The 56209-nt window shown below is 41.7% G+C and overlaps 3 protein-coding genes and 1 long non-coding RNA gene across 4 annotated transcripts; 2 read left to right on the top strand and 2 right to left on the bottom strand.

The window, feature by feature from the left end:
- Positions 1-4142: 4142 nt before the first annotated feature.
- LOC124027353 (gastrula zinc finger protein XlCGF26.1-like) lies at positions 4143-10364 on the bottom strand. The gene is made up of 4 exons (XM_046339800.1): positions 10077-10364; positions 9908-9980; positions 9675-9788; positions 4143-6259 (listed from the first exon to the last, which is right to left on the bottom strand). Exons 1-4 carry the CDS (start codon positions 10362-10364, stop codon positions 4989-4991), a joined length of 1746 nt encoding a protein of 581 aa, XP_046195756.1. The 3' UTR covers positions 4143-4988.
- Positions 10365-11186: 822 nt separating this feature from the next.
- On the top strand, positions 11187-13265 carry LOC124027356. The gene is made up of 3 exons (XR_006837397.1): positions 11187-11495; positions 12159-12221; positions 12334-13265. It is a non-coding gene; the product is annotated as an uncharacterized LOC124027356 (long non-coding RNA).
- A 12753-nt stretch (positions 13266-26018) lies between these two features.
- Positions 26019-29846, bottom strand: LOC124027354 (zinc finger protein 883-like). Its single transcript, XM_046339801.1, has 2 exons — positions 29685-29846; positions 26019-29229 (listed from the first exon to the last, which is right to left on the bottom strand). Exon 2 carries the CDS (start codon positions 29120-29122, stop codon positions 27281-27283), a length of 1842 nt encoding a protein of 613 aa, XP_046195757.1. The 5' UTR covers positions 29123-29229; positions 29685-29846; the 3' UTR covers positions 26019-27280.
- LOC124027355 (gastrula zinc finger protein XlCGF17.1-like) lies at positions 29841-45622 on the top strand. The gene is made up of 4 exons (XM_046339802.1): positions 29841-29899; positions 31142-31328; positions 32128-32235; positions 44725-45622. The coding sequence occupies exons 2-4, from the start codon at positions 31196-31198 to the stop codon at positions 45591-45593; spliced, it is 1110 nt and encodes a 369-aa protein (XP_046195758.1). The 5' UTR covers positions 29841-29899; positions 31142-31195; the 3' UTR covers positions 45594-45622.
- Positions 45623-56209: the final 10587 nt, after the last annotated feature.

The following is a 56209-nucleotide window of genomic DNA, read 5'->3' as shown; positions in this document are numbered from 1 at the left end:
GCAATTTTGTTGTTGCTTAGTCACACTTCTAGATTTCAATGTAGTTCAGCCAGCCTCTGCATTTAAGCTGCTTCTTTTTACAAGGTTGCTGGTAGATTGCCGTTGGAAATAATGACTCTAGTGGGTAAAAATCTGACACTGGCTAAATATGCAATTATTAAAATATCAATTTCGAGCCTTACCACCAGGAGTTGATTTTTCACTTGTATTTATTATGGATGCCCATTAGTTCCTGCAAAGGCAGCAGCTACTCTTCCTGGGGTTAATTATGGATCCCCATTAGTTCCTGCCAAGGCAGCAGCTACTCTTCCTGGGGTTAATTATGGATCCCCATTAGTTCCTGCCAAGGCAGCAGCTACTCTTCCTGGGGTTTATTATGGATGCCCATTAGTTCCTGCCAAGGCAGCAGCTACTCTTCCTGGGGTTTATTATGGATGCCCATTAGTTCCTGCCAAGGCAGCAGCTACTCTTCCTGGGGTTTATTATGGATCCCCATTAGTTCCTGCCAAGGCAGCAGCTACTCTTCCTGGGGTTTATTATGGATGCCCATTAGTTCCTGCCAAGGCAGCAGCTACTCTTCCTGGGGTTTATTATGGATCCCCATTAGTTCCTGCCAAGGCAGCAGCTACTCTTCCTGGGGTTTATTATGGATGCCCATTAGTTCCTGCCAAGGCAGCAGCTACTCTTCCTGGGGTTTATTATGGATCCCCATTAGTTCCTGCCAAGGCAGCAGCTACTCTTCCTGGGGTTTATTATGGATCCCCATCAGTTCCTGCCAAGGCAGCAGCTACTCTTCCTGGGGTTTATTATGGATGCCCATTAGTTCCTGCCAAGGCAGCAGCTACTCTTCCTGGGGTTAATTATGGATCCCCATTAGTTCCTGCCAAGGCAGCAGCTACTCTTCCTGGGGTTAATTATGGATCCCCATCAGTTCCTGCCAAGGCAGCAGCTACTCTTCCTGGGGTTTATTATGGATGCCCATTAGTTCCTGCCAAGGCAGCAGCTACTCTTCCTGGGGTTTATTATGGATGCCCATTAGTTCCTGCCAAGGCAGCAGCTACTCTTCCTGGGGTTTATTATGGATCCCCATTAGTTCCTGCCAAGGCAGCAGCTACTCTTCCTGGGGTTTATTATGGATCCCCATCAGTTCCTGCCAAGGCAGCAGCTACTCTTCCTGGGGTTTATTATGGATGCCCATTAGTTCCTGCCAAGGCAGCAGCTACTCTTCCTGGGGTTTATTATGGATGCCCATCAGTTCCTGCCAAGGCAGCAGCTACTCTTCCTGGGGTTTATTATGGATGCCCATTAGTTCCTGCCAAGGCAGCAGCTACTCTTCCTGGGGTTTATTATGGATGCCCATCAGTTCCTGCCAAGGCAGTAGCTACTCTTCCTGGGGTTTATTATGGATCCCCATCAGTTCCTGCCAAGGCAGCAGCTACTCTTCCTGGGGTTTATTATGGATGCCCATCAGTTCCTGCCAAGGCAGCAGCTACTCTTCCCAGGGTCTGGTAAAATGAAGGCAGTTATACAATTTTAAAAACATTACAATACATTCATTACAGATTTCACAACACACTAAGTGTGTGCCCTCAGACCCCTACCACATATCTCCGACACAACATCTGTTATCATGTGTGTGTCTGCATGTGTCTGTCTGTGCCTTTGTGTTGCTTCACAGTCCCTGCTGTTCCTCACTTAACCTTTATTCAACTAGGCAAGTCAGTTTAGAACAAATTCGTATTTACAATGACGGCCCACGCAGGCCAAACCTTAACCCGGACGACGCTGCAGTTTAGTCACCTCAGATTGCTCAATTTCCACATTATTTATTGCAAGATTTAGTTGAGGTTTATGGTATAGTGAATGATTTGTCCCAAATACATTGATTTTAGTTTATTTAAAAAATATATTATTATTAAAATTAATATAATTTTATTTTTTATATTTAGGACTAACTTATTCCTCGCCTTCTGAAACTAACTGCAGTTTTTTGTTAATGAACGAGAACATCAGACAAACAGTGAATACAGGTCATATCTGCATACAGTCCATATCAATGCAACATTTGAAGTCAATCAACAAGGACGTATTAGGATTAACACACACACTTACAAATCAACAAGGACGTATTGGGATTAACACACACTTACAAATCAACAAGGACGCATTGGGACTAACACACACACTTACAAATCAACAAGGATTTAGTTGAGGTTTACAAATCAACAAGGACGTATTGGGACTAACACACACTTACAAATCAACAAGGACGTTTTGGGACTAACACACACTTACAAATCAACAAGGACGTATTGGGATTAACACACACACTTACAAAACAAGGACGTATTAGGATTAACACACACTTACAAATCAACAAGGACAGATTAGGATTAACACACACACTTACAAATCAACAAGGACGTATTGGGATTAACACACACTTACAAATCAACAAGGACGTATTGGGATTAACACACACTTACAAATCAACAAGGACGTATTGGGATTAACACACACACTTACAAATCAACAAGGACGTATTGGGATTAACACACACTTACAAATCAACAAGGACGTTTTGGGACTAACACACACTTACAAATCAACAAGGACGTATTAGGATTAACACACACACACTTACAAATCAACATGGACGTATTGGGACTAACACACACTTACAAATCAACAAGGACGTATTGGGACTAACACACACTTACAAATCAACATGGACGTATTTAAGAAAGACAATATAACATTGGTTTCCTTTTGTACACGTTAGGTTAGAGGTAACAATCCTTCGTATGAACTGCCAACTATATTGTGCATATTATTCGTTCATTGTGGAAATAAATTAAGATATGCAAGATGTTTTAATATATATGCATATTTTTTTAAATAACTCTATATAACTCAAGTGCCTTGGAAATGCTTTTGTCAGTTCATCCGTTTCTGTCCTGTAGGTGGCACTGTGTGCTCTTTATAAAGGATGGGTGGGCCATGTCCTAAACACACGCTATATCGAATTCAAGTTTATTTGTCGCGTGCTTAGCATACAGCAGGTGTAAACGGTACAGTGAAACGGTTACTTGCAACAGGAAGTGTCCAGATAAAAAAATATTTAAAATATTTTGTAATTGTTAGGATGACGCTTACCCGACACATTTATCTAAATTGATGGGTCATGTGAAAGAAATGCTAAACCACTCCCCAGCCACATCTAGCTAAGTGGATGGGTCACTTTTGTCTAGACATGTACACATGTTTATGAAATACAATAGAAGGCCAAAATCACCCCCAGACACACCTGGCTAATTTGATGGGTCGTTAAATAATCCGCTAGCTAACATTAGGCTATACCTAGCAATGCAAATGGTTTTCTGATTCGAATAATGTGACTACACAGATCATACACGTAACGTTAGCTAGAGAGCCAGCAAGCTATCGTTCGCTAGCTAACATTAGGCTATATCTAGCAATGAAAATGGTTTTCTGATTCGAATAATGTGACTACACAGATCATACAAGTAGCGTTAGCTAGAGAGCCAGCAAGCTATCGTTCGCTAGCTAACTAACGGTATGCTTTAACTTGCAATAAAGCGACTTTCTGACCAAATTAGAAACTTGTATCTGAAAATTGAGCGTGACTCTTAGATGAACGCTCACAGCAGACTGGAACCATTTCACTCCCTTTTATTTGTAACTACTTCTTGTTTGGCCAGCGTTGTGTCAAGTCACTCTGGTTTCATACTGACCGTGGCATGTGCAGAAAGTAGCCCATCACTTGTTCCAACTGATTTGTCGATAGCGCCTGCTAAATTCAAGGCATTAATGTTTGTTTGAGAAAAGTAGCAAAACTTTTGTAGTCCTCGATGGCTAACGTTATATCTTTCAAAAACGGCACGGTAGAAAGGACTATCAACACATACTGAGCAGCTCATGTTATAGACAGAAGCATGCTACATGGCAGACCAATCCACACTCATCTCCCGGCATTTCCAGCCCATCCATTATCTCAGCCAGTCATGGCTAGCGGGAAGGTTCCTGACTTTTTCCGTGGTTAAACCAACTAGGCTCGTAATTTAACAATTTGATTCATATTTATGGATGGAATAAAAGTTTGTTATTAAGGCACATCAAAGTTCACATGTTCCAGAAGGCATTTCTGCCCCAAAACACATTTTGATAAATAAATTAAATGCACTCACACAAAATGGGCATTATAATAATTTTCACAATTTCAGAGTGTTATTTCGACCTCATAGTGTAAAATTACAAAGACTGACAGGGGCTTTAAGGGTAGCATTTGTGGAGAAGAAGCTGATCCTATATAAATCTGTAGCTATGGGAAACTCCACCACAGGACTAGGAGAGCAGAGGTTAGGTCTCCCTGTCAGATACTGAATGTAAGTACACAACCCTGTAATTTCAGGCAGTTTAAAGCCACAATCCTGGCTTTATGTTTCAGTCCAATGGCAGCTGTGGGACGGGGCTGAGCAAACGTAACCTTAAGTAACCTCAAATACAAAGCTACGGACCCTCTGCTCCCAACCCGTGTGTGTGTGTGTGTCTGCAACAACAATAATAATAATAATAACTTGATGTTTATATTGTCCTTATTTCACACATGTACAAGTGTGAATTGGTCATTTATTTTTTGCATATCCCAACTCCCCCTGAGACGCCATCGGAGAGAGTGGAGTCACGGCCAGGGTCAGCCATTATCAACGGCAACCCAGGAGCAATTAGGGTTAGGTGCCTTGCTCAATGGCACAGCCATTTTTTTTTTTGCTTCGTCGCCTCGAGGATAAGAACAAGTGACTTTTCGGTTACAGGTCCTAAGCTCTAACCGCTAGGCTACCAGCCACCATGTGTGCTTGTGTCCATCTCTCTCTCTAGAGGGGTAGATTATAAGCAAAAAGACAAATCCCTTTTGTCTAAAAGTTAAACAATGGACAACAAAGTCTATTCATAGAGCTTCGATCATTCTAAGGCTGTTCAGCATAGAGTGCATCGGCAAGATGTCCATGTCCTTTCTTATGTTTCAACATGGCTACTAAATAGGTGAATGTCTCCCTGCATATATCACAGCTGTAAAGCTTCTCTCCAGTGTGGGTGCGCTTGTGTACAGCCAGTGCGTCGGTTCGGGAAAACCTCTTCCCACACTGATCACAAGCATGAGGCTTCTCTCCAGTATGAGTTCTCTTGTGTGCAGCTAGGTTTTGTGACCGACTGAAGCTCTTCCCGCAGAAAGAACAGTGGTAAGGTTTTTCCCCGGTGTGCGTTCGCTGGTGATTCACCAGAGTACGAGACAGCGAAAACCTCCTCCCACAGTGATTGCAGACATAAGGCATCTCTCCAGTATGCACACGCTGGTGTGTTATTAAACGGCGGCGGAATATGAAGCTGCTGCCGCAGTCGGGGCAGTTGTACAGTTTCACTCCTCGGTGTATCTTCATGTGAATTCTGAAGTCGTCAGGATGGTTGAAGGTCTTTCCACACAGGTCGCAGACAACAGACTTCTCTTTACTGTGCCTTTTCTGGTGATTCTTCAGATACACCGGATGAGAGAAACAGTTCCCACACTCAGAGCAGCAGTAAGGTCTCTCTCCCCGGTTGTGCGTCAGCTGGTGAAATTTAAGATTACCTTTTGTAGTAAAACACGCCCCGCATTCAGAGCAGCGGAAGGGCCTTTCGGCGGAGGGCTTGTGTTTATGTTCATGTGCTTTCAGTAAACTGAAATGAATGAACCGCATTCCGCAGTCAGAACATTGGAACGGTTTCTCTTCGGTGTGCATTTTCATATGGAAATTAAAGGTTGCCAAAATACAAAATGTCTTCTCGCAGAAGGAACATTGGTAAGGCCTTTCTACGGCATGCTTGTGTGTTTGCTTGTGTGCTTTTAAAGTTGAGTTTTGTGCAAAACTTTTCCCGCAGTCAGAGCAGTGGTGCATTTTTTCCCCTGTATGTGTTTTCTGGTGCATTTTAAGATTACCTTTTAGACTGAAACTTTTTCCACACTGTGGGCAGCGGTAAGGTTTCTCTCCTGTGTGGATTCTCTGGTGCATTTTAAGTTGCGCTGAACCAGCTAAACTCTTCCCACACTGAGTGCAGCAGTAGTGATGTTTCTTCCCTGTAAGTCTCTGCGGTTGTTTGTTGGCGTGTTTTGATTCGGTGAGACTCCAGTCTGGGTCATCAGCATCATGATGATGTTGTTGTTGGGGCTCCCCAGAGGACCCACAATAGCCACGTCTTTTTCCTGTGTGAACAAGGAAAAACAATCAAAACATTGAATACAGTTTGTCCTAGATAAGTTACATCATTCTGAGGTATCGTTAAAACCATTCATCAGATAATCAAATTCCCTAGACTGCACTGTAACTTAGGATTTAAAAAAAAATCTTCCACATGCATAACCAGTACTTGAGAAGTATTGTTATCAAATAGTTCATGGAATTTTGAGGACTGCGGTTACCGTAAAAAAAAAAAAACATTTTAAATAGCAAAACAAAGATATATATACACACGGTACCAGTCAAAAGTTTGGACACACGCACTCAAAGGTTTTTCTTTATTTTTTACTATTTTCTATATTGTAGAATATTTGTGAAAACATCAAATTTATGAACACATATGGAATCATGTAATAGCCAAAAAAAGTGTGATTTTAGATTCTTCAAAGTAGCCACACTTTGCCTTAATGACAGCTTTGCACACTCAACCAGCTTCATGAGGAATGCTTTTCCAACAGTCTTGAAGGAGTTCCCACATACGCTGAGCACTTGTTTCGCTGCTTTTCCTTCACTCTGCAGTCCAACTTATCCCAAACCATCTCAAAGGTGTTGAGGTTGGGGGATTGTGGAGGCCAGGTTATCTGATGCAGCACTCCAGTCTCCTTGGTCAAATAGCCCTTACACAGCCTGGAGGTGTGTAAAAAGAAATGATGGTCCCACTAAGCGCAAAGCTGATGGGATGGCGTATCACTGCAGAATGCTGTGGTAGCCATAATGATTAGGTGTAAAAATCACCAAGTGTCACCAGCAAAGCACCCCCACACCATGACACCTCCTCCTCCATGCTTCACGTGGCAACCACACATGCAGAGATCATCCGTTCACCTACTCTGCGTCTCACAAATTGTTGGAACCAAAAATCTCAAATTTGGACTCATCAGACCAAAGGACAGATTTACACCGGTCTAATGTCCATTGATCGTGTTTCTTGGCCAAAGCAAGTGTCTTTTTCTTATTGGTGTCCTATAGTAGTGGTTTCTTTGCAGCAATTCGACCATGAAGGCCTGATTCACGCGGTCAGTTGATGTTGAGATGTGTCTGTTACTTGAACTCCGTGAAGCATTTATTTGGGCTGCTATCTGAAGTGCAGTTAATTCCAATGAACTTATCCTCTGCAGCAGAGGTAACTCTGGGTCTTCCTGTCCTGTGGTGGTCCTCATGAGAGCCATTTTCAACATAGCGCTTGATGGTTTTTGCGACTGCACTAGAATAAACTTTGAAAGTTCTTTCAATTTTCCGGATTGACTGACCTTCATGTCTTAAAGTAATGATGGACTGTCGTTTCTCTTTGCTTATTTGAGCTGTTGTCGTCATAATATGGACTTGGTCAATTACCAAATAGGCCTATCTTCTGTATACCACCCCTACGCTGTCACAACACAACTGATTGGCAAAAACACGTTAAGGAATATAATTCCACAAATTAACAAGACACACCTGTTAATTGAAATGCATTCCAGGTGACTACCTCATGAAGCTGGTTGAGAGAATGCCAAGTGTGCAAAGCTGTCATCAATATTCGTTTAACACATTTTAGGTTACTACATAATTCCATGTGTGTTATTTCATATGTCTTCATTATTATACATTATTATACTACAATGTAGAAAACAGTAAAAATAAAGAAAACCCTTGAATGAGTAGGTGTTCTAAAACTTTTGACTGGTACTGTGTATATTTTTTAAGTATAATAATACGTTTTAATGTATGTGCATTGAGTGTGGGAAATGTGCTTTACAAAACATAATTATGTTTTTTTTTAATGATGGAAGGACTCATAAAACCTGAATAAAGGATACATCTCGTAATAATATACAAGGTCAAGCACTTTTCATGTTTAGTCTTCACATGATAAGCACATATGCACTCAGACCTTTGTGTTTCAAGTGGGTGTCAGGTAAAAGTAGACGATGGCAGATAACAGGATTCTTAGTGAAAGGCCTGTTGTTGTTGAACGTGTTCTTGATTTATACACCACCGTTCAAAAGATTAAGGTCACTTAGAAATGTCCTTGTTTTTGAAAGAAAAGCAATTTTTGTTATCCATTAAAATAACATCAAATTGATCAGAAATACAGTGTAGACATTGTTAATGTTGTAAATGACTATTGTAGCTGGGAATGGATGATTTTTAATGGAACATCTACATAGGCGTACAGAGACCCATTATCAGCAACCATCACTCCTGTGTTCCAATGGCACGTTGTGTTAGCTAATCCTAGTTTATCATTTTAAAAGACTAATTGATCATTAGAAAACCCTTTTGCAATTACGTTAGCACAGCTGACAACTGTTGTCCTGATTAAAGAAGCAATAAAACTGTCCTTCTTTAGACTAGTTGAGTATCTGGAGCATCAGCATTTGTGGGTTCAATTACAGGCTCAAAATGGCCAGAAACAAATAACTTTCTTCTGAAACTCGTCAGTCTATTCTTGTTCTGAGAAATGAAGGGTATTCCATGTGACAAATTGCCAAGAAACTGAAGATCTAGTACAACACTGTGTACTACTCCCTTCACAGAACAGCACAAACTGTCTCTAACCAGAATAGAAAGGGGAGTGGGAGGCCCCGGTGCACAACTGAGCAAGAGGACAAGTATATTAGTGTCTAGTTTGAGAAACAGATGCCTCACAATTCCTCAACTGGCAGCTTCATTATATACTACCCGAAAAAACACCAGTCTCAACGTCACCAGTGAAGAGGCGACTCCGGGATTGCTGGCCTTCTAGTGTTTTTACAGTCGTTTTACAGCATTTGGCAGTACGTCCAACCAGCCCCACAAGTACAGATGATGTGTAACAAGGCCAGACGAGGCCCTCCACATCCAGATTCTTCACCTGCGGGATCGTCTGAGACTAGCCACCCAGACAGCTTATGAAATTGAGTATTTCTGTCTGTAATAAAGCCTTTTTAATGGGGAAATACTAACTCTGATTGGCTGGGGCATTTTATATTTTTGTTCAGTATTCAATAACATTCTCAGTAACGGTTACAGAAATCTATTTTTCTTGTTACAACTGTGATATGTTGTTTATCTACATTAGTTGAATGCACTGACTAAATTTGCTCTGGATAAGAGCTCCTGCTGAATTATCAAAACGTAAAAGTAAAACAAAACACATTCAAAGCATGCTGGGTATTATTCTAATGTCCTCGGTCTTCAGCCACAACTGTCAGATACACGGTTTTATGTTAATTGTATCAAAACCATTGGCAACATGTTGCGCTCCTCTATGTTTAACGATGATTCTACAATGAAAAAAGGTGTTGATGCAACTTACAAACGTTGATATCAGAGGCCCCTGAACTGCACTGTAATGTTAGAAAACAACAACTAAACTTCACAGTGGAACCAAAACAAAAGGTATCCTGCTGCACTTACTTTGATGAATCACGTCTCCTTCCTCCTCCTCGTCTCCTTCCTCCTCCTCGTCTTCTCCTCCAGCAGTTCCACTCAACCCTGGTGTTTTCCTGCAGTCGACCAGCCGCAGACACCCTGTTCAGACCCAGCAGTAAGGCATTACCAGGAGAGGACAGAGAGGGGGCCCCACTCACTGTCTTCAGACCCTGTAGTAAGGCATTACCAGGAGAGGACAGAGAGGGGGCCGCACTCACTGTCTTCAGACCCTGATAGTAAGGCATTACCAGGAGAGGACAGAGAGGGGGCCGCACTCACTGTCTTCAGACCCTGCAGTAAGGCATTACCAGGAGAGGACAGAGAGGGGGACCCACTCACTCTCTTCTCCCTCTGCTCTGGTGTGTGTCTCTCTGGTGCTGGTTCTGCCTCCAGCCCTTTGCTAGGCAACCAATCCCTGTCCTCCTCATCCCATTCTTCATCGCAGTCTGCAGCGATGTCATCAAAGGATTGGCTGGGACTCATGGGTTCCCCCTCCAGCCTTTTGCTAGATAACCAATCCATGTCCTTCTGGTTCTCGTCTTCATCACAGTCTACGGCGTCGTCATCAATGGATTGGCTGGGACTCAAAGGTGCACCGATACCCTCCTCCTGTATCTTCCTGATGTCCTCTTTCAGTTGGAGTAACCAAGACATTCCCTGCTCCTCCGATTCCATTGAATCTGCATTTTCCCAAAGTTCCTCCAGGATTTTACGGCACAATGAGTGATGGTGATTCTTTCCTTGAACATCAGAGCCATCCTTGCCACCTATTCCACTGCGTTCACACAGGCAGCATAAATTGTCGTTGGTTAAAGTGTATAAACTCTGTTCCATTTCACGGCGGGCATGGGGTCCCTACTTGAGGATCTTCACAGGGGAACCCAGGCAGTGGGAGAGCAGGGATACATGTTCCCCGGTTTCAGATACACCAGGGGAGGCAGATGTCTGAAGCAGTTTCAGTCTTCTCTAATGTGTTGTTGGCACTAGTTTTGGGGTGGTGTTGGGCTGGTGTTGGGGTGGTGTTGGGCTAGTGTTGGGCTAGTGTTGGGCTAGTGTTAGGGTGGTGTTAGGGTCTAGTGTTAGGGTGGTGTTAGGGTGGTGTTGGAGTAGTGTTGGGCTGGTGTTGGGCTAGTGTTGGGCTAGTGTTGGGGTGGTGTTGGGGTGGTGTTGGGCTAGTGTTGGGGTGGTGTTGGGCTAGTGTTGGGCTAGTGTTGGGCTAGTGTTGGGGTAGTGTTGGGGTAGTGTTGGGGAAGTGTTGGGCTAGTTTTGGGGTGGTGTTGGGGTAGTGTTGGGGTGGTGTTGGGGTAGTGTTGGGTTGGTGTTGGGGTAGTGTTGGGCTAGTGTTGGGGAAGTGTTGGGGAAGTGTTGGGCTAGTTTTGGGGTGGTGTTGGGGCGGTGTTGGGGTGGTTGGAAGACGTGGGGCCTAAAAGGGTTACTTTGTGTTCAGACTGCCGCTGCCCTGGTCACGCTGAGAGAAGGGAAGTCTAGAGCACAACCAGACTTCTTAAATCGAGCTGTTGATGGCGCTTAATAGGGCGGAAAATCTGTCTCTGTCAAATGAAACCTCCTGCTCTCTGTTACTGTGGATATTTGAAAGGTCCATTGGATTTACTCATATGTTCATCATGGACAACATGCAGCGTGTAGCTACAGCTTTCAATACCAGTGTTGTCCTGAATACAGCTGCTGGTATCGACGCAGCTCTGTCTTTTGTGGGTAAAGCAGTCTGGACTGGTTGAAGCCGAGTGGGAAGGATTATTTTGGAAGTGTTTCAGTCTGCCGTGAATCATCATTATCCATACACCGGTAAGAGTCTACAGTTAAAATGCTAAGATCGATACATAATTGAACATATGTTATTGTCTCAACTGCATCAAAACTGTTTTTTTTTAAATTGTTTGCTAAATAGCTAGCTAGATAGACAATTGTATACAGATACTGTTTTGGCTAGCTAGCTAAACTGACCAGTTGCATTCTGCTGTTAATGTTGATTGTTGATGTGCTAAACCGCGCATGACATTATGATCATATTTTAAATGTCTGTCATGTTCAACGAGCTAGCTACCGAAAATAGCCACTGTGGTGCGAATGCTAATCGATTATCAAGCTAATCAAACCCCATTTTAAGTGATTAGGTACACATGCTAAATTGGCTAGTTAGCAAGCCACGATAAAATGATAGCTAAATAGCTTGCTATTGGATTGTAGATTATTTTTATTTTTTTTCCATGTTCAACTCGCTGGCCATCTTGATGAATACCACTTACATTTAGCCAGCTGGGAATTATGAAGCTAAATGTTTGCTAAAACTAGCTAGTAATCTTGTGTCTGCATTGCCATTGTTTGACAGGAAGCAGGTTAAGTGTGTACAGGATGCTTTATTACAACTGTAGAGGTCAACAGGAAATAAAAATCTAAGAGATTAATTCATTGATGTTTCAACACCTTTTCCTGGAATTTGTCTTTCAGCATAAACCTGCTCTCCACCATCAGTACAAGGAGATGATCAAGGGTGAACAAGAAACACTTCAGGTATTTTGTCTTTGAGCTTATTTCTCTGACTTGGGGGGTCAATTAGTGTTATTTATGGTATGCAAGGTTTGAATGTCTTGTCTATTTTATAGTCTGCTTTCGTCCTTTACAGCTTTAATTGCCTGGAGCCTGGTGTTGTTGTGGCCAAGAAGCTTCCACTCAGATGGAACCAGGTTTCAGCTGCTGTGCAACGTTGATGTCCTTCCTACCAGAGATGTGAAAGCATCCCCCCCCGGACTGGACACAACCCGGCAAACATATTGAGAAGATCAGGACTTTTGCAATGAAAATAGCATGGACATTACATGTCCTGCACCAAAAGGGCAGGACAGAAATATGCTCTCAGGCTCGATTGGTTCATGTTATGATATGGACAAAGCAAAGTTACTCAAGAGTTTATGATCTAGGACTAGATAGTGTTTTTACCTTTGTGTTTTAAGTTTTTCCTAATTGTAGACTATTAACTTCAAGTGCTACAGGTAGTCACGCATTTTATTGTTGAAATCTTTTCAGTTTTTTTAAGCACGACCTCCCTGCTTTAGCACATGGCCACAGTCACATGCTTCCAAATGTATTATTTAAGAGATGGGTGGGTCTAAAGCTTCCAATAATAAATTGGTGTAAAACAATCAGAACACAGGCCATATAAAAAATAAAAATAAAATAAAAAAATACTTGTTTCTGCATCCCCAAATTCTGCACAAGGCAAAAATAAATGGCTACACGTCAACTGTTCGTTCAGTGCAGCAGCCTGCGGGTGTGTAGTGCTGCCAGAGCTCCGCCACTTCTCACAACGGTGCTCCTTTAGTAAAGTTGCATAACAGTGCGCGCCTCTAGGCAGAATGTGCTTTGATTGAAACAAAATACAGGAAGTATAGTATAGTTTAACACCAGCTGTTCTAATTTGCTCACAAAACAGTAATTCAAGAAGATCTAAATGCATATGTAAATGCTGCCAAATGGTTTTATTCATGTAGTATTCACCCCCAGGAAGAATGTAGTATTCACGACAACCCCAGGAAGAATGTAGTACCCCCAGGACACCCCCAGGAAGAATGTAGTATTCACGACACCCCCAGGAAGAATGTAGTATTCACGACACCCCCAGGAAGAATGTAGTATTCACGACACCCCCAGGAAGAATGTAGTATTCACGACACCCCCAGGAAGAATCTAGTATTCACGACACCCCCAGGAAGAATGACACTTTGGTTTTTCTTCTTCACATTTGACAAGCACTTCGATATGATCCTTTTCCTGAATTCATAGAATGTTTGGGAACAATGTAGAACAGTGGTCCACAACCCTTTCAAGCCTAAGATCACATCCCAAGTCCAAATGTAAACCAAGATCTACCACTTGCAAAAAAAAAAACAAGGCCACAGTGAAGTTCCACTTTGACATTCTCTATTTTGTTACCTGTCAGTCACAGGCAAAGTATTAATTTAATTATACAAATAGTATAATCAGAAGGGCAACTATCATTCAACATTTTATAACAGTCATATTACATTGTTCAATATTTCCACAGGCCTATTGCTCATTCACCATTCATATATAACCTCAATAATCAGTCAATTACAGGCCTATTACCATTCATATATAACCTCAATAATCAGTCAATTACAGGCCTATTGCCATTCACCATTCATATATAACCTCAATAATCAGTCAATTACAGGCCTAAGCCAATCATATATGACCTCAATAATCAGTCAATTACAGGCCTAAGCCAATCATATATAACCTCAATAATCAGTCAATTACAGGCCTAAGCCAATCATATATGACCTCAATAATCAGTCAATTACAGGCCTAAGCCAATCATATATAACCTCAATAATCAGTCAATTACAGGCCTAAGCCAATCATGTATAACCTTAATAATCAGTCAATTACAGGCCTAAGCCAATCATATATAACATCAGTAATCAGTCAATTACAGGCCTAAGCCAATCATATATAACCTCAATAATCAGTCAATTACAGGCCTAAGCCAATCATATATAACCTCTAATCAGTCAATTACAGGCCTAAGCCAATCATATATAACATCAGTAATCAGTCAATTACAGGCCTAAGCCAATCATATATAACCTCTAATCAGTCAATTACAGGCCTAAGCCAATCATATATAACATCAGTAATCAGTCAATTACAGGCCTAAGCCAATCATATATAACATCAGAAATCAGTCAAATACAGGCCTAAGCCAATCATATATAACATCAGTAATCAGTCAAATACAGGCCTAAGCAAATCATGTACAGTTCTGTTTCACTTTCCCTTTTTGAACAACATACAACACAGATCATTTCCCTTTGTAAACAATAGAGCCTAAACAACAGATTTCAAACTAGCAATACCCACTCACTGATGGCTGTGGATGAGATCCCCACACACACATTCAATGTGATGGCACACTAACAGCAAGTGCTTTGTAGTCTGGCTCATAGTTTGACACAGCAAGTCTGACACTGTGTGAGACGTCTATTAGTTAGACAAGACCTGTTCCTTGACTTAATCATTTTCATCTGTGAAAAGGCCATCTCACAGAGATATGTTGATCCAAAGTAGAGAACCAAGAACAAGAACCCAAGAGTCACGGGAGGGGCAACTTTTCAGTGTTTACAAGAACCCAAGAGTCACGGGAGGGGAACTTTTCAGTGTTTACAAGAACCCAAGAGTCACGGGAGGGGCAACTTTTCAGTGTTTACAAGAACCCAAGAGCAACTTTTCAGTGTTTACAAGAACCCAAGAGTCACGGGAGGGGCAACTTTTCAGTGTTTACAAGAACCCAAGAGTCACGGGAGGGGAAACATTTCAGTGTTTACTAGAACCCAAGAGTCACGGTCTCTTGATCTTGCTTTCAACTCTATGTCCTTTTGCAATTAAATTATCTCCATGTCAACTCTGATTGGTAAAGTAAATACTTGCTGGAATTTGGCAGACACCTCCTCAATCTCAATGGGGAGGTAAGGGTTTGAGATAAATGCAACAACCACTCCTATGTCATTGAACTCCTGAAAACGCATGTTGAATTCAGATGCCAGTTTCTGCAGGTGGAAACAGAATTCGTGCTGGAGAAAAGCATCTTTGTTTCCGATGTGTTGCTACATTTTCTCAAGGTTTGGGAAGTGCACCAGCCTTCCATTCCTCAGGCCCACACCCCCACCTTGGCCTTAAAGGCTGGGAGGCCCACACCCCCACCTTGGACTTAAAGGCTGGGAGGCCCACACCCCCACCTTGGCCTTAAAGGCTGGGAGGACCTTGGCCTTAAAGGCTGGGAGGCCCACACCCCACCTTGGCCTTGGCCTTAAAGGCTGGGAGGCCCACTGGGAGGCCCACACCCCCCCACCTTGGCCTTAAAGGCTGGGAGGCCCACACCCCCACCTTGGCCTTAAAGGCTGGGAGGCCCACACCCCCACCTTGGCCTTAAAAGGCCCACACCCCCACCTTGGCCTTGGGAGGCCCACACCCCCACCTTGGCCTTAAAGGCTGGCCCACACCCCCACCTTGGCCTTAAAGGCAGGCCCACACCCCCACCTTGGCCTTAAAGGCTGGGAGGCCCCACCCCCACCTTGGCCTTAAAGGCTGGGAGGCCCACACCCCCACCCCTTAAAGGCACACCCCCACCTTGGCCTTAAAGGCTGGGAGGCCCACACCCCCACCTTGGCCTTAAAGGCTGGGAGGCCCACACCCCCACCTTGGCCTTAAAGGCTGGGAGGCCCACACCCCCACCTTGGCCTTAAAGGCTGGGAGGCCCACACCCCCACCTTGGCCTTAAAGGCACTGACGGTGCTGATCATGTTTGCCACGTCTTTGTCTTTTCCCTGAAGCTCATAATTGAGCTGGTTCAGTTTTGCTGTTATGTCTGTGAGGAAACCTCAGTCTAGCAGCCATGCATCATCAGACAGTTCCTCATACTTCTCATTTCTGACTCCAGAAATTATTTGAGCTCGGGCAGCAAGTCAACAAATCGCTGCAGTACTTTCCTGCGACTCATCCACTTTACGCAAGCGTGGAGACTCAAGTCACCATACGCGGCGTCAATCTAATTCAAATTTAAACAAGCGGTGCTAAAGTCCATTTGCGCGAATCGAATTAACAATCGTAACAACAAGTGTCATGACATGAGACAAGTACACTACTTTACTAGCTAGTGATTGCTGATGAATCACACAGTGATAGTTAAAAAAACTAGGAGAAATCGGGATCACGACAGCACACTGCAACGAAGCCCGAATGCACCCCACGCATTGCTGGTGCCCGGTCTGTAGTGATATCGCTACCAGCTTATGAATGGGAATGCTGTTATCATGCACATAACGTTTAAACTCGTTGTAAATGTTATCACCTCTTGTCCTCCTTTTTAATAGTAACAAGGTGATAAAACGCCCCTTTAAAAAATAATGAATTAATTAATAAAACATTTATAATTTTTTTCCTTCTCTGATTTTGAAAACTCCTCCCGATCGACTTGGAATGCTTCCAATATCGACTTGTCGACCACGATCGACGGGTTGGCGACTCCTGATGTAGAATAAGGCATTTGTGAAAATTCCTAAGCAATATATTCAGCTGGTGTTGCGTGTTGGTAAATCCATCAACTATTCTGCATCAGGCGCACACAGACCAGACTGCTCTGAAATCGGAGTAGATTGCCAGAGCGACTTCTACGACCGCTAGAGATATGCTTACTTGATAGCAGTCGTTCAATTCAGCATAGCTAGCTAGCAAAGCGTTTCAAATGTATTTCTAGCTAACCAAATGACACCTGCATCTAGTTGTAGCCACCGAAAAACGATATGAGGGGAAAAAAATCGGTCACTCACCCACTCCTCCAATGACATTACATTCTCCCAGCAGCTAGCTAATTAACTTGTTAAATAAATAGATACGTTAGCTTATTAGCCACATTATAACTGCCTTGTGATCATTTCTAGTTTGATCGTATTGATATTCCCAGCCTTAGTTACATTCATCAGTTTTTGTCTGAAATATAGAATAATTGAAACGGTGCATTCCGAATGGATGCCGCAAACAATGTATCAGTCCAACTATGATTTACAACCAGATATCAATATTTTTTGGAATAGCAAGAAATGTATTGGTGAATTACATCGATCGTGCATTGAATTGCATTCTTACTGTACGTCATTTAATTGAGTCAAATCGAACCTATTTATAAAAACCTCTTATAAAGTTGGTTTTGTAGCATACACTGGGAATTTGATATTTTAGACTGATATGATTGTTTGTTTCATATCTGCAAAGTAGTTCAAACGCTGTCGTTTACACTTTAGGGTTAAGCAAGTTATTATCAAACCAAAGCCCAAAACAGTAGCTAATCGTTCACAGGGTTGGTGGTGTACAAAACATCAAACTGGCTCCAGTAGAAGTGCTAGTAACCTTTGCTAGAAACATTAGAAAGGCTAGCTTGCTAGATAACAGGAGGCCAGCGCGTCTCTGTCCAACCTGAACTAGAAGTATACCACGTGACTTTCGCTTGATGTTCCTTCGATAACGTTGTTCTGAGATCAGTTTTAAGCTGTATTTTGGAGATTGAATGTGGAGATTCAAACTGTGTTGAAAGACTATTCGGTTCCAATGTATGCTATGCCGTCATCACACACAGACCAGACCAGTCGAGTATCGATATATCAATGGTAAACTTATTCTTCGATGAGGTTTATTAACGGCGATTGGCATCCAATATGTTGCATTACCGCAACTTACTAGACTTGTGTACAACTCCTTTATACTTTGCTTGATTAAAAAATAATAATAATAATAATAAGATTTTCAAATACCCTATGTTGGTGTTTCCTACTGGAGAGGGAATGCAAAACAACGACGCTGGACAGAGTGGAATCAGGTGTATCAAAAAGGCTGTTTATTGGTCAAAGATATCTTGTCCTGCCGTTTACGTGCACGGATCTAGTTCATATAACTCGGCAAGGAGTCAGCTGAAAAAGAGGCCTTATTCAAAGGTTACATTCATTGTTATACATATAATAAAGTAGGTGGAGTCTTGTCGTTTTGGTCCTCTGACTGGTCACAAAGAGTTGGAGGCGGACCTTGCTCTAGCCAGAGCGGGCCCCATTGGTGCATAGCAGAGTCTTGTTCTCTGAGCTCCCTTTGACCTGGACTGAGATGTGGTAAGGTGTGTGTGTTCATGCAAGAAAGTATTTGTGTGTCAGGAAATCTGATACAGGAGAGCAGAGGGGGTCGTGAAAGAAGAGAACAGAGGGGGTCAGTTTTATGGCTGGGTGTATGTGTTCTTGCGATGGAATGTCTTTGTTTCCTGGGGTGGTAAGACAACAGAGCTGAGGGGATAGTGTTAGGGGGGGTAGTTTTATTGCAGGGAGAGTGACCTGGTTCCTGTTTTAGCAGGGGTATGTGAAATGACTTGAGTCAGGCGGTTTGGCTTGGCGCTGTATAATATATGAGCTATGTGTATGAATGTTTACATATATATATATATATATTACACCTACCATCTAACACTACACTCACGAACAAATCTACAAATGAATAAAATATTCATATTTCTCTCGCACGGGATATTTCTGATCCCCAGCGCCATGGGGACACAATTAACATTTATTACATTACATTTAAGTCATTTAGCAGACGCTCTTATCCAGATTAACACATACCACTACTTTCCCCAATGCTACCCATTCCTTTGTCTCATGCCCATCTGCACACTTCTCCTACCTAGGAACCTCCCTCTTACACACTTCTCATACCTAGGAACCTCCCTCTTACACACTTCTGCCGCATGTCCATAAGCTTGACACCTGTAACATAATGTATTCGGTATAAAAGCTTGCACATATTAATTTATATGTCCTATCATTACTTTGTCGGACAAAGACTCAACATCAAAACTCAAAAGAACAGACAATGACTCTTCTGTTTCACCACTCTCGCCACCCTGTCTGCCTCGCAGCAAACAACGAGCATCACAAACACCGGGAATCTTCCTCTTCAGTTGGTAAACTTTACATCTACTGCTACCCCAGTAATCACTCCTTTCAATGGCACCCTTATCTTGAGAGCAAAACACCCCCCCCCCCCCCTGTTCGTTTAACTCTGAGCGCCTTCTCCCTCTGACCAGCAGAAACATAAACAATTATCACAAGACCACTTTTGGTTACCCTCACCAATTTCAAGGCACCCAGCTCTGTTTTCACCCACCCTGAATCCACAAATGGATCAGCAAAAAGGCAAGGATCCACTTTCTCCAAAAAACTTCACTCCTACTGTCATAGACTCATCTTCATCCTGACTCTCGGTTCAAGCCTCAGGCGTCTGAGAACTTCACCACACCCACCACCTCCGATACGTCAACCTCATTCACTTCCAATCCTGTCTTCAGCTCCATCTGCTTACACTTTCTACCATTCTTCTTTAAAAAAAACATCTCCCCCTTTCCGCCATTTTTAACCGACTCAAGCTCACCATCTTCCTCCCTCTGTTTTAGACCTCCTCTGCCTCTCTTTTCCCCTGCATTCCTCCTCATTAATTCCAAGTATATGTAAAGTTACACTGTTACATATACGTCCCCTTATGATAATACTGCACTTCTCCTGACATACATCTTGTTTTTGCTTTCTCAAGTGACGCCATTTAACCTGCTGTCACAATCTCCGTACAATCAGCACAAATCCCTCAGGATGTAGCGCTCAACAGCGCGTCCCACTTATAATGCAGCTGCTTAGTCTTGAACTTATTCTTTATCAAAAGCTACTGCGACACTTTCCAATTTTGACTTCCTTCCACCAGCTCTGTACGTGATCCACCATTAGCTGGGACCGCTCTCTCTTTCCCCCCACCAATGGTAAACTCTATGGCTAGAGCAGATATGACTGATGATGCTTCGTGTAATCTCACTTCAGGAGACATTTTTGCTGCATTTAGGATTTTTCAGGCAAATATAAAGGGTGAAAAAAATGAATTTTGAAGTTCAGAGGAGCTTTTTCTGTTTTTCATTAACATTACGAGGCTTAGTTGTCTAAGGATTATACCACGTACTTCTCAACATGAAAAAAGGCATGCATAGGTAAAAATAATAATCATCAAAACACTAACATATATTACTCAATTCAACTTTATAGCATACATCAATTGATAAACCCATAAGGGAACAAATCTACATTGAAATATATTTAAATGAAATTGAATTAAACATAAAATGTCAATATATTATTTTTACATATGAGAAAGTCTATGCAATAAGATAACCCATCAGGAGCACCAACCCCCTTCAACGTGTCCTCTAAACCAGGGCATTTCATATTTATTTACACATCTGGAAACTCTTCACTAGGTGTTTTCTGTCAGGTGGATGGATTCACTTGGCAAAGGAGAAATGCTCACTAACAGCGATGTAAAAAAAAGTTGTGAACAACATTTTGGAGAAATAAGCTTTTTGTGCCTGGAACATTTCAGGGATCTTTGATTTCAGCTCATGAAACATGGGACCAACACTTTACATGTTGCGTTTATATTTCCGTTCATTATACTTGCACCACAAAGTTCTTGTTGATAGTAGGGATGTTTTCATTGGGTGAAGATTGGTGACCACAGGAAGTATTCAAACCTGATTGATTGGGTGCGTTGCTATAGTATCTCCTTAAGTGTGCAACCATACTAATTCCCACAAATCTAAAAGCATTGGATTGGTGGAGACATGGGCTAGCGGGAGTTTAACATTATTATTTTTTTAAATAACAATCATTACCTTTCAAATTAGCAGTGGCGATTTTAGCATGTACATCTTGGTGGGGCACTACACAATACAATACAACACTAAACAATACATTAATTGCACTATAACGGTGACAAATGGTGCCCACAAACTGTTAGGGCCTACATAAAGCTGTCCCAACAACAGAGTTCCAACAGCAATCCCAACACCTTACCACTGCTACACTTGGCTATCAGCAGAGCCTTGTCTGGCAGCGAAACATTCAGCCTCATTTACTGCCTTTAAAAAACACAGCTGATATGGCTGACTTGCTTAAACAAATGTGGGTTATACTGGCAATTGAGATGTAAAAACTATGGCAAAAGCGGACAAGTGGATAAGAGGCAATCCATAATTTGAATTAAGACATTACTGAGTGAGCTAGGATAGACGTAGTCAATATAACTATTTGCTCAGCACTTTTGAAATGTACAGCGACAGAATTCAGAACATGGGCCGTTCTTACAGTGTTCTCCCTGTACACCAAGTCAGAACCGTAGGATAAATAAAGGGGGCATATAAGCAGACAATGAAAGCTCTTACAATATTCAATGATTACATTTCTCAAAAACAGGTTTCAGGCTCCATGTGCACCACCAAGTCAGAACAGTAGGCGAAATTAAGAGGTGACGATATACCAAATTAGGGTGAGGCACATGGGCTACTAACAGCTTACTACACAACATACACTTAGTATTACTTTTCTGTTTTTCTGCAAAGGGACCAGGACGACTGATCCGTGTAAAGGAAAGAATGAATGGGGCAATGTATCGTGAGATTTTGAGTGAAAACCTCCTTCCATCAGCAAGGGCATTGAAGATGAAACATGGCTGGGTCTTTCAGCATGACAATGATCGCAAACACACCGCCCGGGCAACGAAGGAGTGGCTTCGTAAGAAGCATTTCAAGGTCCTGGAGTGGCCTAGCCAGTCTCCAGATCTCAACCCCATAGAAAATCTTTGGAGGGAGTTGAAAGTCCGTGTTGCCCAGCAACAGCCCCAAAACATCACTGCTCTAGAGGAGATCTGCATGGAGGAATGGGCCAAAATACCAGCAACAGTGTGTGAAAACCTTGTGAAGACTTACAGGAAACGGTTGACCTCTGCCATTGCCAACAAAGGGTATATAACAAAGTATTGAGATAAACTTTTCTTATTGACCAAGTACTTATTTTCCACCATAGTTTGCAAATAAATTCATTAAAAATCCTACAATGTGATTTTCAGGATTTTTTTTCTTCTCATTTTGTCTGTCGTATTTGAAGTGTACCTATGATGAAAATTACAAGCCTCTCATCTTTTTAAGTGGGAGAACTTGCACAATTGGTGGCTGACTAAATACTTTTTTGCCCCACTGTATATATATATATTATTTAACATTGTTTGAAAATAGATATGTAACACGTATTAATGCTAATAATGTGGGGCTCTGCCCTGAATGATGCCCTGAATGATGGGTCACCACTGCAAGTCAGTAACCTGGTTTCTATCTAACCTTGTTATGCGAATAAAATGTATCTAATGACAAGCCTGATGTAAACAGAAAATTTGTCGGTAAACTTTCCTGATGTCAACAAAACAAAATACGCTAGACAAGGCAGGATTATTCCACTCAGCACGGACCGACGCCAATGTCTTCCGGCCGTGTGGTTTTGGTCCGGCCTTGATTTGACCCAAACATAGACGCCTATGTTTCACAGGTTTGGACAGCACAGTACAGCACAGTCCAGTAGAGAGCAGCACAGTACAGCACAGTCCAGTAGAGAGCAGCACAGTACAGTAGAGAGCAGCACAGTACAGCACAGTCCAGTAGAGAGCAGCACAGTACAGTAGAGAGCAGCACAGTCCAGTAGAGAGCAGCACAGTACAGCACAGTCCAGTAGAGAGCAGCACAGTACAGCACAGTCCAGTAGAGAGCAGCACAGTCCAGTAGAGAGCAGCACAGTCCAGTAGAGAGCAGCACAGTCCAGTAGAGAGCAGCACAGTACAGCACAGTCCAGTAGAGAGCAGCACAGTACAGCACAGTCCAGTAGAGAGCAGCACAGTCCAGTAGAGAGCAGCACAGTACAGTAGAGAGCAGCACAGTCCAGTAGAGAGCAGCACAGTCCAGTAGAGAGCAGCACAGTACAGCACAGTACAGTAGAGAGCAGCACAGTACAGCACAGTCCAGTAGAGAGCAGCTCAGTCCAGTAGAGAGCAGCACAGTACAGCACAGTCCAGTAGAGAGCAGCACAGCCCAGTAGAGAGCAGCACAGTACAGCACAGTCCAGTAGAGAGCAGCACAGTCCAGTAGAGAGCAGCACAGTACAGGAAAGTAAAGTAAAGTAAAGTAAAGTAAAGTACAGTACAGTACAGTACAGTACAGTACAGTACAGTACAGTACAGTACAGTACAGTACAGTACAGTAGAGCAGCACAGTACAGAAAAGTAAAGTAAAGTAAAGTACAGTACAGTACAGTACAGTACAGTACAGTACAGTAGTACAGTACAGTACAGTACAGTACAGCATAGTACAATACAGTAATGTACAGTACAATACAGGAAAGTATAGTTCAGTACAGCATAGTACAATACAGTAATGTATAGTTCAGTATAGTAAAGTATAGTTCAGTACAGCATAGTACAGTAAAGTATAGTTCAGCCCAGTACAATACAGGAAAGTAAAGTATAGTTCAGTACAGTACAATACAGGAAGGTATAGTTCAGTACTGTAGAATAGTCCAGTATAATGTAATGTATTGTACCCTACTTTACTCTAATGTACACAACTGAATTAAACTCTACTGTACTGTACTGTACTCTACTGAATTAAACTCTACTGTCCTGTACTGTACTCTACTGAATTAAACTCTACTGTACTGTACTCTACTGAATTAAACTCTACTGTACTGTACTGTACTCTACTGAATTAAACTCTACTGTACTGTACTGTACTCTACTGAATTAAACTCTACTGCACTGTACTGTACTCTACTGAATTAAACTCTACTGTACTGTACTGTACTCTACTGAATTAAACTCTACTGTACTGTACTGTACTCTACTGAATTAAACTCTACTGTACTGTACTGTACTCTACTGAATTAAACTCTACTGCACTGTACTGTACTCTACTGAATTAAACTCTACTGTCCTGTGCCGTACTGAACCGTGCTGTTCAAACTTGTGAAACATAGCAAAGACGTCTATAATTCGTTCAGATTTGGTCTGGTAACTATTATTATTATTTGTTTTAACCCCCTTTCTCCCCAATTTCGTGGTATCCAATTGTTAGTAGTTACTATCTTGTCTCATCGCTACAACTCCCGTACGGGCTCGGGAGAGACGAAGGTCGAAAGCCATTCGTCCTCCGAAACACAACCCAACCAAGCCGCACTGCTTCTTAACACAGCGCACATCCAACCCGTAAGCCGGCCGCCCCAATGTGTGGAGGAAACACTGTGCACCTAGTGACCTGGTTAGCGTGCACTGCGCCCGGCCCGCCACCGGAGTCGCTAGAGAGCGATGAGACAAGGATATCCCTACCGGACTACTGCGCCACCCGGGAAGCACGCTTTGAATATGTTTGTTTTTACTTTTACAGTTTGGTCATTCAGCAGGAGCTCTTATCCAGAGTGACATAAGTGCATTCAACTAATGTAGATAAACACCATCAGTTAGAATAAATAAATATTTCTGTAACCGTTACTGAGAACGTTATTGAACACTGAACAAAAATATAAAACGTCTTCTGTAAAATTGCCTCTCTTACCATGGCTTTGGTCATTCAGCAGGAGCACCTTATCCAGCAGTGACACTCCAGCAGGTGTTCAACTGATCATCCCTAAAGCCAACACCTCAACGTTCCAGTACTCTGCTGCCTTGAGAAGAAATAAAATTTCTGAAGTTGAGACTTTTATCTCCCTCACCAACTTCAAACATCATTGAACACTGACTTTTCTGCTCTTTTGCACACCAATACAAACATCACTCCAGTGTTAATAAAACGTCTTCTGTAACTGCTTTATTTTTTTTGAGTTCTCAATGCCTCTCTTACCATGGCTTATGGTTAAGAAATGAACGCCTTTTGAAATTATCTGGCAACAGCTCTGCCACATTGCACATTCCCTCAACATGAGACTTGACATCTGAAATAAAAAATGGTTGAGAAATGTGAAATTATCTGGCAACAGTGTGCACAAAACATGAGACATCTGTGGCATTGCGGCACATTGTAGTGGCCTTTTATTGTCCCCAGAACAAGGTGCAGGAGGTTTCTTTTCAGTCACTTTGTATTGAGGCTCGGTTTTTCCTTTTCTCTTCATACCGTTTTTGATCTACGCATTTTGTTTAAATGTGTTAACTTTGATATTCAGCTGTATTATACTGATGTTTTGTATGTTCATGTCATTTATGTCAAAATTATTGCTCACAACAAAATGTACATTTGTATGCATTTTTCCTCTGCTCTACAATAAAACATATTTGAAACATTTTATACAGAACAGCATACAAACTCACCTGATCCATTGTGGAAGATATTGTTTCCTCAGAGTTTATTCACATGACAAATAAGTAAGTGGGCTACATTTACTTTGTTAGTCGCAGTTTAGATAAAGATTAGGGTTTGCTGGGAAATAATTCCAGGATTTCAAATCCGATGAGCTCAAATACCAGACCAATCAAACGTTGATTTGAGATAGTGACAAATAAGCGTCTAGTGTAGGCTAATCTTACTTCGGAAAGATCCTGGATAAGATTTTCCCGGATCTATAAATCAAGAACACGTTCAACAACAACAGCCCTTTCACTAAGAATCCTGTTATCTGCCATCGTCTACTTTTACCTGACAGCCACTTTTCTGAGAGTCCTGAGTGAATAATATATAATAATAATAATAATAATGCCATTTAGCAGACGCTTTTATGACTTACAGTCATGTGTGCATACATTCTACGTATGGGTGGTGTCGAACCCACTTTTACAAGCGCCATGCTCTACCAACTGAGCTACAGAAGGACGACAAAGCATGAAAAGTGCTTGACCTTGTATATTATTATGAGATGTATCCTTTATTCCAGTTTCACGAGTCGTTTCTTAATTCTTTAATAACAATAATTATATTTTGTAGAGCACATTTCCCACACTCAATGCACTTATATTAAAACAGATTATATATATATATATTTAAAGGGTCCTAAAAAATTAAGGTGATAAACTGACATTGTTGAGAAGATAATGGGTTAAATTTATTGATCAATTGAATACATGAATACATACCTACTATTGTTAAAACATTCTACATTATAACAATTGAATTGATAATGGGAGTACATGAAAGATAAAACTCTCAACACCCCCCCCCACCCCACTCACTCACCCAAACATCCCCCACTCCACACACACAGTTCACTATGACATGTTCTATGACATTGAAACAGGTCAGTATGATGTTGTTTAGCCCATAGAGCCGGTTTCCGAGACAACGCTTAATAATAGTTCAGAGCAGGCCAGCCCCAGAAGAGACCCTTCTTATCAACTGTAAGCCAGAATGTCCTCTGTGTCGTCTTCTCTGTGTTATTCTCCAACCCCATTGTCAGACCTCTGACAAGCAGAGCTTCTGTTGTCTTTACAGGTCTGTAGGTATAATATCTGATTGGAGGTTAGCTTTACAGTAATGCTATTGGTCAACAACTCAGATTTTGAATTCAAACAAGTCTGACATTATAAAAGGTCTTACATTCATTGCCTCTCTCTTTTTTGGTTCCTGAACTGCTGTGGTGAGATTACTCTCCCAATTTCTCTCTCTCTCCCATGAGCCATGGTTTCTTCGTCTCCCTCGTTCTCTCTCTGACCATGCCTAGAAGGATGTCTTGTAACACTAACTATAGTCTCTTGCATATTGCCATTAATCTTATGGAGCCAGATAATTAATTTAATGGGCTTTTTTTGCTGTCTTATTACGCGTAGCATGTAAGGTAGACATGCACATATGATAAATATAACCCCACTACACTAGCCCTAAACTAAAAAACATGCTCAATGGAGAATCTCTATTCAATTATTTTGTAAATGATACTCTGTGTCCGGGAAACCACCCCATAGTGTCCACGGTGTTGAGCAGTGTTTCTCAAACCTCTCCTTGGACACCCCCAGACGTTTGACAACTTTGTTGTATTCCTGAACTAGCTCACCTGGTTCACCTAGTCAAGGGCTTTAGGATTAGTTGACCAGTTGAATCAGGTGTATTAGTTCTGGAATAGATTAAAATACACGAAACGTCCCTGAGGAGAGGTTTGACAACCACTGGTGCAGAAAACAAGTCAATAAGGGGGTTTAGTAGCAGAAGGTGCTGTGTGTAGCGGGTAGCCAGTGTTCACATAGAACACTGGTGATGTGGTTTCAGAACTTGGTGTGGCTGAGGAGTCCGGCAGCTGAGTTTTAGACCATTTAGAACTTACAGAAGGTACCGGAACAGATGTCGGAGAGGAGAGAGTTGGAAGAGGATACATTCCTCCTTTGGCGTGGGCTTTCTGGTGACTTTTTAGGTGCCCCGACTGAGCGAAGCTCTTCTCGCATAGATTACAACCGTAGGGCTTCTCTCCCGTGTGTGTTCGTTGATGATTGGCCAGGGTGGCTGATTGAGTGAATCTTTCACTACACTGATCGCAGCCATACGGCTTGGCTCCTGTGTGTGTGCGCTGGTGGCTCGTCAGTTGCCCAGACTGAACAAAACTCTTCCCGCACAGATCACAGCTGTAGGGTTTCTCTCCGGTGTGTGTTTTGCGGTGGCTCGCCAGTGCTCCGGCCCGCGTGAAGCTCTTGCCACATTCATCACAGAGGTGAGGCTTCTCTCCAGTGTGAGTCCTCTGGTGGCGTCTCAGGTGGCTAGAGGTAATGAACCTCTTCTCACACTGATCGCAGGCGTAGGGCTTCTCTCCTGTGTGTGTCCTCTGGTGGATTGTCAGAGATCCCGACTGAGCGAACCTCTCCCCACACTGATCACAGCTGTAAGGCTTCTCCCCAGTATGAGTTCTCTGATGATTTGACAGGGTGCCGGATTCAGAGAAGCACTTGCCACACTGCTCGCAACAGTAAGGCTTCTCACCGGTGTGGGATCTTTGATGGGAGTTTAAGTGGGCCCAGTTAATGAAGCTCTTTCCACATTCGCAGATGAAAGGTTTCTCTCCGCTGTGGGTTTTCTGGTGGAGTCTCAGGGCGCTCGAGTGGGAGAAATTCTTCCCGCAGTCCGAGCAGTGGTAGGGCTTCTCTCCCGTGTGGACTCTCTGGTGGGATTTCAAGTGTGCCGACGTGACGAAACGTTTCGGACAATCCAAACAAGAGAATGGCAGCTCGCCGGTGTGCCTTCGCATGCGGTGTAGCTTCAGGGCGTTCGATTGGCCAAACCTCTTCCCACAGTCGGAGCAGCGGTAGGGCTTTTCACCGGTGTGCGTTCGCATGTGTGATATCAGATAAGATGAGCAGTAGAAACTGTTCTCGCACTGCGTACAGTGGTAAGGCTTCTCTCCGGTGTGCGTGTGCTGATGGACAGTCAAATGACTTTTGTGACTGAAGCTTTTGCCACAGTCTGAGCAGCAGTGGGGTTTTTTCACTGTGCGTTTCGGCTGGCGTTTTTTAACACTCTTCTCTGCTGCCTCAATCAAATCTTCTTCTTCCTCCTCCTCCTCCTCTTCTCCTCCTTTCACCGTTCCACTCAGCCCCGGTGTTTTCCTGCTTTCGAGTCCAAGTGAAGCACTACCCGGGGATTCTTGGAAGGGGGACAGGTGAGGGTTGTTCTGGTAACTATAAAGATTCCCTCCATCCTCTTTACGTTCTGCGTCGCAGCTTCCTTGTGCTCCGTCGTCCACCTGCGCTGACGCTGATTGTCTGGAGGCCACACCCCCAGCATCCTGTATCCTTTTGATGTCCTCTTTCAGTTGGAGTAACCATGACATTCCCCGATCCTCAGATTTCATTAAATCCTCATTTTCCCATGTTTCCTCCATGATTTTACGCCGTAGTGCTCGTTGATTCTTTCCTTTCATTTCGGATCCATCCTTGCCACCTATTCCACTGCATTCACAAAGGGAGCGTAAATTGTCCTCTGTTAAAGTCCATAAACTCTCTTCAATTTCATCCATCAACGTTTCTCTTTCACGATTCATATTGTTCTGCTCACGAGGTATCAGAAATGATGTTGTTGAACACCTGAAATTCGTTCGGTGCTCTCTAGTAAGCTACTCCGAGGTCTTTCACTCGTTCTCCTCTGTTCCTGAAGAATAAAATAAGTTGAAACTACTTTAATTACCATTAAATAAATACTTGGTCAAGGGCTCAACTGCAGGTGATTGTTAGACAAGATACCCCTTAGAAGTGTATTGATCTTATAGGTGTTCGGCTGTAGCTAAGCAATATAGCCTAGTAGCTCAACTACTGTACTCCATCTAGCCCTTCGAAAGGCCAGGCTGGTGGAATTATTGCTGTATTGCAAAACATGCCCCTATCCAATCCTCTCAGTTATAGCTACATAGCTAAGTGCATACGGAGCTGTGTGTTAATTCGGGATTCAGTGTAGGGTTCGAGCTAGATATCGGTTATAAACATTGGTAGCTAACCGGACCCATTGTCGGTAGTTATAGCTAGCTGGCTAACGTTAGCTGGATAGCTAGCCAGCCTAGCTAGCAATTATCTCTACGACTATATTGCGTGGCATTAAAATATTATCACCTTATTTTCGCTTTGTGGTTCTTCTGTGCGTCCAGATAAAGTTGTCTTGTTGCTCAAGTTTTTTCGTTTTACATTGTATATTTAGAGAAAAATACAGTTGCAGTCGTAGGGAATCAACGATAAGGCAGCAACTTCCTGTTTGTCTGCGCTCTCAGGCCAGAGCAATCGAATGTCGACGTAGATCTCCAGTCATAACATCCGCTAGGGAAGTCGAGGTGAGTAACAGCTCGCTGGCTAGTTAACTAATTTTGTTTTAACGGGCAATTAAATGTACGAAGCTATATTGAAAAGGTGCTCACCCAAGCTAGCACTATATACCAGAACGCTAGGTGGCTAATGCTACGAAAAGGACGGGTCAGTTTCGTCGAGAGCGAGCTCAGTTAGCTAATATTGTGTAGCATCACCACTATCCATCTTGTTTAGCGTCTCTTCTCTCCTGGTGTCTATGATAATACAATCACATGTAAACTAGAGTTTAACGGTCAAAAACCTGCATTTGTTACACAATTCATCTTTGAAGTGAGCCGATCTCTGTTTAAAGAGGAAGTCATCTGGTAAATAACTAGCACTAAGCAATGGCACAAGTTCTCATCAGGATGGAGCATGAGAATTCAAAGATCTGCTGCAACAATTTTTCGTTTTTTGTTCATTCTCAAATGCACAATAATGACCCCCAGCTTACAATTGCCTCATTTGTCTCCTCTCCCCTGTAACTATTCCCCAGGTCGTTGCTGTAAATGAGAATGTTTTCTCAGTTAACTTACCTGGTAAAATAAACAGATTTTTGTAGTATGCCTATAAGACAATGACCAAGGTTACTGACAATGTAAATTTGCTTTAAATCAACAAACAATACATCCTAATGTAATTTATCACCTGCCCCTAACAGTGAAATGCTTACTTACAGGGTCCTATAAAAATAGTAGTGACACAAGGATTGAATAACATTAACATGGCTATATACAGGGAGTACCAGTACCAAATTGATGTGCAGGGATACCATGTAAAATGACTAGGCATACAGATACATAATACTGAGCTGTAGCAGCAGCTTATGTGGTGAGTGTGTGTATAGTCGGTGAAAGAGTGTTAGTTCAAATAAATAAATAAAAAACAGTCAATGCAAGTAGTCCTTATTAGCAGCCTTGACAGTGTACACAGAAGACCGGTTCTAGGTGGAATAAGAGCATTGCTATAAAACAACTGATTTAAATGAATGCCATCACCAACCTACACCATCAAGGGGATGAACTCATGGCCAAACATTTATACCTGATGCCACGCCCTTAATTAACAATAAGGCACACCTGTGTTAACGGGCCATGAGCACATGCCTGTTAAACCAGGGTTTCACAAACTGGGTCCTGGGCGCCGCGGGTACAGGTTTTGGTTCTGCCCTAGCACAAATACTTGAATCAGTCTCGTATCATTGTGTGTATGTGTCACTGAACCCACAGATAACCATGGATCTACACTAGAATACACCATTACAAGCCCAAAAGGATTCAGAAATGGATTTTGGCGAGAACGCCGGGTCTGAGTCAGAATCAGACTACCTTCCTAGTCCCACTGCCCCAGAACCTGAACCCAATGTGACTGTGAAGGAAGAGGAAGAGGAGGGACATAGTGACATGGCTGACCCAGGTGAGTCCATGTTGCGTGATGTTGGCCCTAGACGCTGATCTTGGGTCAGTTTTTCATTTCTCACACCAATAAGAGAGGCTTGGGGGAGATTAGGCTAATCCTAGATCTGCACCTATGGGAGAGAGAGGTTAGTAGTGTAAAAAATATAAAGCAGTGAACAAAATGATTATGAATGGAATACTATGAAAAAAAAAGTTGGATCCGGGACTGATCAAAGATAACAGTAGAGGCAACTAGAGGTAAACCTAAGGCACTGCATCTCAGTGCTAGAGGCGTCACTACAGACACCCTGGTTCGAATCCAGGTTGTATCATAACTGGCCGTGATTGGGAGTCCCATAGGGCGGCGCACAATTGACCCAGCTTCGTCCGGGTTTGGCCGGTGTAGGCCATCATTGTACATAAGAATTGGTTCTTAACTGACTTGCCTAGTTAAATAAAAAATACAAATTATCAGAGCATTATGTTGACTTAGGGAGAATCCCAACTAGAGGTAGGCCTAACCAGAGCATTATGTTGACTTGGGGAGAACCTCAATGGCATTTCCTTGATTCCTCGCATCCTCTCTCCTTCTGAAAAATTATCGGATGTAAAGGTCAGAGGGGGGGGACCTCTGACCTCATCCAATGGGTTTTGAGAAAGAAGCAAGGAGAGAGGACAAGGAATCAAGCAAATTAAACTGAGATTCTCCCTGACTTATTCCCTTCAGTTCCTAGAGGAACACAGGGCCCCAACGGTGCATGTCCAGCATTACAGTATCAGCTGGCAATTAATTATATTGGTTTGGTTATTTATTTCAGACCACCTCTCAGGTCTCAGCGTGGCAGAAAGACCCATATTTAATATGATTATCAAAGAAGAGGAGGAGGAAGATGACGAAGCAGAGGAAGTTGAAATGGTTTACCCGGGTAAGTCCAGAGGCCTGTTCAGAGGATGTAAGTTCAAATCAGGTAGAAATCTATGGTGTCAAACAGAAATGATTGCCTGTCAGATTGAATAAGCAGGGCTATTCAACTCTTACCCTACGAGGTCCAGAGCCTGCTGGTCTTCTGTTCTACCGGATCGTTCAGCAGCCCTGGTTAGAGGTGAAAAATGAAAACAAGCAGTGGAACTGGCTTCGAGGTCCAGAGTTGACCTTGAGGGGGAATAGGGAATCACGTCAGCTCCTTTCATTCCATTTCTATCTGCAACGTTCAGATTGTTTCATGTCACTGAATCCATCCGTTGTAGGTGGGCCTGTGAGATGTCGCGAGGAAGTTAGTGTCATAAAAATGTTGATATCACAACATCATGATCTGTCTGATACAGTGTGATTTGTGACAAAGGAAGGAAGGGTTGCTAGGATACACAATAGTAGGTGTTTGTAGATAGGTGCTCTTTGGTAGAGCGGTTAGATAGGTGCTCTTTAGCAGAGCGGTTAGATAGGTGCTCTTTAGCAGAGCGGTTAGATAGGTGCTCTTTGGCAGAGCGGTTAGATAGGTGCTCTTTGGCAGATAGGTGCTCTTTGGCAGAGCGGTTAGATAGGTGCTCTTTGGCAGAGCGGTTAGATAGGTGCTCTTTGGCAGAGCGGTTAGATAGGTGCTCTTTGGCAGAGCGGTTAGATAGGTGCTCTTTGGCAGAGCGGTTAGATAGGTGCTCTTTGGCAGAGCGGTTAGATAGGTGCTCTTTGGCAGAGCGGTTAGATAGGTGCTCTTTGGCAGAGCGGTTAGATAGGTGCTCTTTGGCAGAGCGGTTAGATAGGTGCTCTTTGGCAGAGCGGTTAGATAGGTCATCAAAGAAACAAGGACCAAGACACTCTTCATATCATTAAAATGCATTTATTGTTATGGCATGTTCAATAGAACAAAAGATTTGTATATTTATATTTTCCATACAATGTTCGTTGAAATACAAACGGCAAGGTGCTGTCTGCAATTAATAATAAAAAACTGGTGGTAGGTTAAGAGTGTTGATCTAGGACCAGGTGCCTCTGGTCCACATAATCATATTCATTATGATCTAAAAGGCAAAAATGATCCTAGATCAGCGCTGGTACACTGAGACGCTTTGTGAATGCGGTCGCTGGTCTGTGATTATCAGGCTGTTTGATGGATTTGGTTTTGGGCTGGAATCCTAACTGGATACTTGGCCATTTAACTAAAACTAGCTTGTAAATTATCAAGCTTAGTTCCTTGAGCGAATTAATCTGCAGAAAAACTGGTGAAGACACAGAACGAGAGATTTGCTCTTCAGAAAAAGAGAGAAACTCCTGTGCAGAGCAGTGCGTCTAGATCTAGGTGCTAATTTTGGCGGAAACAACTGGTATTCTAAATCAATTCTAAAACCACACAGTAAAACAAGACAGACATGTCTCTACCCTCTGTTCTAGTGTGGGATTGTCACATCTTTTGAGAGAGATTTGCTCTGTCTCATTGTTAACCATGGCACTTTGACATAAACATTTTTGGCTTGTATTGTTTATTCTGGTTTATTCTTTAGCCAGTTATGTGAATTTAGAACAAAGTCTTATTTACAATGACTGTCTGTGTGTTTGTCTGTAACTGGAACGTAATACCCCCCTCTAGTGATGTCACAATGCCAGAATTTTGTATCACGATACTCAATACGGAAATGATACTCGATACCGAAACCACAGCAAAACATTTAACAATATGTTTAACCGTTATTCGAAATTGAATTTATTTATTTTAAAAAACAAAGCACCATGTTTAATAACAGAAGAATCTTTAATTTTCCTTCTGCAAAACCATATGAGACTCAGAGCATACTAAATTATTGTACAATTAAATCTAAACTGTTTTAAAATGTAATTTCATACATATCAGGGTTATTTTGCTCATCTATGGTCATAATATTGGGTCAAATGACATTAATCAGCTAAATAATTGTACGTAATAGTTTAGTTCCAAAACAATATATAAAAACCCTTTGACGCTCTTGTCTTGTCCACACACTGGTCCACACAGAAATAGAATGGATTCTATGGTCCACACAGAAATAGAATGGATTCTATGGTCCACACAGAAATAGAATGGATTCTATGGTCCACACAGAAATAGAATGGATTCTATGGTCCACACAGAAATAGAATGGATTCTATGGTCCTCACAGAAATAGAATGGATTCTATGGTCCACACAGAAATAGAATGGATTCTATGGTCCACACAGAAATAGAATGGATTCTATGGTCCACACAGAAATAGAATGGATTCTATGGTCCACAAATAGAATGGATTCTACAGAAATAGAATGGATTCTATGGTCCACACAGAAATAGAATGGATTCTATGGTCCACACAGAAATAGAATGGATTCTATGGTCCACACAGAAATAGAATGGATTCTATGGTTCAGAAATAGAATGGATTCTATGGTCCACACAGAAATAGAATGGATTCTATGGTCCACACAGAAATAGAATGGATTCCACACAGAAATAGAATGGATTCTATGGTCAGAAATAGAATGGATTCTATGGTCCACACAGAAATAGAATGGATTCTATGGTCCACACAGAAATAGAATGGATTCTATGGTCCACACAGAAATAGAATGGATTCTATGGTCCACACAGAAATAGAATGGATTCTATGGTCCACACAGAAATAGAATGGATTCTATGGTCCACACAGAAATAGAAATAGAATGGATTCTATGGTCCACACAGAAATAGAATGGATTCTATGGTCCACACAGAAATAGAATGGATTCTATGGTCCACAGAAATAGAATGGATTCTATGGTCCACACAGAAATAGAATGGATTCTATGGTCCACACAGAAATAGAATGGATTCTATGGTCCACACAGAAATAGAATGGATTCTATGGTCCACACAGAAATAGAATGGATTCTATGGTCCACACAGAAATAGAATGGATTCTATGGTCCACACAGAAATAGAATGGATTCTATGGTCCACACAGAAATAGAATGGATTCTATGGTCCACACAGAAATAGAATGGAATGGTCCACACAGAAATAGAATGGATTCTATGGTCCACACAGAAATAGAATGGATTCTATGGTCCACACAGAAATAGAATGGATTCTATGGTCCACACAGAAATAGAATGGATTCTATGGTCCACACAGAAATAGAATGGATTCTATGGTCCACACAGAAATAGAATGGATTCTATGGTCCACACAGAAATAGAAAATCCACACAGAAATAGAATGGATTCTATGGTCCACACAGAAATAGAATGGATTCTATGGTCCACACAGAAATAGAATGGATTCTATGGTCACACAGAAATAGAATGGATTCTATGGTCCACACAGAAATAGAATGGAATAGAATGGATTCTATGGTCCACACAGAAATAGAATGGATTCTATGGTCCACACAGAAATAGAATGGATTCTATGGTCAGAAATAGAATGGATTCTATGGTCCACACAGAAATAGAAAATAGAAAATGGATTCTATGGTCCACACAGAAATAGAATGGATTCATGGTCCACACAGAAATAGAATGGATTCACACACCGTAGAAATAGAATGGATTCTATGGTCCACACACCGTAGAAATAGAATGGATTCTATGGTCCACACACCGTAGAAATAGAATGGATTCTATGGTCCACACACCGTAGAAATAGAATGGATTCTATGGTCCACACACCGTAGAAATAGAATGGATTCTATGGTCCACACACCGTAGAAATAGAATGGATTCTATGGTCCACACACCGTAGAAATAGAATGGATTCTATGGTCCACACACCGTAGAAATAGAATGGATTCTATGGTCCACACACCGTAGAAATAGAATGGATTCTATGGTCCACACACCGTAGAAATAGAATGGATTCTATGGTCCACACACCGTAGAAATAGAATGGATTCTATGGTCCACACACCGTAGAAATAGAATGGATTCTATGGTCCACACACCGTAGAAATAGAATGGATTCTATGGTCCACACACCGTAGAAATAGAATGGATTCTATGGTCCACACACCGTAGAAATAGAATGGATTCTATGGTCCACACACCGTAGAAATAGAATGGATTCTATGGTCCACACACCGTAGAAATAGAATGGATTCTATGGTCCACACACCGTAGAAATAGAATGGATTCTATGGTCCACACACCGTAGAAATAGAATGGATTCTATGGTCCAAATAGAAATAGAATGGATTCTATGGTCCACACACCGTAGAAATAGAATGGATTCTATGGTCCACACACCGTAGAAATAGAATGGATTCTATGGTCCACACAGAAATAGAATGGATTCTATGGTCCTCACAGCATACTACGATTCCCAGAATGAATTTCACCTCCCATGGTGCAATGCTCTGCCAAGGGCTGCTGGCTGGCTAGCAACACGACTAGCAGGCCCAGACGAGCTAGCTATGTAGCTAGTTGAAATATATAGCTGTCATAGCTTAAGTTATGAGTGCATTGGTGGGTGATATAATATACTAGCTTTAACAATATAATACTGACAAAAGCACATACAATGCCTTCAGAAAGTATTCAGACCCCTTGACTTTTTCCAAATTTTGTTAGGTTACAGCCTTATTCTAAAATGTATGAAACTGTTTTCCCCTCATCAATCAACACACAACACCTCATAATGACAAAGCAAAAACAGTTAACCTGTTAAGTCGACCCTCTACTTTTTCGAACATTCTGTTAAAAATCGCGCAACATTTCAGCGCCCTGCTACTCATGCCAGGAATATAGTATATGCATATTATTAGTATGTGTGGATAGCAAACACTCTGACGTTTCTAAAACTGGTTAAATCACGGCTGTGACTTTAACAGAGCGTGAGTTTCATCGAATAGCGCAGGAAAACCTGATCACTGAAAATGGAAATAAATATCCTTGCGCTTACTTCCAGGAATTGTTCAAAGTGAACCGAATTACATGAGACCGAGGTTTCAGCGCCTACAGCTACCACACGTTGTCTAGAGTCTTGTCATTTGATTCGCAATTGATTCTTGGTCTAACCGGTTCAAGGGAACTCCTTCCCTCCGTTCTCCGACCGGATGTTTTGGTCGAGTTCTCTCGGCCATGTTTTTTTCCAAACGACACCTATAGAAGTTACATTGCCTCCTGATGAATTTTATCGCTTATTAACGTGTACTAATACCTAAAGTTGCATTACAAAAGTATTTCGAAGTGTTTTGTGAAAGTTTATCGTCGACTTTTTGAATTTAAAAAAATGACGTTACGTTATGAAACGCTCTTTTTTTTCCCATTTATCACACAGTCTACATAGAACGATATCTAGGCTATATATGGACCGATTTAATTGAAAAAAAGACCCAATAGTGATTATGGGACATCTAGGAGTGCCAACAAAGAAGATGGTCAAAGGTAATGAATGTTTTATATTTTATTGTGCGGTTTGTGTAGCGCCGAATATGCTAATTATTTTGTTATTTTGTTATTGTTATATGTATTTTGTTTATTATTTAGCATTTAGCGTAGCGCATTTGCATTTCCAGAACTCTAGATGGGATGCCTGCATTTGAGCAGTTTCTCTCATTCTTCTTTGCAGATCTTCTCAAGCTCTCAGGTTGGATAGGGAGCATTGCTGCACAGCTATTTTCAGGTTTCTCCAGAGTTGTTCGATCGGTTTTCAAGTCCGGACTCTGGGCAATTCAAGGACATTTAGAGACTTGTCCCGAAGCCACTCCTCTGTTGTCTTGGCTGTGTGCTTAGGGTCATTGTCCTCAGTTTGAGGTCCTGAGCACTCTGGAGCAGGTTTTCATTAACCTGTCTAGGACTGGGGAACCCCGTTCTGCTAGCGGAACCCCTCGCCAACAGCCAATGAAATTGCAGGGCGACAAATACAAATCAACAGAAATCTCATAAATCTAATTTCTCAAACATACAAGTATTGAACACCATTTTAAAGATAAAATTCTCGTTAATCCAGCCACAGTGTCTGATTTAAAAAATGCTTTAAAGCGAAAGCTCCACAAATGATTGTTAGGTCACCACCAAGCCACAGAAAAACCCAGCCATTTTTCCAGCCAAAGAGAGGAGTCACAAAAAGCACAAATAGAGATAAAAATTAATCAATAACCTTTGATGATCTTCATCAGATGACACTCATAGGATTTCACGTTACATTATTGTGTAGGTTTTGTTCGATAAAGTGCATATTTATATCAAACAATCTAATTTTACATTGGCGCGTTACGTTCAGTAGTTCTAAAACATGCGGTGATTGTGCAGAGAGCCACATGAATTCACAGAAATACTCATTATAAATGTTGATGAAAATTCAAGTGTTATGCATGGAACTTTAGATACACTTCTCCTTAATGCAACCGCTGTGTCAGATTTCAAAAGAACTTTCCGGAAAAAGTAACCAAACCAGCCAAAAGAAATATCCGCCATGTTGCGCAGTCAACATTAGTCAAAAATAGCATTATAAATATTCACTTATCTTTGATGATCTTCATCAGAATGCACTCCCAGGAATCGCAGTTCCACAATAAATTTTTGTTTTGTTCGATAATGTCCATCATTTATGTCCAAATAGCTTCTTTTGTTAGAGCGTTTGGTAAACAAATCCAAACGACCGTTCAGGTCCAGTCGGACAAAAGTTCAAAAAGTTATATTACAGGTCGAAGAAACTTGTCAAACTAAGGACAAGTAAGGATGTTTTTATCATCATAAATGTTCAATAATGTTCCAACCGGAGAATTCCATTGTCTGTCGAAAAGCAATGGAATGAGAGATAACTCTCATGTGACTGAGAACGAGGTTGCTGCCAGACCCCTTAGTCAAACAACTCTCATCCGGCCCCCCTTCCCTGTAGAAACCTGAAACAACGTTCTAAAGACGGTTGACATCTAGTGGAAGCATTAGGAAGTGCAAAATAACCCATATCCCACTGTGTATTCGATAGGGGCTGAGATCAAATACTACAAACCTCAGATTTTCCACTTCCTGTTTGGATTTTTTTCTCAGGTTTTTGCCTGCCATATGAGTTCTGTTATACTCACATACATCATTCAAACAGTTTTAGAAACTTCAGTGTTTTCTATCCAATATGAATAATAATATGCATATATTAGCATCTAGGACAGAGTAGGAGGCAGTTTACTCTGGGCACGCTATTCATCCAAAAGTGAAAATGCTGCCCCCTATTCCAAAGAATTTAAGGATCTCTCTGTACTTAGCACCATTCATCTTTACATCTATCCTGACTAGTCTCCCAGTCTCTGCCACTGAAAAACATCCCCATAGCATGATGCTGCCACCACCATGCTTCACCGTAGGGATGGTGCCAGGTTTCCTCCAGACGTGATGCTTGGCATTCAGGTCAGAGAGTTTAATCTTGGTTTCATCAGAACAGAGAATCTTGTTTCTCATGGTCTGAGAGTCTTTGTGCCTTTTGGCAAACTCCAAGCGAGCTGTCATGTGCCTTTTACTGAGGAGTGGCTTCCGTCTGGCCACTCTACTATAAAGGCCTGATTGGTGGAGTGCTGCAGAGATAGTTTTCATCTGGAAGGTTCCCCCATCTCCACAGAGGAACTAGAATTCTGTCAGAGTGGCCCCTCTCCCCCGATTGCTCAGTTTGTTCGGGCGGCCAGCTCTAGGAAGAGTCTTGGTGGGTCCAAACTTCTTCCATTTAAGAATGATGGAGGCCAATGTGTTCTTGGGGACATTTATTTCTGCAGACATTTTTTGGTACCCTTCCCCAGATCTGTGCCTCGACACAATCCTGTCTCGGAGCTCTACGGACAATTCCGTTGACCTCATGGTTTGGTTTTTGCTCTGACATGCACTGTCAACTGTGGGACATTATATAGACAGGTGTGTGCCTTTCCAAATCATTTCCAATCAATTGAATTTACCACAGGTGGACTCCAATCAAGTTGTAGAAACATCTCAAGGATGATCAATGGAAACAGGATGCACCTGAGCTCAATTTCGAGTCTCATAGCAAAGGGTCTGAATACTTATGTAAATTATGTATCTGTTTTTTATTTTTAATAAATTTGCAAAAATGTATAAAACTCTGTTTTTGCTTTGTCACTATGGGGCATTGTGTGTAGATTGCTGAGGTTTTTATTTATTTAATCAATTTTAGGATAAGGCTGTAACATAACAAAATGTGGAAAAAGTCAAGGGGTCTTGTTGCTACATTTGATGTATTGTCTGTGCCCAATAATGTTTGTACCATGTTTTGTGCTGCTACCACATTGTGTTGTTGTTGTGTTGCTGCCATGCTGTGTTGTTGTCTTAGGTCTCTCTTTTTGTAGTGTTCTGGTGTCATGTGTGTTTTGTCCTATATATATATATATATTTACTCCCAGCTTAGGTCCCAGCAGGAGTCCTTTTGGTAGGCTGTTTATGTAAATAAAAATTTGTTCTAACCTGACTTGCCTACTTAAATAAAGGTAAAATTAGAATAAATAAATATTGATGACTTGAATGTACCCCCCCCAAAACATCCACTGGCACTCAGCCAACCAAGGAAGGTGAATATAATGTACCTGTTACACCTGACCCGTGTTACATTTAGTCCCGGTCTTATCTATGGATTCAAATCCATTGGCGAGCGCTAACGTGCATAAACCATACCACTGCTAAAAACCATCGTTCTAAAAATGGTCCATTTTAGGCCTACTAATTTCTTGGCCTTGAGCAATTGTAGCCTAGTAACACTAGAAAGCTCAGTGATTCTCCTCTTAACAGTGGCCATCAAAACTGCTTTGAAACGTGTTTTCCCGTGACTGCATTAATAATGTTCTACACTAACCACGTTTCCCATACACATGTTTAATACGCGTAAAGTCATATTCATGCGGTATGAAAGTCAGTCACGACCGGTCTGATGGAAACTGGAAGTTTTGGTACATTTTTACTAATGCAGACAGATCATTTGTTCGTTCGACATGGTGGGATCTTTTTGTGTCGGTAAAGTTAATTATGCGAGAAATGGTAGTGGAAACGCCTTTTATGCGGAAATATTTATATAACCATCATATCGATTGTAAACTTGGAGTCACGTGATGATATTGTGTGTGATCCTCTCACTATGACTCGGGAAACCATGCACTTTATTAGGCTAGGTAAGTTAGGAACAGGGTGGTGAAAGTGCACGGTGATGAGCTTGATGCTCCTTTCCAATAAATATAGAGGGTCTTATACTGGTGAATACTTGACTGCCGTTTGAAAAATACAAATATTCTAGCTCTTATCCATAATCATTTGTTATTGTAGACTACCCTACTCACACAGTTTATCCGCACTGTATCTAGCTGTTGGCTAGAGCGCACATACCAGAGTAGACACATTTGCTATTTAACGCAACAGTTTTTGATTTTATCTACATTTTCTCTCTTAAACAAGTGGATTATTTACAGTGCCCTCCACTAATATTGGCACTCTGGGTAAATATGAGCAAAAGGGGCTTTGAGAAACATTTATTTGCTGTTTATCCTCTTGGACTTTCATTCAAAATATTCACAAAAATCAAACCTTTAATTGAAGTAAAATAATAAAAATTCTAATGTGAAATGAATATTTTGCTCTGAAACGTGTGGCCACAATTATTGGCCCCTTGAGATTCTTATGAGTAAAATCTAACTGACATATATTCCCATCCATATGCTACATTTAAGTTCACCTGGGTGATTAGGAACACTTAAGTGGTAAGCCACGACTTCCTGTTTCACTGGGGTATAAATATGAGGTGACACACAGGCCAAGTTCCCATAGTCATCCACCACTATGTGAAAGATCAGAGAATACAGTAATGATGTGCGACAAAAGGTTGTCATGCTGAACAAATCAGGAAATGGCTATTAGAAAATAGGTCAACGGTTGAAAATGCCCATTTCCACTATCAGGACGATAATTAAGAAGTTTAAAGCAACTGGAGATGTTAACTAATCGGCCTGGAAGAGGACGTGTTTCTATATTGACCCCACACACAGGGAGGAGGATGGTTTGAGTGGCCCGAAAATGTCCAAGTATCACAGCTGGAGAAATGTAGACGTTAGTTGGGTCTTGGGGTCAGAAAGTCTCCAAAACTACGATCAGACACCACCTACATAACCACAAGTTGTTTGGGAGAGTTGCCATAAAAAAAAGCCTTTGCTGTCATCAAACAACAAACTCAAGCACCTACTATTTGCCAAAGTTACTGGAACTTTCAATGGGACTGAGTTCTATGGTCAGATGAGACCAAAATAGAGCTTTTTGGAAACAAACACCAGATGTGGGTTTTGGCGTAGACAGAAAGATGTCCATTCAGAAAAGTACCTCATCCCCACTGTGAAGTATGTTGTGGGCTGTTTTTCTTCCAAAGGCCCAGGACAACTTGTTAGGATACATGATATCATGGACTCCATGTACCAGCGGATATTAGATCAAAACCTAACTGCCTCTGCTAGGAAGCTTAAACTGGGCCGTGGTTGGATCGTCCAGCAGGACAGTGATCCAAAGCTCAACTCAAAATCAACACATTGTTCACTGACTCAGAATCAAGGTCTTACCATGGCCATCCCAGTCTCCTGACCTAAACCCAATAGAAAACCTGAGGGATGAGCTAAAGAGGAGAGTCCACGAGCGTGGACCTCGACTCTGAAGGATCTGGAGATATTCTAAATGGAGGAATGGTCTCAGATCCCTTGCCATGTGTTCTTAAACCTTATTACGCATTCGAGGAGAAGACTCAGAGCTGTTATCTTTGCACAGGGAGGTTGCACAAAGTATTGATTGAAATGGTGGCAATAATTGTGGCACACATATTTGAGAATATTTGTTTGATGATAAGAATTGTATTTTTTCTTTCAATTATTTTACATTAAAAGGTTATATTTTTGTGAGTATTTTGATTGAAAGACCAAGAGGATAAACAATAAAAACATTTTCACAGACCGTTTTTCTCATATTTACCAAGGGTGCCAATATTAGTGGAGGACACTGCATATCAAGCCTTTCCTACTTGTATTTTTGTATTTTTTTTTACAATTATAGATCTAACATTGGAATATATCTACAACTTTTTTAAACATGTAAAAAAATTATAACAACTTACCACAAAATCGTTTTTGTTTAAATATCTAAAAGTTGTGATGACAGAGGGCATTTTTTGTTGAGCAAGAGCAGTGGGAACATAATTTGGTGACATCTTAATGGTCTTAATGTGAATTACAGGGGGCGGGGGCCAGTTACCCCAGGTGGCCAGTTGTCCCCTGGTACCCAAGGGTCTCCGCTCCAACTGGCTCTCATTTGGATCATAGGTGGGACCCAGCCCAATTCAACCCTGGGTCATTTTGGAACTAAACCTCCCTTGCACTGTGCTGTTTTGTAACACCTTTTGCTTAGATGTTTTGTTGAGCTGGTCCTCATCTGTTCTGTAAACAAAGTATTCCCATAGTTTGAGTCCGGTGGCAGTTTTGTCAACAAGTTGTGGGCGTGGAGATACCGGTTTGATGTTTTTGTTAGAAGAAGCCATGCTGTTGGCATTCTCTCTCCGTGAGAAGATTCAGACAAATTACTAGACTCAACCCTCTCAATCAGTACACACGTGAGACACATGGCAGAAGTAGCGAAAGGTCCAAAATTCTAGTACCGAACCATTTTTCATATAGTACAGAAGTTTCTGTACACCATTACCCCCTAACATTAATAATTTGTGCATAGCCCCTCAGGAACAATAAAGTAATAATCTGTGCATAGCCGTGATTGAGTGTCAAAACTCCCGGGACCTCACATGTATGACTCCTCACTGGAGACCAGGGTTTAATCCCCTACAACTGTTCTCCCCACTGGAGACCAGGGTTTAATCCCCTTTCACTGTTCTCCCCACTGGAGACCAGGGTTTAATCCCCTTTCACTGTTCTCCCCAATGGAGACCAGGTGTTTAATCTTTCACTGTTCTCCCCAATGGAGACCGGGTTGTCCCTTTCACTGTTCTCCCCAATGGAGACCAGGGTTTAACTCTCCCCAACGGAGACCAGGGTTTCACTGTTCTCCCACTGGAGACCAGGGTTTAATCCCCTGGAGACTAGGGTTTAATCCCCTTTCACTGTTCTCCCCACTGGAGACCAGGGTTTAATCCTTCACTGTTCTCCCCAATGGAGACCAGGGTTGAACCCCTTTCACTGTTCTCCCCAATGGAGACCAGGGTTTAATCCCCTTTCACTGTTCTCCCCACTGGAGACCAGGGTTTAATCCCCTTTCCCCTTTCACTGTTCACTGTTCTCCCCAATGGAGACCAGGGTTGAATCCCCCCTTTCACTGTTTCTCCCCACTGGAGACCAGGGTTTAATCCCCACCCGCGACAATCCTTTCTCCGTGTTCTCCCCAGGTGCTTGTCTGTCTCCTCTTGCTGAACGGTCTTCAATAAAAATGAAGTATTAATCTATTTGTCTGTGTTATTCTATCTGTATAGGAGACAGGATAAAGTTGGACCCAGACTATCTTCCAGAAGTGACCGTGGCAACAGGGCAACCACAACATCAGAAGAAGAAGGCTGCAAAGAAGCTTCATCCATGTCCTGACTGTGGGAAGACATTTGACAGACCATCACACCTAGAGAGACATGAGAATACCCACACCAGAATCAAGAAGCTGGCCCCCGACTACACTTGTTCTTACTGTGGGAAGATCTTCGCTAAACCGTCAAAGTTGGCTCGGCATGAGCGAGGACATACTGGAGAGAAACCGTACTCTTGCTGCAAGTGCGGGAAGTGCTTCGCTGAGCCGGGGCACAGGAAGAGCCACGAGTTGACGCACAATGAAGAAAGACCGTACACCTGTGCCGACTGCGGGATAGGCTTCTTCAACCAGTCCAAGCTGCAACGGCACCAACGCACACACACGGGTGAGAAACCGTACTGCTGCACCGAATGTGGGAAGACTTTTGCTAGGTCAGGAGGCCTAAAGACTCACTGGCTAAGCCACACTGGAGAGAGACCATACCTCTGCTCCGACTGTGGGAAAAGCTTCTTCAGCTCTGGGGACCTGAAAGTCCACCACTTGACCCATACCGGAGAGAAACCACACTGCTGCTCCGTGTGCGGGAAGGGTTTCGCTCAGAGGGGGAATATGCGGGCTCATGAACGGTCTCACTCGGGGGAAAGGCCTTACAGCTGTGCCGACTGCGGGGCCAACTTCGCCCATTCTAACTATTTAAAGATACACCGGCGCATTCACACGGGCGAGAGACCCTTCCCATGCCCTGTCTGCGGCAAGAGGTTTATTCTATCTGGGCACCTCGGAAGACACCAGAAAACACACATACCCAAAAACAACACTTAGGAGAACACACATATCCAAACACACACGGGACACACTCATGAGCTTACTGAAGTATATTTTATTTGAATATAATCATGAACAACAATGAAACGGATGAAGAACAAAAAATAAAAGACATGGTAAAAGTCCTGAGAGAGCGAGGGTAAGGGATGCTGCCCCGTGAAGCTCCGCCCTCAACACTTCTCTCTCCAATCTGTGTCCCAAATGACACCCTGTTTCCTGTATGGTGCACTACCTGGTCAAAGGTCAAACCTATATAGAGCAGAGGGTGCCCATTGTCCTGTTCCACTGTTTGAATCTAAACATTGTATAGAATTTATTTGGCAGGTTGTTGTTGTGTGTGTGTGTGTATATATATATATATATATAGATATATATATATGTGTGTCTTTGTCCTGTCTTTTTTGTTGGTTTTCATAATGTGAGAGCTCTGGTGAGTAAGGTTTCTAATTGTAGTTAGTTACCTCTCTTACCTGACTTTTTCCACATTTTGTTACGTTACAGCCTTATTCTAAAATGTATTAAATTGCCCCCCCCCTCAATCTATACACAATAACCCATAATGACAAAGCAAAAAGGCCTGTCTCACAGTCTCTGCTGCTGAAAAACATCCCCACAGCTTGATGCTGCCACCACCATGCTTCACGGTAGAAATGGTGCCAGGTTTCCTCCAGATGTGACACTTGGTTTCATCAGACCAGATAACCTTGTTTTTCATGGTCTGAGAGTCCTTTAGGTGCCTTTTGGCAAACTCCAAGTGGGCTGTCATGTAGCTTTAACTGAGGAGTGGCTTCTGTCTGGCCACTAACATACTGGTCTAGTGCTGCAGAGATAGTTGTCCTTCTGGATGGTTCTGCACAGAACTTTGGAGCTCTGTCAGAGTGATCATTGGGTTCTTGGTCACTTCCCTGACCAAAGCCCCTCTCCCCTTCAGTTTGCCTGGGGCGGCCAGCTCAAGGAAGAGTCTTGGTGGTTCCAAACTTCTTCCATTTAAGAATGACGGAGGCCACTGTGTTCTTGGGGACCTTCAATGCTGCAGAATGACGGAGGCCACTGTGTTCTTGGGGACATTCAATGCTGCTGAAATGTTTTGGTGCCCTTCCCCAGATCTGTGCCTCGACACAATCCTGTCTCGGAGCTCAATGTACAATTCCTAAAACCTCATGGTTTGGTTTTTGCTCTGAAATGCATTATCAACTGTGGGACATCATATAGACAGGTGTGTGCCTTTCCAAATCATGTCCAATCATTTGAGTTTACCACAGGTGGACTCCAATCAAGTTGTAGAAACATCTCAAGGATGATCAATGGAAACAGAATTTACCTGTGCTCAATTTCAAGTCTCATAGCAAAGGGTCTGAATAAGGTATTTCAATTACTTTTTTTTTCAGATTTTGCAAAAATGTATAAACACTGTGTTTGCTCTGTCATTATGGGGTATTGTGTGTAGTAGATTGGTGAGGGAAAACATGACATTTACTCCATTTTAGAATAAGGCTGTAATGTAACAGAATCTGTATAAAGGGAAAGGGTCTGAATACTTTCTGAATGCACCGTATATTCTGAAAGTAACACATTGCTACCTATAGTTATTGTTACTCAAATACAAAATGTAATTAGTTATGATACCTTGTTACTGAGTCAAGTAATAATATTATTGTACCACATTATGTTACTGACAAGTTAACCCACGATCCTGGTGAAATGGACGTCAATATGCCTGAATAAAATGTTTCCAAGAGGAGCTGGCTGTCTGGCTGTTTAAATTGCGACAATGGAAGTTTGGTTTAGAAAGAATTGATTTGTGCAGATGGAAAGTGAATGGATTTCTGGAGGAATAAGACAATAGAATTCAAATGTGACCCTGGTCGTAATTCATATTCTTTAGCACATTTTCATATTAGAATATAAAAAAAATGCTTCATGAAGAGGGGAAATAAAATAGTCTGTCAAGATTAGTCAGATACATAATTGACCGGCTTGGCAACAAACACCATTATGAGATCAGGGTCTGTGTCCACAAGACATCTCAGAAAAGGTCCTAGGAATCCTGTTAAAACCTGTTAAGACTATTAAAACTCCCAGCTCAGAGGACGTTTTAGGATGATGTTAGAACACTGCCCAGACAAACTGAGCCCAGAGTAAAATCAACTCATACATTTCTGCATATTGCGTCTTTAACATAAACCCTAGATGCTTTAAATTGCCCAATTTGTAGGCATAATTTTTTTTTTTATAATGCCCAATTGATTGTGCTCCAAAGGGATTACTTTTAACATGATAAATTAATGTTTGTTATAAAGAGTTTAATTACATGTTTAATTAGCCTTGTTATGAAACATGTTTAATTAGCCTAGTGGTTAAAGGGTTTAATTAGCCTAGTGGTTATAGCCTAGTGGTTATAAAGAGAAACATGTTTAATTAGCCTAGTGGTTATAAAGAGAAACATGTTTAATTAGCCTAGTGGTTATAAAGAGAAACATTCAATTAAGTGGTTATAAAGAGAAACATGTTTAATTAGCCTAGTGGTTATAAAAAGAAACATGTTTAATTAGCCTAATGGTTATAAAGAGAAACATGTTTAATTAGCCTAGTGGTTATAAAGAGAAACATGTTTAATTAGCCTAGTGGTTATAAAGAGAAACATGTTTAATTAGCCTAAAGAGAAACATGTTTAATTAGCCTAGTGGTTATAAAGAGAAACATGTTTAATTAGCCTAGTGGTTATAAAGAGAAACATGTTTAATTAGCCTAGTGGTTATAAAGAGAAACATGTTTAATTAGCCTAGTGGTTATAAAGAGAAACATGTTTAATTAGCCTAGTGGTTATAAAGAGTGGTTATAAAAACATGTTTAATTAGCCTAATGGTTATAAATATTTAGACATATCGTGAAATTTACAAAAACAAAGAAATAAGGCCTTGTGAAATCATTGTATAAAGAGCGAGAAATACTGTTGCATGTATTATTTCTGGATTGATCATATAGAAATATCAAAACATTCTTTGAACAACTCCAAACCAATTGCATGTGGTGCAGGAACCACAGACCCACTGCCTTTTTCTATTACCATGGCACCTGCTGGTAACTCTTAACTAGTCAGGACAGCTCATGAGGTCTCCTAAATATCTGTCCACTAGGTGGAACTCGGCTGAAGAGGCTTCATGCATCGATTAGATTTTTACCCATAAGAGTAGGAGTAAAATGTCTCTATTCTCAGCACTTACGACACATTTTCTAACGTAGATAACTATCCAAGTAACTTTAGAAGAATGGAACATTCTCTATTTAAACTTTTACCATCAACCGAATAACTTTCATTTTCATGTCGACATTACATTGTTGAACGCTATGTTATGAAATCTGCCAAAAGCATAAAGGCTGGTTTTACAGACGGTCAATCGACATGTCTGTGTAGACCATTGCCGTAGCAACATCATGAACATTCTATTTTGTCGTCCGACATCAAACTTGTCGTAAACACAAAACGACAGCCCCTGCATGACATCATTAGCCCTGTGCTCCAAATAACATACTTTCTCTATTTTAACACCAGTAAAACCATCCGTTTAAAAACACATTGAGGAAATGTCAGCCAGGTTCGTTACTTGCTTGCTAGCTGGCTGGCTAGAACGTTTAAATAATGACCAGAGTATATCCAAAGACTTGTATAACTAATTAAGTGATAATGCCAGAGAAGCCGGTGTTTGGAGGATATATTGGCACAGGTGTCATCGAGGGCTGGAAAATCATGCCAATACATCCTCCAAAAACTGGCTTTGTTGTACCTTTTTTTTTTTTTTTAAATGGACTTTTCTTTGTATATATCCATAAAAATGATATCGGCTGATTCATGATTTCGACTGGCTGAGAAAAGCTACTGTCGCCTCCAGACTCCCTACACATTGGAACATATTGAAACAATGTTGCAAATGTCAGAGAGACAGACAGCAGGGTTTATACACATCTCTGCTGTTGAAAACTAGATGTTAGTCTAAAAGAAATGTGAGATAATGTCTAAATGCTTTTTGTAGTGGATCAAGTTTATAAACTGCCTGGCTGGGCTGATGAGACAGTGGATTGCGCAGTCAGCTGGAACAGAGTAAATAGCAGCAAAGACGGTTGCAACTACAAAAAAATATTTCAAATTTGGACTAATCAGACCAAAGGACAGATTTCTACCGGTCTAATGTTCATTGCTCGTGTTTCTTGGCCCAAGCAAGTCTCTTCTTATTATTTGTGTCCTTTAATAGTGGTTTCTTTGCAGCAATTCGACCATGAAGGCCTGATTCACATGGTCTCCTCTGAACAGTTAATGTTGAGATGTGTCTGTTACTTGAACTCTGTGAAGCATGTATTTGGGCTGCAATTTCTGAGGCTGGTAACTATAATGAACTTATCCTCAGCAGCAGTGCTAACTCTGGGTCTTCCTTTCCTGTGGAGGTCCTCATGAGAGCCAGTTTCATCATAGCGCTTCATGGTTTTTGCGACTGCACTTGAAGAAACTTTCAAAGTTCTTGACATTTTCCGAGATTGACTGACCTTCGTGTCTTAAAGTAATGATGGACTGTCATTTATCTTTGCTTATTTGAGCTGTTCTTGCCATTATATAGACTTGGTCTTTTACCAAATCTGTATACCCACCCCTACCTTGTCACAGCAGAACGGATTGGCTCAAACGCATTAAGAAGGAAAGAAATTCCACAAATTAACTTTTAACAAGGCACGCTAGGCAGGGTAGCAATGGATCAGTCCACTCAGACAGGAGCCAATCAGAAAGGTGTCTTGTACACCATGATTTTTTTTTTTTTTTTGCTACTGCTCAACTAAAGAAATCTCTGTTGCCAACAGCCAAACAATGGACCAGTTGACTGAATGGGGTCAGCACTAATGTGTTCTAATCTTTCATTTTATTTTCATTAAATGGAACAGAGTTTATACACTTTAACCAACGACAATTTACGCTGCCTGTGTGAACGCAGTGGAATAGGTGGCAAGGATGGCTCTGATGTTCAAGGAAAGAATCACCATCACTCAGTTTTTGTTTTAAAATGACCATTGGCCTCATGGTGAAATCCCTGAGCAGATTCCTTCCTCTCCGGCAACCGCGTTAGGAAGGACACCTGTATATTTGTCTGTGGTGAAAAGTACTTAAGTAAAAATACTTTGAATGTACTACTTTAGTTGTTTTGGGGGGTATCTGTACTCTACTATTTTATATTTTTGAGAACTTTTACTTTTACTTCACTACATTCCTAAAGAAAATAATGTATTTTTTTACTCCTTACATTTTCCCTGACACCCAAAAGTAGTTTTGAATGCTTAGTCGGACAGGAAATGGTCAAATTCACACATCCCTATTCATACCTACTGCCTCTGATCTGGCGGACTCACTAAACACAAATGCATCGTTTGTAAATGATGTCTGACTGTTATCCGTAAATGATGTCTGACTGTTGGAGTGTGCCCCTGGCTATCTGTAAATGATGTCTGACTGTTGGAGTGTGCCCCTGGCTATCTGTAAATGATGTCTGACCGTTGGCGTGTGCCCCTGGCTATCTGTAAATGATGATGTCTGACTGTTGGACTGTTGAGTGTGCCCTGGCTATCTGTAAATGATGTCTGACCGTTGGAGTGTGCCCCTGGCTATCTGTAAATGATGTCTGACTGTTGGAGTGTGCCCCTGGCTATCTGTAAATGATGTCTGACTGTTGCCCCTATCTGAGTAAATGATGCCCGAGTGTGCTGGCTATCTGTAAATGATGTCTGACTGTTGGAGTGTGCCCCTGGCTATCCGTAAATAAAATAAAAACATTGTGACGTCTGGTTTGCTTAATATAAGGAATTTTAAATTACTCATACTTTTACTCTTGATACTTAAGTATATTTTAAAACAAAATACTTTTGACTTTTACTCAAGTAGTAATTTACTGGGTGACTTTTACTTGAGTCATTTTCTATTAAGGTATCTTTACTTCTACTCAAGTATGACAATTGGGTACTTTTTCCACCACTGATATTTGTAGTGACTGGGTGTATTGATACACCATCCAAAGTGTAATTAATAACTTCACCAGGCTCAAAAGGATATTCAATTACTGGTATTATTTATTTATTTTATTCCTAAACGTATTTTGGCCTTCCATAACAAATTGGTTGAATACTTATTGTTTGAATACTTACATTTTAAGCTTTTCACTTTAAATTAATTTGTAGAACTCTAAAACTCTGTAGAACTCTATAACTCTTTGTAGAATTTGTAGAACTCTAGACCTCTAACAAGTTAATTCCACTTTAACATTATGGTGTATTGTATGTAAATTAATTCTGTAACACAAACAATATGGAAAAGATAAAGGGTGTGAATACTTTCTTAAGGTATTCAGACCGCTCAACTTCTTCCAATTTTGTTAGGTTACAGCCTTATTCTGAAATTGATTAAATCGTTTTTCCCCTCATCAATCTACACACAATACCCCATAATGACAAGGCAAAACAACTTATTTGAAACCACGTTTACATAGGTATTCAGACCCTTTATTCAGTACTTTGTTGAAGCACCTTTGGCAGTGATTACAGCCTCTAGTCTTCTTGGGTATGACACTACAAGCTTGGCACACCTGTATTTTGGGAGTTTCTCCCATTCTTCTCTTGAGGTTGGATAAGGAGGCTGCTGCATTTTAGAAAAATGCTGTACCGTAACAAAATGTGGAAAAAGTAAAGGGGTCTGAATATTTCCAGAAGGCACTGTAATACCTCAATATGATGTCACTTCTGTTTGGACAAACTGTATTCACTGTTTGTTTGATTGTCTCTTCCACACAGGAGAGAGACGTGGCAACTAATGGATCTTCTGGGGGAGCTCAACAACAACCTCATCATGCTGACGACCCAGACTGAGTCTCGCCACATCAAAACACTTCCACAAACAACCACAGAGACATGCAGGAAGAAACCTCACCACTGCTCTGACTGCGGAAAGAGTTTCAGTGTTTTATCAAGCTTGAAAATCCATCAAAGCACCCACACTGAAAATAAACCATTCCAATGCTCCAAGTGTGGGAAAGGTTTTGCAAACAACCACTATCGAAAAATACATGAGAAAACAGTACATGAGCCTCCCACAGAAAGGTCTTACCACTGCTCTGACTGCGGGAAGAGCTACAGTTTTTATCAACCTTCAAAAACCATCAAAGGATACACACAGAGAGAAACCATTCCAATGCTCCAAGTGCAAGAAAGGTTTTGCTCAGAAATCCACTCTGAAAGCACACGAGCAAACACACATTCCTGCGCAGAAAGGCCTTACCAATGCTCCTACTGCGAGAAGAAGTTCTATTTCGCGTCCTTTAATTTCCATATGAGAATGCATACTGAAGAGAAACCATTCCAATGTTCAGACTGCGGAATGCGGTTCATTCAAGCCTATTTACTGAAATCACACAAGTTTAAACACAAGCCCACTGAAGAAAAGCCCTTCAGCTGCTCAGAATGTGGTGTGGGTTTTGCCACGAAAGGTAGTCTCAAATTTCACCAGCTGATGCACAACCCAAGAGAGAGACCTTACCGCTGTTCTGAGTGTGGTCATTGTTTCTCTCATCTGATATATCTGAAGAAACACCAGAAGAGACACAGTAAAGAGAAGTCCATTGTCTGTGAGGTGTGCGGGAAGACCTTCAACCATCCAAGCAACTTCAGAACGCACACGAAGATACACCTCAGTTCAATTCTTGGTGATTCACCAGCGGAACACACACCGGAGTGAAACCTTACCCATGCTTGGTCTGTGGGAAGAGCTTCAGTCGGTCACAAACCTGGCTGCACACAAGAGAACTCATACTGGAGAGAAGCCTCACGCCTGTGATCAGTGTGGGAAGAGGTTTTCCCGAACCGACGCACTGGCTGTACACAAGCGCACTCACACTGGAGAGAAGCCTTACAGCTGTGATATATGCAGGGAGACATTCACCTATTTAGTAGCCATGCTGAAACATAAGAATGGGACATGGACGTCCCTGCAGGTGATGTACTCTGTGCTGAATGTCTCAGGACGATTCCAGCCCTGTCTATGAATAGAGAACTTTGTTTAACTTGCAGAAGACCTCAATTTGTTGTTTTACTTACAATCTAACCCCAGAGAGAGAGAGACACAAACACTCACACATGCAGACAAACCCAGAGGGCGGCAGGTAGCCTAGTGGTTAAGAGCGTTTCGACCGGTAACAGAAATATCGCTGTTGAATCCCTGAGTAGCAAAGGTTATAGGAAGAAAATCTGCTGTTCTGCCCTTGAGCCACTTAGCCCCCATCAACTGCTCCCTGGGCACACATGACGTGGATTAAGGCAGCCCGCCGCACCTCTGTGATTCAGAGGGTTTAGATGTGGAAGGTTGAAGGCATTTAGTGGTGCAACTGGCTAGTTATCCCTCATTTTCTTTCCACCCAGAGGAATTGAGAGCACAGAGTGGTTACTGTGGAGTTTTGAGAGTAGTTACTCTGGTATTTGAGAGTGGTTACTGTGGTTTTGCAGGGATTGTGGCTTTAAATAGTCTGAAATCACAATGTTGTGTTGTATACATACACACCTGACAGGTGTAGGATCAGGTTCCTCTCCCCAAATCTCCCCAAATCCTATCTTTTAGCATTAGTGGGGAAAATGCTAAACTGACACAAGATCAGCATCTAGGGGCAACTTCACCCTACACTCACCTCTTCCCTGGGGCTATTCCAGATAGCAGATTCATTGAGGTACTTGTCAGGATTTGGCCAGGGGTTGTTCAGGTTTTTGGTCACTAGATGCCCCCATTGTGCCTTTTGACCTTTTGTTTTCCCCTTGATCCCCATTATTATTTGCACCTGTGCCTCGTTTCCCCTGGATTGTATTTAAACCCTTTGTTTTCCTCAGTTCTGTGCTCTGTGTTTGTATGTTAGCACCCAGCCCTAGTACTCTGTGTACTCTTGCTGATTCCGGTGGACTCTCTTGAGGAATTCTGTTTTTTTGTTCTTGTTTGTTTGTTTTTTGAGTATCTTTGAGGCTTTTTGTGCTATACCTTTCACCTGTTTTACTTTTGTCTTGAGAGGATTACCTTGTTCTTATGGAATTCCTTTGAGGTTATGGAGTTACATGTTTTCCTGAAGAACTTCACTTTACTTCATTAAATACACCGTCTCAAGTACTGCTGTGTCTGCCTCATCTTCTGGGTTCTGCTGACTATTCGTGGCTCAGTTGGTTAAGTGACTGTTTCTCACTCGGGAGACCCGGGTTCTGACAGTACTGTCCTAAATATTCTCAACTATCATAATTTTTTTTGACAAATATAGACTTGAAATTGGCATAGTAATAGTAGTAGTACATATACAGGAAGGGAGTGGCTTCCGTCTGGCAACTCTACCATAAAGGAGTGCTGCAGAGATAGTTGTCCTTCTGGAAGGTTCTCCCATCGCCACAGAGGAAACTCTGTCAGTGTGACCATCAGGTTCTTGGTCAGTTCCAAGACCAAGGCCCTTCTGCCCCAACCTCAGTTTGTTCGGGCGGCCAGCTCTAGGAAGTGTCTTGGTGGTTTCCAAACTTCTTCCATTTCAGAATAATGGAGGCCAATGTGTTCTTGGGGACCTTCAATGCTGCAGACATTGTTTGGTACCGGTCCCCCAGATCTGTGCCTCGACACAACTTGTTGGAGGATTCCTTCGACCTCATGGCTTGGTTTTGCTCCACATGCATTTGCTCAACCTAATACCGGACCTTATATAGGACAGGTGTGTGCCTTTCCAAATCATGTCCCATCAATTGAATTTACCACAGGTGGACTTTACATTTAAATTGTAGAAACATCTCAAGGATGATCAATGGAAACAGGATGCACCTGAGCTTAATTTAGATTCTCATAGCAGTGGGTCTGAATATATGTAAATAAGGTATATGTTTTTATATTTTTTTTATATAAGTTTGCAAAGATTTGTAAAACCTGCTTTCGCTTTGTCATTTATGAGGTATTGTGTGTAGGTTGAATGAGGGAAAATATTTTATTTAATTGCAGTTTTAGAATAAGGTTGTGATGAAATAAATGTGGAGGAGAAATCAATGGGTCTGAATACTTTCTAGACACAGATAAAACATGGCATTCACACACAAACAGTGCAACGCCATGGCAAAGCTGGCTCTAATTACTGATTACAATTATTTGACGAGCAAGCTTTTTATTTTTATGTTGCTTAAAAACATACCTAGTATTACATTAACATCATGGACATTGTGACTGAAATTATTTCAAATATCTTCTATTCAAATATGATTGAGTTTGACTGGACGTGATAAAGAGTTGTAAAAACAAGATAAAGGACTGCAAGGGATTATGGATGTGTAAGTAGGTGGCAAGGTTGGCTCCGCTGTTCGGAGGATAGAATCACCGCTCATTTGCGCTTGTAAAATCCTGGAGAATTTGGGTATTTCAGATCCAATGGAATCGGAGGCTTGAAGGGAATGCAGTGTTCCACTCAGCTGATTACACCACAATCTGGTTTGCATTGAACTGTTCTAGGTTTGAACTCCCAGATCGTGTCAACTAGTCAAAATGTAAAACCTGTTGTTTAACAAATACAATAGGGCCTTCAAAAGTT

The sequence above is a fragment of the Oncorhynchus gorbuscha genome, unplaced genomic scaffold (genome assembly GCF_021184085.1).
Source record: "Oncorhynchus gorbuscha isolate QuinsamMale2020 ecotype Even-year unplaced genomic scaffold, OgorEven_v1.0 Un_scaffold_3131, whole genome shotgun sequence".
In the NCBI taxonomy this organism is placed as follows: Eukaryota; Metazoa; Chordata; class Actinopteri; order Salmoniformes; family Salmonidae; genus Oncorhynchus; species Oncorhynchus gorbuscha.
Note: the sequence above shows the minus strand (reverse complement) of the source record. Positions and strands in the feature narration are given on the sequence as shown.

What these genes read in the sequence shown, in the direction of transcription:
- LOC124027354 (XM_046339801.1), bottom strand. Translation starts at nt 29,122, where the DNA reads ATGAATCGTGAAAGAGAAACGTTGATGGATGAAATTGAAGAGAGTTTA.
- LOC124027353 (XM_046339800.1), bottom strand. Translation starts at nt 10,364, where the DNA reads ATGGAATCGGAGGAGCAGGGAATGTCTTGGTTACTCCAACTGAAAGAG. An exon ending in TGCCTAGCAAAGGGCTGGAG is followed by an intron (nt 9,981 to 10,076) that starts GCAGAACCAGCA and finishes GCCTTACTGCAG; the next exon opens with GGTCTGAAGACAGTGAGTGC. An exon ending in AGGAGACGTGATTCATCAAA is followed by an intron (nt 6,260 to 9,674) that starts GTAAGTGCAGCA and finishes TTGTTCACACAG; the next exon opens with GAAAAAGACGTGGCTATTGT.
- LOC124027355 (XM_046339802.1), top strand. Translation starts at nt 31,196, where the DNA reads ATGGATTTTGGCGAGAACGCCGGGTCTGAGTCAGAATCAGACTACCTT. An exon ending in TAGTGACATGGCTGACCCAG is followed by an intron (nt 31,329 to 32,127) that starts GTGAGTCCATGT and finishes TATTTATTTCAG; the next exon opens with ACCACCTCTCAGGTCTCAGC. An exon ending in AGTTGAAATGGTTTACCCGG is followed by an intron (nt 32,236 to 44,724) that starts GTAAGTCCAGAG and finishes CTATCTGTATAG; the next exon opens with GAGACAGGATAAAGTTGGAC.